Source organism: Pinus tabuliformis, chromosome 1_2 (genome assembly GCF_031772625.1).
Source record: "Pinus tabuliformis cultivar Carrire ecotype Pingquan chromosome 1_2, CPIR1, whole genome shotgun sequence".
Lineage (NCBI taxonomy): Eukaryota > Viridiplantae > Streptophyta > Pinopsida > Pinales > Pinaceae > Pinus > Pinus tabuliformis.
In genome coordinates this window covers 312,629,445-312,701,533 of record NC_142298.1, presented here as the reverse complement: position 1 = coordinate 312,701,533, position 72,089 = coordinate 312,629,445, and the positions used below count along the sequence as shown (strand labels likewise).

The 72,089-nt window shown below is 37.9% G+C and overlaps 1 pseudogene; it reads right to left on the bottom strand.

Annotated features, from left to right (window-relative positions):
- Window positions 1-44,963: 44,963 nt before the first annotated feature.
- Window positions 44,964-54,935, bottom strand: LOC149205612 (probably inactive receptor-like protein kinase At2g46850; annotated as a pseudogene).
- Between the last annotated feature and the right edge of the window lie 17,154 nt (window positions 54,936-72,089).

Below are 72,089 nucleotides of genomic sequence, written 5' to 3'. Positions count from 1 at the left end.
TGAGGCAGTCAATGGGTTGGAAAAAGGAAAAGAAAAAGAGAAAAAAAGAAGAAGAAAAGATCCTAGGTGAAAACCTCCTTTGAGGCGCCTAAGCAAACCTACTAGTTGAAAACCTCATTGAGGTGGCTTGTAGGCCTAGAAGGGAAAAAGAGAAAGAATAAAAGAATCCTTGCTCCATGCATGCATATACATAGAGAAAAAATTTGTTTTTTCCATAACTTGAAAACCATGCATCATTTTTCCAAGATGTTTCAGGGGGAGATGCATATGGATGATGGTAACATGCTCACACAATTTCAGCAAATTCCAGTGCATGGTTTCCAAGAAATTTGCCTCCATCACCTTTAGCCATTTTTACATTTTCTTAATATCTGTGTATCCATTTAGAAATTGGTTTCATGGTGAGATGCATATGGATGCTGGTAACATGCCCAAGCAATTTCAACAAATTCCAGTGCATGGTTTCCAAGAAATCAGTCTACATCACCTTCAGCCATTTTTAGTTTTTCTCGATATCTATGCATCCATTGACCAAAATTTTTCTATGGGGAGGTGCATAATGATGATGGAAACATGCTCAAAAAGTTTCAGCTCAGTCCAGTTTACCGTTTGAGAGATATGGACAAAACAAGTCACTGTCCTATAAACCTACACGATACAGAACAACACCTACAGGATTAGCAGTGGGCAGTTTTAAAGGAGATCAAGAGGTCAAAGAAGCTCCTCCAGAGCTTAGCAGCAACATTAGGATCATAATCATCACCATCCAACACCTCCCCATCAATATCAACTCAGTAATAGCATGCATGTCTCTCCAACCACCATCAGGTATGTACAGGTATGCAATATTCTTGACCTCTTCTCTTGAGCATATTATAGTTAGAAATTTGTTGTCAATGCATGAGAGATGAGATTTTATAAGCCAAGGATGGGTCAGCAGTCTCAGCCACCTTTAACTAGTTGATTGCAGCTCACTCCTTCACTCATGCAATGTTGAAAAGTCAACTTATGAAGGGTGATAATTTCAAGGAATGAGGATAGCAGTTAAAAGAAGGAATTTTTACAAAGGCCAAGGTCACCACAACACTCCTAGCCCTACATCCACTTCATATTCACTATCTATTCATCATTCATCCGTCCCAGAGAGCATCCTCTCCATTTTTATGAAATTTCCATTTGCATGTCAGCAAGAAGGACAGTCAAAGAGCAAAGGAGGATCACAAAGAGACCCCTGTCACTCACATTTTTATTTTACCACTCATTACCATTCATTCCTCCACCATTTCTGTCATTTTTTCCACTCCTTTACTTCAGTTTTCAAAGGGACTTGTTTTCTACAAGATGATCCTGTAGGAATTACAGTGACCTAGAAATCCTACAAGAGGCAGTCCTAAGGCAAATAAATTACTTGTCTAAATGGCAGAACAAAGTAGCAGAAGGTTGATAAGGGTGTGGAAGACCTTGCCAAACAAAAGAAATATTCAAGAACTCATCTTGAATAAGGGAAAGAAGGCAAGCTAATGGTCTCAAGAAACAATGAGTTTTCTTTGAACAAATATGTTTTTGGGCTTGTCCTTACAGAGCTTACATCCAGGATTCTTAATGCACAAGAGAGAGGTCACCAGGGCCATGGATGAGGCACAATGAGGTCACTAAGTTTCTCAGAGGATGAGCAACACTTTCAACAGGGGGGGTATGATGGGCCTCTAAATTAGACATAAATTAAGGCCCATGCCTTTAATTTAAAACATAAATTAAGGCATATGCCTCTAATTTAAAACATAAATTAAGGCCTATGACCATCCTTCAACACATTAAACCTCTCTTTTTGCATTAGATAATTTATTTTTAACTTTAATATATTCATTAGGAAGGTTTATGAATAATTGAATATGTGTGCCTAATATCATTTATGTTTTGTGGAATATTATGAGAATATTGGGCAGATTATGAAGAGTTGGAGGAGGAGATAATTTAGGGACTTTTTTCCCTGCTACAGGAGTATAAATAATAAATAATAAGTCAACAAGATATTATGGAATTATGGCACAAATTGTGGAACTCCAATGATTGAGAAAATCTAAGAATGTGTTCCACTAATCAAGGGAGCAGATCCACCAATCAAGGAAGAAGATCCACTAATCAAGGGATTTCAATGGGGAAAGCTTCCTCCATCCATGGGGAATGATTCTTAATCATTTTGTATAAGTACCAAGTCGAATTTGCCTCTAGGGAATGATTGAGAAAATCTAGGAATGTGTTCCCTGCCATTTAATGCAAATTCCTAGTATTGGGGACTAGATCCACTAATCAAGGGATTTTCATGGGGAAAGCTTCCTCCATTCATGGGGAATGATTCCTAATCATTTTTTATAAGTACCAAGTTGAATTTTCCTCTAGGAGGAGATTTTCATTAGTGTTATTGGGGAGAGTTTTTCATCAGCGTTATTGTGGAAAGAGCTTGTATTCTTGCAGCTCCATTGTATTTTCTTGCAAGGATGTAATTCTATTGATGGAAATAATGAAGATTGGTGTCATGTTTAGCTTCTAAATCTTGTTCTCCTCCATAGGTCTCTGAGTTTCCTTGGGCTTGGCCATCTGAGGAACCTCAGAGCCATTTTGTATCATTTACTTTCCTTCTTTTCATTGCTTATTCACATGCATCTCTAGTTTTTATTTCTTTCTATTTCTACATTTAGTATTAATGATTTCTTATTGTAGGATTGAGTTAAATGGTTGATGTAAGTTCTTTTGTAGGATCACACACATTATTTCATCCTTGGAAAAGCTTTGGAATTTCATAATAATCATTGAGTTGCTTGGATTAGTCTTCTTATTCCCAAATCTAGATTGCATAACTTCTTGTTTCCGTCTCTTTCCTTGTACTTTCTTTCTTACAATAGGTTAAGGCTCCATTTCGAACATTTTATTTTCTGCAATTAGTTTAGGATTTGAATTTAGTACATGTACTCCATTACATCATGATAGCAAATGAATGACACATTGTATGCCGCACATATAGTGCCGACACCTCTTAATTTTGTACGGAGCCCGAGTTGATAATTAAAGTCAATAGCCTTGGGAGTTGCAGCATTCTTGTTGCAATACCGAGGCTCATTATTGCGCATAGTGTTATCATTGATGACAACAATATTTTATTGATTTCAAAGGGGGTGTATGGGATAACAATAGTAGGAGCATCATTTATTATCAGAGAAGCGACATGATCCTTTGTGAAGCAATATAATAGTTGGACCTCTTGTAAGGTCTCATTTCATGAAGATATGGGTGATAGAAGTTATTCAATTTTTCTTTTTAGATATGATTCTCAAAATATCATAAAAATTTCATGGTTTTATAAAGATCGTCGATACCTTTCCAATGGTATATCGTACTTAGAAAAACTCCTCCTGGATGAGAAGTTATGGCTAGTTGAAAATCAACATTAGTTAGGTTAAATTTAAAAGGGTAAACTATAGGGTAAAACCTAAAAATGTAATTTTTTAAATAGAAAGAAAGTTTAGGGAAGATCCACCATTGAACAGGTCAATCAATGGCCATGAGCACATGAAGTTTTGCACTAGTTAATGTCGTTAAATGGAATGCAAGTCTTGGGTCAATCAATGATGCTCCTAATATGTTGACAACCAGATGAAGGTGAAGATGATCGATAATTAATCATCTTTGTTGGACCAACTAGATGAAAACATTGGAAAAGTTTTTTTCAATGATGACATGGATCAATCAATGAATGACATGTGGCGTAGTTTCACAATTGGAATGAGACACAGTCATTGATGTCAGCACGAGGATGTGGCACCAACAAGGGCTTCCATGTGGCACTGAAATGCTGGTTTTGGATTGGTCAACAGATTGAAAATAAGTGACACATGGCACCCAACATAGTCCACCACATGACATGTTGATGTCATGTAGATGACCCATGAACCTTGGGTCTAGGTCATATGGGCATGGTCACATGAAAAAGGGCTCCTTATATTTCACCTGTGGGCATAGTGTTTCCTCTAAATAGTCACATGGATGTGGTTTTAAGTTTTAAAATCTAGATAAGCTGGGTGTAACTATCTGTGATATCCCTTTTGGTAAAACTCCCTCTTGTAAATATGTATAAATACTATTATACTTAAATTTGTGGAAATGTAAACATAAATGGATTGGAAGAGAAAAGGGACACAAGTTTAGTTGCCTTGAGGAGGAGATTGCTTGGGAAGTTGGTGAAAATGATCTTTTAATGACAATGATGGCATGGCTTGTTTGTTTTAATGAGAAATCACTAAAATTAAAGGCATATTTGAGAACGAGTATGGGCCTATTCAATGGAGGAAAAGCCTATACCCCTATGCATGTATCATAGATTAAGTTGGGAAAGTCAACAAGCCAAATTAATGGCATTGGATAGGAAAAAGGACGTGTATATGAAGCATGGAGAAGAGTGTTGAAACTTCCTAAGAAAAATGGGGAGCACTAGGGAAGCACATACGATCTAGAGGAGAAAACATTGTAGAGAGCAGGGAGACAATGTTGGGAAACAAGAACAAGGCAATAACATTAGACCATCGAGGGCGTGACATCAAGTTGGGAAAGATAACACACTAGCATAGTGTGGGAGGGGGAAGAAGAGTTCATGGGCCAAGGCTAGGCCATGGGTTCATGCAACAATAGTGTGGAATAAACATTAGTACTCAATATGAAGGAATAAGTCTTTGGATTTCCTTGGTTTGGGTGGAGGCTCTGTAATTCTTTGGGTTTCTAATCTACAGGGTTGCTTACTATATTTTATCGATGGATTGTGACTTGTAGTTGGTTACAGTGTTGGTTTATTTCTTTTAGCACTCCTCCTCAAGCTCTGAGCCTGACTCAGGGGTGATTGACTACAAGACATATTTTAGTGCAGCCAATCTAAGGTTGAGTGGAGAGTTAGAGTCTTAATCTCAGTTGCTAGTATCCTAAAATAGAATATATGTGTTATCTTATGTTAATGTTAATAACATTTTCACTGTGATGTTATAATAATTTCATATTACAAGTGTTGCAAATGCAAATGTTCTTGTTCAGTACAAAATTCATGTGATTTGTTGAATGATAAATATGCATGGGTGGGAGGTTTGATGCTCCTTGTAACTTTATCAAGTCTATAAAGATTTATTATGGTCTCCTAAGTGGTTTTATGCTCTACAATAATGGTCGCGGGAATCGTTTCATATAGATATGGCTCAAGAGGGAGTTGTTGAGGTTAAGTATCAAAGGTGTTCCCAATTGATATATACATATATGTATATATTGGCTTCCCTGTAATCTGTTAAGTCCAAAGTTATGATGGAGGGGTCGCTTTTATTATGTGATTGATGCAATTGTAGTCTCCCCTTAGTGTGGACTCTTTGTGATGAGGCTAATGAAAGGGAGTAGGCCAAGGCAAGAGATGTTAACATGACATCATCTCGGGGCCTCAAGCCCTTGGACCTCAGTAGGGTTTGTAGTGTGCGTTGTCAAGAGAGTGATGAGACTAGGCTTCATGGGCAGTGGTCAAAAGAGAGATCTTCTATCACGAGACATAAATATTTCCATCTCGATCTTTTCCTTATGCGAAGTGTTGTGCCTTGTGTGCTAATGATGGGGGAGACTTAGGCAAGATGATGTGGAGGAATGGAGATGGTCTCCAGAGCAAGATGTCCCACAACTTTTCATTTCAGAGGAAAAATGGGTTGAGACGATTTAACATGGAGTCGTCACATGGTAAGAGCAAATGGACCCCAGTAGGACCCAAGTTGGGGTCACAGTGGCATGATGACATGGAACCACAGTGGTGTGGCACATATGTGACATGCCACATGTCATCCATAATTGATCAATTTGTAGGGCCAAGAAGCAAAAAAATGACAGACACATGGCACCCCTAGAGGATGCCATGTGGAGGGTGTGACATTAGTATGATGAAAAACTGATGTCATCTCAGGCCTCAACCTCAATGTATATCATTGTGGTAGTAAGGAGGAGAGGGCAAGATTAATGGGAAAGATGGATGGAAATTTTCTTTGAAGTTGACAAAGATAAGTCCATCTCAGGACTTGGGGTCTCAGACCTCGAGGTAATCATGTAGTAGAACTATGGCTTAATATGAGTAGAGGACAAGATTGACGGGTGAGATAAATGGGAATCTCCTCTCATCAAGTGGTGTGAAAATACCATCCCGCCCTGGCCTATTGAAAATTGTTAATGTGTGGTAAGCTAAGGATTTAGGCTGAGTGTCGATGTTTTGTATAACAAGGATTCATTGCACAATGTGTGTAGACCTAGTCTAGTGGGGCCAAGAGGTGACTATGAGATGGCGCATGCCATATAGGAAGAAATCCATCTAACCACATCAATGGGGGCATGATAAGTGACATGGAGAGTTTTCACATAGACAACACAAGGGTCTCCATGTGGCAATACCCCGCTGACATGGTAAGGGATTAATGACATACTGTAAACTGCCATAAATTTTGATTTGTATGTCAAATTGAGGAAAAATATATATCACTAGAAATCTCTACTGGGTTGAAAGTGATGGTGGTATCATATTTTAGATTCAATAAAATTGAGGTTGAGGAAATTTTAAGATGAGATTTACATGATAGGACCATGGAGGTAAGGTCCATGATAGTGATGCCTTATTTTGTCCCTTAGGATGGCCTCTGTGATGGATGGGGGTGTTACAAAATATTATTAGGGAAGAAGGTTCAATATTATACCTCTAGAGATGAGTAGGGGCTCTAACACGGTATGATGAGGTGTTAGGATATAATTCCAAGCATAGTAGTCATGGTTGTTTATGGTGTGAAATGGTTACGATATAAATATGGATATAAATATATTAAAAGTGTGGGCTTCACTATTAATCCATGTCATTGATTCTTCATCATATTATAATTGTCATTCCACTAGAGGTGGGGCATAAAGGTATATGCATGGACAATGATCATGGTGTATTAGCTGCGAAGAGTGCATGGAGGGCATGATGTAAATATATGTATACATGTCATTGAGTTTCTACTCAAAAATGCATAATGTGGATGGCTAATGACTTTTTGATGCGGGGTATGTAGGGTATGTGTGGATTCTGTCATTTCTTTGTAGTGGGAGGGAATCCTATATGACCATGTGTTTGCAGTATACTGACACTTATAGTTGAATTGTGCTTTTTTGTATACTTATAACTATACATGAGGATGTTCATATTACTTGGGGAGACCATGTATTTATTGCATCGACATACCATAAGACTGACTCAGTCATCTATGAGGTTATATATATATATATATATATATATATATATATATATATATATATATATATATATGTTGGCTAGGGTGTGGAAATATCACGGTCCATAAGCAATATGTGGCGAAGAGCCTCGGTGGATTGGAGGTCATTTGGTTCAATAAATTGATTATTTTCTATCATTTCCTTTACAATTTATTACCATTGATGCCTATCTGCTAATTGTAGACTATTGCATGCACATCCATGATGTCTTTTATAATTTTGAAATAGGAGATGACATATGCTAATGTGTTAGTATTTTTATCTAACTAGCCTTCTTAGACTACAAATGTCGTGGTTTCTAGTATCGGTAAAGAGGCTAAATATAATTTCTATTGGTAGCCTTAATAAAGAGGCTAATTTTTTATTAGTAATGGTTGTCTCAGTTAATAGATTGAGTTTAATGAAAAATGCCAACAAAAAGGTTGATTTCCAAAATTGGATAATGTTGTTTTGATAATGAGGTTAATTTCTAAACCTTGTGTGATCCGGATTTAAATAGAATGCAACAAATTACATATATAACCATACATAAAGAGATGCAGTAGAAATAATACTTCATTTCATTACTGTAAAATACAGAAATGTGCTTACAAACAGAAATGGAAATAAACTAGCTAGGGCGATGGTAGCTTATCTTTGAGAAGAGATGTGGCAGCTACATGCCTCTGAACTATCTTACAATGAGGCTCGAAGGCCTATTTATTGTTGAGAAACAATGGAAAACCCTAAACATCCAAAAACCTAACCCTAAGGGATGAAGCACCACACTATGGGCCTCGTTTTGGGTAAATTGGTACATCAACTTCTTGGGGTCGTAACTTTGGCATACAATCTCTATTTTACGGGCACCATAGCTCATTAGAAAGATCTATATGAGGAATAAAACTTTGGGAAGAGCAACATCACATTGATATTTCTCCTAGCTTTCCCAAAAAATGTCATTTAGGGCCTCAAAACAGCTCCGGAAGTTCATGACCCGAAAAATTGCTAAAATAGTAAATTTTGCTACAATTAAGGAAATTGAAAAAATGAAAGAGACAGTTGTGGGGGTCCAAGTGGGATAGGATGGTGGCCACCAACATCCACCTAGATCATTGTGATGGGATGATTATGTATATATATGTATTATTATTCTTATATCATGCTGTAGGGTAAAACTTTTGGTTCTAGCATGACAAGATAACAACTAAGTTATTTATATTGATTAAAAACTAACAGCTAAGTGCTTGTGACAATACACAATACAAAATTAGAAGACTTGGTTTTAGTAAGAAGAAAGGCATGGACAGTGGCTTGGTGCAACATGGCATCGACCAAGTCCATCGTGAGCAAGAAGGAGAAAACTTCCTTTGAAGAAGCAAAAACCTCTAAGAGTTTGAAGGTTGAGCTTAAGAACTATAAGGAATAGAATAGAAGACTTATTAGAAAGCAAAAGGAACAACCAAGGTTGAATCCATGTTGATGCAAAAAATGTCTTGTATACAAGGACTATTGCAATTGATCCAAACTTATACAGGAACACAACAATATATATATATATATATATATATATAGACATAAACGCAGAGATACAACAGAAATAAAACATCATTTCATTAATAAGAAAGAACTGAAATAGGCTTACATAGAGAATGGAGATAAAGTAACTCGGGCAATGGTAGCTTATCTCTCAGAAGAGATGTGGTGGCTACATGCCTCTGAATTGTTTTATAATGAGGCTTGAGGGCCTTTTTATTATTGAACAAAAAGGGAAAACCCTAAACAACCAAAACCATAGCCCCAGGAGATGGAATGCCAAGAGTTTGTGGGCCCTGTTACGGTTAGTTGTGCAGCCAAATTCTTGGGGTTGTAACTTTGTCATATTATCTCCATTTGGTGCTTAAGATACCTTGTTGGAAATATATCTTCGAGTACTATAGGATTTTCAGTAGGCTCGAAGCCATCTTTGGGCTTGCAATGGACCTCAAAAAACATTGTTAAGGGGATCAAAACAACTCCAAAAGTTCAAGACCCAAAAAATTGCTAAAAATAGTAAATTCTACTATAAGCAAGGAAATAGATGAAACTGACTGGAGGTCAAGTTGTAATAGGTGGGTGGGCACCAATATCCACTTAGATCAGTCCTCCCCCTTTAGGAATTAATGGTACCCATTGTGTGTACTGCCTCCATGAGGTGAGGAAATATTTGTTGAACTTGGTCCTTGGTGAACCACTTTCCCTCGTGAAGGAGTTGACCTACTTTCACAACTTGATATAGCTGGATCCTATGTTGGTGAATGTTATTGATATGGGTGTCCATAATCCTATCAATTGTGGCATTTTTCATGCTGCTTCAATTGAGCCTTGTTGGTGTTAGCTGCTCAGCAATGGCGAATGTGTCCAAGAATGGGGAAAACTATGGTCATAGTCGATCCACATTGAGTACTTAGTGTAGGCCAACGAACGATGGAATGTTTATCTCAAAGGAATTGTCCGCTATGGATGTGGTGATAGTGTATGACCCATATCAGAGTGGGCAAATGTTTCCCTAGGGCCTAGAGAGGTGCTCCTTCTACAAATGTAACCAAACCTTTTCGCCAACCTAGAACTTGTGTGGCACCTAATGCTGATCATGACACTGCTTGTACTTAGCATTGATTCAATCCAATATGTCATCGACTTTCTGATAGTTGTGTTGAACACAATCAATGTAGATTTTAGCCCTGTTAGCTTCAACCTGGATAGGAGTCAAATATTCCTGAGTAGGTACAAATGGTATGGCCACATCAACGGCACATAGTGGTTGCAATCCCAACCCCACCTAAATGGGATTGTGGCCAGTTAAGATATGGAGAGCTCTATTGTAGTTGTTATAGACATAGGGGAGGCTTTCAACCCATGTGCATGGATGGTTAGAGTTGTACATGTGTAGAATATGCATGATCATCTTATTGACGACCTTTGTTTGGCCATTAGCTTGGGGGTGGAAGGCCTTGGAATTAGTGAGCTTGATATCTATCATTAACCAGATGCTCAACAAAAATGTTCTCATGAACCTAATGTCTCGATCTAATATAGTGGACTATGGGATCCCAAAGTGTACTGACACTTGTTTAAAGAAGATATTAGCAGTGACTTCTGTTGTGATACTCTTCTTGCAGGCCACCAAAATGGCCATCTTAGAGAATCTATCGACAACCACAAAAACAAAGTCATTACCATGCATTGTAGAAGGAAGGCCTAACATTAAATCCATGGATATGGATTCCCAAGGCCGACTAGGAGTAGGAACAGGAGTATATAGGACTTGCTTCTTGATGGTTAGTTTGGCAATGGAACAGGAAGTGCAGGATCTAATGTACTTCCAAACCTCCTGTCGAAGGTTTGATCAATAAAAATACTTGTGTAAAACTACCATGTTTTCTCTACTACGAAATGTCTAGCGACCTGAATATAGTGTGCCTCCCAAATCATCTTGGCACGCTCACTTTAAGGAAAATAGAGGTGGCCTAAGTGGTATAATGGTGGACACAAGAGGTGAAAATCATGAATTTTCTTTCCTTCCAGGAGCATCTAGTATGTGTTCTTGAATTCTAGATCTCTCTTGTAAAGATTCAGCCACCCTGAAGTCCCGTGTCCACAAAAGTCAATCACTGTTGTCAGTTCCATCATTAGCAGTCGGTTGAGGCAGTCTGCAACATTATTGGTGTTTCCCTTCTTGTAATTAATGTTTAAATGGAACTACTACATGTATGTGTACCATTTCTGATGGTGATTGTTGTGCAACTTTCCTTATGTCTGTATGAACTACAGGGGGCACTCATTTTTCTGGATGACCATTTCCCTTCAAAGTGTAATGCTTCCATTATTGGTAGGCCTGCACAATGAAATAGATCCCTTTGTCATAGGTGGAATACTTTCATACTATGTCTGAAAGTGTATCACTGTGATATGCCGTTGGATGCCCCTACTAAGTAAGAACTGCACAAATATCATAGTGAGAGGCATCTGTCTCAATATCAAATGATTATTGCAGGTTTGGTAATGTCAACACTTATGCAGAGCAGAGGTCATGCTTCAACTTAGAAAATGCCTTTTGTTGGGAATCATACCAAAACAACTTTTCTTTCGATCTACCCTTGGTGACTTGACTTAAATGCAAGGTGATATGAGAGAACCCCAACACGATCCTGCGTATAAATTGGAAAGACCGAGAAAGATGTAGAGCTCTGTTAGAGTGGTTGGGGCTGGCCAATCCTAAATAACTTGTATCTTGGCAGGGTGCACATGCACACCTCACTCATCAATTATGTACCCCATATATTGAACCTAGGCTATACCAAAAGTGAATTTATCCAAATTGGCACACAATTTGTGTTATCATAGGGTTTGGAGGACCTGTCGAATATGGTGGAGGTGCTCTTCCCAACTCTAGATGAAGATCAAGATGTCGTCCTAATACACTACCATGAATGAGTTGGTGAAGGGCTGCAAGATGTTGTCCATCAGCCTCATTAAGGTTGCATGGGAATTCGTCAACCCAAAATGCATGACCAGCCATTCAAACGGGCCCTCCTTATATTTGACTACAGTCTTCCACACATCAGAGGGTTTTTTTGGTACTTGGTGATAACCAGACTTCAGGTCAATCTTGCTTAAATATTTAGCCTCTTTGTTACAGTCTAGAAGGTCATCAATCTGTGGGATTGGATACCTATTCTAGACAAAGATCTTATTCAGCACATGATAGTCAATATAAAATCTCCAGGTCTTGTCATTCTTTTGTATCAACATGACCAGGCTCCTACATGGTGATGAACTTGGCTTGATGTTACCTTTCTGCAAAAACTCTTGAATTTGCCTCTTGGTTTCATCGTTCTCTAGAACATATCATCGACAGATCGTCCTGTTGGGTAGCGACACACCTGAGATCATATCGATGGAGTGCTTGACCTGACAATATAGGGGTACCCCTGTGGGTGAGGTGAAAATTTCCCTGTGCTCCTCCATGACCTTATCCATCTGTTTTTGTCGTGTGGAGGAGCCATGTATAGAGGCCGTGGATGTGGACACAATCTTCTTCTTTCCGTGACGGCGAATCATAAGGAAGAAAAATTTCTCAATCTAGGAATTGATCTTACTCATTTCTTCACAAAGATCAAAGAGATGGCAATAGGTCGTCCTACCTTTGGTATCCTTTATAACTTATTTCCCAAATAAGTAATAAAATTGTGAGGCCTAGACTCATACGCAACATGACGCTTCCACAAGTATAGTTGGCCTAATAGTACATCACAAACATCAAGAGGAGAAACATCACACAATACATCATCTATGAAGGGCTTGATGCTATAGGAAAGGTGACAATGTTGGTTAACATGAATATTGTGCCCTTTGTGAAGCCACCTGATCAAGTACGATCATGGGTGTGGTTTGGTCAGTAGGCCCATCTACTTCATGACCTCTGTTGAAATTAGGCTCTTTTGCCTTCCGCTATTGACAAAGAACTACACCAGAGAACCTTCACCCACATATGTGAATGGAAGAGCCACTCCCCATTCTCTGTATCTTCAGGCTCAATATCCTCGGTCTTGGTGGAGGAAATTGCAGCATTCGGCTCTGTGTCAATAATATGCTTCCCTTTGTCATTCACCTTGTCAGGTTTTGACTTAGAGTCGGAACATGCATCTGATTCGAAAGCCTTTAGATCGGCCACTAGTGACTACTTGGCTCAACACTCACATTTTTGTGAGTGGGGATCTTATGGAACTCACACCATTTCCCTATGTCCTTTATTTTCATGGTTTTTTTATTTTCTTACAACTTTGGCTGGTTGTCCTGGGTCACCCTACCTTGGATTTGTCCTTTGTTATATGGTTTGGGGCGCCTTTCCCTTACTTAGGATTCGCAGATCCAAAGTATCACTTTTTATGTTTAACTTTATACTTGATCTTGACAACATATTGATAAGCAGTGCCAAGCGAGGAGATGTCCAGGAACTCCATCTTTTCCTAGATCTAGTTGTGTCAACAATTGCGATACTTGAGTACCAAATTCTGCTTAGAATCCCTTATACCCAACTTTGTGTGAAGGGTATGAAAAATATTTGTTAACTCTGGCATATCTTAGTCCCTTCCCTATAGCAGTGTGGTCCATTATTTATATTCATAGCTCCCGAAAGGGTAATATTGTTCCTTTATGGCATCTCGAAAATAATTCCAAGTTGGTGTGGTTGAAAACATTGAGGATTCCCCCTCATCCTTATGTTCAAGTAGGTTTCCCACCAATCCTTGACATGGGGGTTGGCTTTGAGAAGTGAAAAAGAAATCTTTTCCTGATTGGAAAAGCCATGAACCAAAAAATATCCTTCCAACAAATTTAACCATCTATCTATTGTGTCTGCATCTCTCTAGCCTTCAAATATGGCAATGTCAGAGTTGACTTGTACCTTAAAGGGAGTGGGACCTCTAGAGTGGATGTTGAATGAAGATGTGTTTCCTGTGAGTAGTTTCTGAAGGATCTGGGTAAATTTATCCATCATATCATTCCTTTGTCACTCGATGACTTCTTCGAGTAATATTTTGAAAGGATCTCTTTCTCCCTTGTCTTAATTTTCTTCTACCGACATGGGAGGTCATTTGGTTTTGTGATGCTTTTCTTGCAAAGGTTTAACTAGTTCGAGTCCTAACTCCTTATTCCTTGACTTTTTTGGGGACATGGAAAGAAAAACAGAGAAACATAAGACTGCTTTGTTGGGAAAAGTAACTATGTTTGGTCTTCAATAATGTACTTGAGTCATTATGTAATGTACTTGTCAAAATAATAAAGAAAATAATTATTACACTACAAGAAAAAAGGTCATTGGTGAGGGTCATGCTTGTGACGGACCTCTAAGTTCTGTCACCAATGTTGCATATGGTGATGGTCATTAAAAAAGCATTGTTATAAGTGTATATAGTGATGGTCCTTTAAGGTTTATCACCAAAGCCATTGTCAATGACACTTTTGGTGAGGATCGTTAAAGGCCCGTCACTAATTCTCTCTTTGGTGACACTTTTGGTGAGGGTCGTTAAAGGACCATCACTAATTCTCTCTTTAGTGACACTTCTAGTGACGATCTTTTATTGACCCTCACTAATGCTCTTTTTGGTAACTTTTGGTGACGGTAAAAAAATGTTCATCATCATTGATCATTCCAATGAGTTTTTGATGATGCTATGTACCTGTTACTATTTTTTTTGTCAAAAGATAATGATTTAATACCATTGTTGTGGAGTCTTTTTCATTATGTGTCCAAGGTCATAGTGGTTATAGTTAGTCAATTTGTTAAGAAGTAATTCCTGTGTATCATTTCCCTCAAGTCATAAGAATATAGTTTTCCTATGAGTTAACACATGATTCATCTCTATTAAGATTATTATCTAACAAATTTCCTTTAAATAAAGTTCCACTAGTGTGTGTAGGAACTATATTATTTAATAATCAAGCTCTATCAATTCTATTAATGAGAGAGACCTATCACTCCTCAACATTCATGGCACACCTTAACATGCGTTGGAATAGTACATTATCATTCCTTGGCACCTCACATGTCTTGGAACATCTTTGTACCTAGAACATCTTGATATGATTAGGATGCCCAAGCACATATTGGCATGCCCTAGAATATCATAACACTCCCATATCATGTGTTGGCATGCCTTGTAGTCCCTAACATGCCCTGGAACACCTTGGCATAATATTGCATTGACAAACATTAGCACTTGGCACACATTGGCACTTGGCATGTATTGGAACATATTAATAGTGTGCCTAGAGATGAGCCTCATAATTGAGTAATTATATGTGCCTTAATTGACCTTAATTCACCTCCTATCTTAGTCAAACCAACTATTCTCACAACTTATTGCATACTTTTGATTATATTTTGTTTATGAGATGAGTAGAGTTGGATATTTTTATTTGTGATCTAATGTGCATGTAATGCAGGAATAAAGGATAAAAGCAAGGAAAATGCAGGGATAAAAGATAAAAGTAAGGAACTATGGTAAAGACCTTGGTAAAAAATCGAATGGGACAAGAGAGAGGAATTATAGGAGGTAAATCCTCCTCATTTACTGCCCCTCCATTCGAATATCCCTCCATTAGCTAAAAGTAGCTAAAAGTACAAGGTGCAAACAGCCAAATCAGGTGTACTAGAAGGTAGCCAAGCAAGTGAAGGTGCAAACAACCATCAAGTGTACTAGAAGGCAGCCAAGCAAGTGAAAGTACGAGTTTATCTTAAGTTGGGAGCCAAGCCTCCCTACTAGAAGGCAGCCGAGCTAGTGAAAGGGAAAGCACGAATTTATCATTAAATTGGGAGTTGTGCCTCTCTAATTTTGAAGGAAGTCATTGGAGACTTCAGATGTATAAGTAGAGAGGCTTAGGACCTCAGTTTTTAGTTACCAAGAGTTCCCAGGAGTTAGCAAGAATTCAGACTTTCACTGTATAACTCCAATTTGTTTTCAAGCTACAAGTCTTGTAACAGTTTTTTATTTATAATGAAGATGAGTTTTGTTTTGAACCAGCACTTAGTTAACTCAGAGGGCTAAGGCTATTGGGTTAACTCAGAGGGATGAGAGGTTCATGTACAATGTTAAGAGGACAAAACTACATTGTTTAGGTTCTGACACACTAAAAAACCCTCTTACTTAGAGAAATTAGGGATGAATGGATTGATCACCTTCATATCATGAATAAAGGTGATGCATACCAATTATAATTTGAGGAAATATGTGAAACATGCAAACACATATCAAGAGGAAAATCAAGAGTAGGTAAATCAACATAAAGATCAGTAAGTCAAGCTAAACTTATAAATTTGTTTGATGATTTTAAAGCATAAATTCTTAGCAATCTAACAAAACAAGTAGAAATGTTAAGAATGCAAGATGAAGGAAAATAAAATGCTGATATTTGTGTTTCAGAATCACAGCATGTTAGACATTGTCCATCATTACCAAGTTTGAAGAAAGTTCACCAGGAGGACAATGGACCAATTCCATTGCCAATGCAACAATGTTATGTAGCTCCAAGAGGACCATGGTAGCTTATTCAGCCTAATATGATGCAAGAGCCTAATTTAGAATTTCAGGCTTATGCACATCCACCTCCAAGTAGTTGGAACAAACCTTCTTCTTAGCAACATTGGCCATCACAACCCCAAAACCAATCTTGGCAACAAGGTTGGCAAGGAACTTATGGGAGCCATCCAGAATATCCTCAATATCCTCAGTATTTTCCTCAATATCCTCCATACCAAACTCCATGTTATCCTTACCATTCACCTCCACCTCCACCACAACCCCATCCACATCCATCTCAAATATACACTCCCACTCAACTACCTGCACCACCATTTTGAAACCCACACATTGAAGTAGCTCAGCCCACTTACAATGCTAAGATACAACACTTCCAAACATCTCCTCTTGAGGTCAATGGTATTCACCATAGCTCAGGAAGAGTACTGCAAAAAAGAGATTCTCCTTATATCATTGAAGGACAACATACAAAAGAAGAAGATTCAAAAGAGAAGATCAAAGAAACATGGGCTGCATTTGATGAAGAGAAGACAGCAACATCAGAGATTGAGAAATCTCCCTCATGGTTACCATCAAATCCTCCATATGTTCAAAAGAACACTCAACAAAGGGAGGAATATTTGAAGGTCATGAAAGAAGGAGACATCCAAGATGATCCAAATCAGCAAGCGGACCAAGGATATCACAACTACATTGAAATATGGTTCTAGATAGTCACTAAGTTGCAGCATCACTCTCTTCATCAAATATTCTAGATCCTTTCAAAGTCAAATAATTTGGGCTCTCAAATCGAGGTACATGTCAAAGCATACATTTCAAACCTTCACATCATCTTGTTTATCGTCTTGATGTGTACCTGGCTCCATTGGAAGTATTCTTATACTTGAAAGTTGTTTTGTTTTTCAAGTAGGGTAGGGTAGAAAAAAAAGGGAATAAGAAGATCCTTGGGTGAAAACCTTCCTTGAGGCACCCAGGGCAGATATCTAGGGTGAAAACCTCTCTGAGGTAGCCTAGCTGTTTCTTATATATATATATATATATATATATATATATATATATATATATATATATAATTGTTATTTGCAAGTTGGTGAAAAAGACAATCAAGGAGCAAAGAGAAGATCCAAAGGGAGCCCTTCCTCACATATGTTCATCTCCTCCACTCCTTACAATGCATCCCTCCATAAATTCCATTGTTTTTCACTTCATTACTCCAATTCAGGTGAAAATTGTGTTTTCTATAGGATCCCTTGACTAGTAGATTGGTTGGATCCTGAAAATTCATTCTAGACATGATTTAACCCCTCACCTCATCCATTACCATCATCCCTGCATCCACACACACTCCTACTCCCTCTGTCCATTCAGCAGCATCAGATCTACAGTCACAGACACCATTAGCAGGCAGCAGAGGAGGAAGAAAGATGACCATACAGCAACAACATTAGATTTGTAGTCAAGAAACCATCAGCAGACAACAGAGGAGGAAGAAGAATGACCATCAGCAACACCTTTGATCTTTGACAACTGCAACATGAAATTAAGGCCATAGGTAAGTATCCTACTCACTCACTCATATGCATCATTTGATCAAAACTTGTAAAGGTTAAGAGGTAGTTGGTTTTTAAGTAAAAAGGTGTCTAGTTTTAAAAAGGTGGCCAATTTCCTCTATAAAGCTAGTGGATTACATACACAGGAAACTCTGTTTTTCTCAAATAATTTGCTTATTTCATCCTCAAGCCTCACAAGCAAGATGATTATCAAGTATATCTCATGTGAGGGTAGATACAGTGTCATTTATGGCTACCATTTTAGAGAGCTTGAAGAAATAATATTTGGGGTAGAAACACCAGTTCACCAAAGACTCAGCATACCCTTTTTTCTGATGCAATCACTCATGGACTCTAGCAGCAAAGAAAAAATAGGAAATTCCCAACAATTAGTTCACCATGGGTTGACCAGAATCCTCATTGAGTATGCCCTCCAAAACCTCAAGATCCCTATAACATGGTCAGTCTTCAGAGACTTACCAGCAGAGGACAACATCAAAACCCTCACCTAAGATGTTAGTCCTTTTGTCAATAAGGAGGAGGTAAAACAAGAAGAAGAAGATACAGACCTAGATGGGGATGAGATGGATGAAGAAGGAAATAATACAGAGGATGATGCTGAAACAGAAGAGAAAGAAGGCGTTGAAACAAAGGAGGAAATGAAGCAAGAAACTGATAGAGATGAGAAAGAAAAAACGGAGAGGAAGAAGGCATTGAAACAGAAGGGGAAGAACAAAAGGAGGAATCACCTAGGGTGTCTCCAGAGACCTCTAAGTAGAAGGCAGTAGCTTCCATCACTGCTCTCAACACACCAGTCAAGCAAAAGAGGGAAAGAAGGAGGAAAACCCCTCTACATTTCAGAACAAGAAAGAGCAACAAGAAACGAAAGAGCTAAGTGGCTTCAGGAACATAGAAGCAGCTTAACAATCAAATACCATGGCCCTAATCAACACCCATAATCTAAATGTAAATAATCCTCAGCTAGCACCTCGATATCTTGCTGCTCAATGGCAAACAATTTCACATTTTGAGGACATGATTAGGCTTCTCGGAAATGATAATATACATGCATGCATAAGGAAATGGAAAACACTGCCACATAGCTTGAAGATCAGAGAATATCAGTGGGAAAAAGTAGAAAGGAAAGGAGGCCTATATAAACAAGAAGTAGAGACCACAGCTGAAGCATAAGATGTCAAAGAGGCTACCAGAGCCACTAAGTTGCTCAGAGGATGAGCAACACTTTCAGTAGGGGGGTGATGATGAGCCTCATCATTGAGTAATTATATGGGCCTTAATTGACCTTAATTCACCTCCTAGCTTAGTCAAACCAACTATTCTCACAACTTATTGCATAATTTTTATTATATTTTGTTTATGAGATGAGTAGAGTTGGATATTTTTCTTTGTGGTCTAATGTGCATGTAATGCAGGAATAAAGGATAAAAGCAAGGAAAATGCAAGGATAAAAGATAAAAGCAAGGAACTATGGTAAAGACCTTGGTAAAAACTCGAATGGGACAAGGAAGAGGAATTACAGGAGGTAAATCCTCCTCATTTACTGCTCCTCCATTCAAATCTCTCTCCATTAGCTGAAAGTACAAACAACCCCTTCTAGAAGGCAGCCAAGCAAGTGAAGGTACAAACAGCCAAATTAGGTGTACTAGAAGGCAACCAAGCAAGTGAAGATGCAAACAACCAAAGCATGTGTACTAGAAGGCAGCCAAGCAAGTGAAAGTACGAGTTTATCTTGAGTTGGGAGCCAAGTCTCCCTACTAGAAGGAAGCCGAGCTAGTGAAAGGGAAAGCACGAGTTTATCATTGAATTGGGAGTTGTGCCTCCCTAATTTTGAAGGAAGTCATTGGAGACTTCAGATGTATAAGTAGAGAGGCTTAAGACCTCAGGTTTTTAGTTACTAAGAGTTACCAGGAGTTATCAAGAATTCAAACTTTTCACTGTACAACTCCACTTTGTTTTCAAGCTGCAAGTCTTGTAACAGTTTTTGATTTATAATGAAGATGAGTTTTGTTTGGAGCCAGCACTAAGTTAAATCAGAGGGATGAGGCTCTTGGGTTAGGGCCCGATCCTAGAAGCCAAAGCTCCTCTTTATTGTATTGTTAAGTAGCATAGCTTCCTGTTTTCTGTTTATTTACTTAAGTAGTTCATTTCCATTACAACAGTAGCATAGATTCATGGTTTGATTGTTCATTTACTTAAGTAGTTCATTTCCATTATAGCAGTAGCATAGATTCATGGTTTGATTGTTCATTTACTTCAGTAGTTCATTTCCATTACAAAGGTTTATTGTTTAGCTATTTATTTGCTTAAGTAGTTGCAGTTTCATTACAGTAGTGTAGAGTAGATTAGTTGTGTTTTAGTTTGCTTCATTTATGATTTCATTCAATTAGCAGGTTAGCAAAGAAAATATCCACAAGGTCGCCCCCAGGTGTCTCGACCTCAGCTTCTCCCTCTGGGACCATGACATGAGGAAGAAACCCTGCAGCAACCCCAAAAACAGAGGGTTTTGGTTTTCACAGGGAGTTTGTTGTTTAACGCAGTCACTGGGTTCATTACATTGTTACTTTGTTCCTTTCATGATCATTTTCTCCTTAACCCTCCTCCTGTCATTTGATCTCCCTCATATCCCTTTCATTCTCCCTCAGCATGAAATACTTAGGTGAAAGCAGTTAATTCGTGTTTAAACGGTTTTTACCCGTAGATTGCCTTACACAGAAAAACCTGACCAATCACTACCCAATTCATTTTCAATGTTGACTTTATGCACTTGAAATCCCCACCGTCGATCTACCTTGTCTGATTCGGCAGCTACTGCAAACTTTCTCTCCAACTAGCTCGGTCAAATCTCCACCGTTGATTAGCCCCACCTGATCCGACGACTATCGTGCGATATCACGTGGATTTCTGTTTGATCATTATCCACTTGAGGGCACGTGATAAGAGTGGTTTCCTTGTGCTATGTGTCACCTGAGGAGCTAATCGCGTAAAATTTTAGAAAACTGCTTACAGTTTTCAGGGCGCGCGATAAACAACTTACTTCCCTCTAAACCCGCTCCGTAATTTCTGCACGTTTTCTTCTCCCACTTTAATCTCCACCTTCAATCTATCTCTTGATCCGATGGATGTTGCTTCACTCGATCGCCAACTAGCTTGGCCGATCTCCACCATTGATTAGCCCCGCCTGATCCAATGGCTGTCGCACAATCTTGCGTGGACACTTGCACGACCATTATCCGGCTGAGAGCACGCGAGAAAAGTCATTTTCTCATGCTACGTGTCGCTCGATAAGGCGAATCATGTGAAATCTCAAAATACAGCTTATGGTTTTGAGGGCACACGAAATATAGCTTACCACCTTTGCAAACCCGCTACCATTTCTGCATGTTTCTTTTGCTCGTGATCTAATCTTCATCATCCATCTGCTTATTAATCCCATCCGTCCATCTCTTGACTTAGCCTCCACGATATAATCCCAGTCGTCCATCTCCTGTTAACGTTGTTCGTTCATCTATTCACTCAACCGCTGTGACATAATCTCCACCGTTCATCCTATTAGTTAACCCTGCTTGCCCATCTATCTACGTACCCTCCTGCGATCCAATCTCAGCTATTCATTTACCTTTCACCCACCTGATCCAACAGCTCTTATGCATTGTTTCTCATTATGTCCTCATTTGACCAATTTTGATCTCTGACTTCTCTTCCACTTAAACAAAAACTTAACTTAGTTTCCTTTTCTTACCCCTTAGTCTAGTTTTAATGCTTTTCCTTCTGTAACGTAGATAGTAGCATTAGATTATTGTTGCTTTAGCAATTCTGCTTCACATAGCTATTTAGATGGTTAGTTAGGGTCTGGTGTGAGTTAGCATTACAGTTTGTTTTCTTCATTACTATAGTAGAGTAGCTCCCACTTAGAATAGATTTGTTCTTCTTCCATCAAAATCAAGCTTCTTCTGACCCTATAAAAGTCTGGCTTGGAACCCCTGGGATCTCTTGCCAGATGAGAAGTGACAACAAGCAGTACCTTCACTTCTACTTGTGCATATAGAATTTTCACCTCCAATTTTGTACGAACCCTAGGTTGATAAGTAAAGTTGGTAGCCCTGGGAGTTGCAACATTCTTGCTACAATACCTAGGCTCATCACCTAGCATGCCCCTTTTAAAAAAGATAAAGTCCCGACTTATTAACCCTCTTATGTGTTCATTTCCTTGAATTTTAGCTTGGTTATTCCTTTTGTTGCCTTGAAACTCCTTGACGCATATTGGCAATATACTTTGGCACCCTGTACATCCTAGCATGTCTTAGCACATGGCATGCCTTAGCACTATTTGGCACATGTTAGCACACCCCAAAACTACCTAGCACACTCTAGAACTTCTCAACATGCCCTGATATTCCCTGGCATGCCTTAGCCATGCTTAGCATACCTTGTCACTCCTCCATGGCATGACAGCTAGCACTAATTGACACTCCACGACACACCCTCATATTCATTCACTTCCATGCATTTTGACCTAGTGCTCCCTTATGTTGTCCTAGTACTCTCTAACAATTCTCGACATGCATTGGCACTCTCTAGCACACCTTAGCACTCTTCGACATGCTCAGACACTTCATAGCATGCATCACACTCCATGACACACATTGGTACTTGGCACATGTTGGCACCTGGCAAGTATTAGCATGTTTGGCATGCTTTGAGATGACTTTGTATGATTTGGCATGATTTAATATTATAGTTATTTGAGATCAATTATTGGAAAGTAGATGAGAAGAAATAGAGGATGATTTGGCACTTAGAATGCATTGACACTTGGCACTTGGCACCTATTGGAACCTAGCATTGGTGTGCCTAGAACGCCCCTCATGGAAAAGGTAAATTGATGACTTATTAACCTTATTATGTGTTCATTTCCTTGTATTTTAACTTGTTCCTCCCTTTTGTTGCCTTGACAGTCCCTGGCATGCATTGTCACACCCTTGCACATCTTGGCATGCCTTAGCACTTGGCACATCCTAGCTTGTTTGACATGTCTTCATACTATCTAGCGCATGTTAGCATGCCCGAGCATTCCCCAAAACACATTGGCAGTCATGACCTCAGAGCTAGCATTACATTTTTCCATGACTTGGGAACCTTACATTCACTAGAACACCTTGGCGCTCCCTAGTTGTCATGCCATCATAGATAACCTTACTTTTTTTTGCGACTTCGGAACCCAACCAATTCATTAGCAAAAAAATATTGTGTCCAACCCAAAATCTCCCTTTCTCTAAATATGCTTTGTCTACACCTTATCACAACCATAGGATTGAATCCTGCAAGTCCTATTCTGAACTTCTCCTAAAACAATTCATCATTGGGACACCTGGAATTTAGTAACACTCCTTGGCACACACTCTTATTTGTTCATTTCCAAGCATTTTGACCTAGTTCTCCTTTGTGTTCCCCTAACACTCCTCAACATCCATTGACACTGTCTGCCATGTGTTAGCACACCTTTTCATTCCTTGGCATGCCCTGGCACTCCTTAGCTGTCATGCCCTCACAACTACCCTTACTTTTTTTTAGACTTTACCAAAAACCAATCAAGTCTTGCTCCGACTACAACAACTTAACCAAGTTATAGTTACTACAACTAGACTATGTCTTGTTCACCTAAGAAGTTCTTATAACACATCTTAGGCTACTCATGTCCAATCTCAACTCATCCCACTTAAGAAGTTACCAAGTCAAGGCTCACATCCAACCATGGCCATAAAAAAACTAAGAAACATAGTTTACATCTTGACATTCCATAGAACCTGGCACATATAACAAGCCCTTAGCCCTATGTGGCGTGTGTTAACATCCCCCTACATTTCTTGCAGACATGCTTTGCACTCCCTAGCACACCCTAGCACTCTCTGACATGCCCTGGTACTCTAGCATGCCTTGGCACTACATAGCATATAACCTTGTCACTTCCTCCTTAGAACACTTGGAACTCATTACACTCCCTATCACACACTCTTATCTCTTCATTTCCATGCATTTTCAGCTATTTATCCCTTTTGCTTCTATGGCACTCCCTAACATTCACTGACACACATTGTCACACCCTGGCACATGGAACATCTTGTTATGTTTCCCTGGCACTCTAGCATTCCTTGGCACTACCTAACATATCTTGTCTCTCCCTCCTTACCACACCAAGAACTCATTAACACTCCCTGTCACACATTCTAATTCATTCATTTCCATGTATTTGAAACTAGTGATCCCTTTTGTTTCCTTGTCACTCCATAACAATCCTTGGTATGCATTGGCACACCCTAGCACATGGCACATCTTGGCATGTTGCCTTGGCCCCTAGCATGCCTTAGAATTACCTACCATACCTTGTTACTCCCTCAGCACACTTATATCTCACTGACACTTCCTGTCACAAACTCTTATTTGTTCATTTGCATGCATTAATTTGACCTAGTGCTCCCTTGTGTTTCCCTAGCACTCCTTTACACTTCCTAGCACATGTTGACACACCCTGGCACCTAGAACATCTTGGATGCATGTCGTCCTAGCAATCTAGCATGACTTAGCACAACCTAGCATACCATGTCACTCTCTCCTTAGCACACTTGGAACTCGCTAACACTCCCTATCACACACTCTTATTCATTCATTTCCATGCATTTTGACCTAGTGATCCCTTATGTTTCTCTGGCTCTCCCTAACACTCCTTATCACGCATTGGCACACCTTGGCACTTGGCACATCTTGGTATGCTTCCCTAGCAATCTAGCATGCCTTGGTAGTACTACATAGAATACCTTGTCACTCCCTCCTTAGCACACCTGGAACTCCCTGACTGTAATGTTCCAAACTAGGAAAAATAGTGCTATGCAAAGCATATAATAAAAATAACACCATAAAATTAAATCAAACCATCAGACCACAAAATTGGTAACCAAACTGCATTGTCTACTCATTTTATTAAAAGGGAAGAGGTGTACAACAAGGTGTTGGAATGTGTGCACTTGGGCTTGTTCTAGGCAAGCTAGCAAAATCCCAAGATGAACAATGGAACACCCTCCTCAAATCTGCTGGTAATCCGACCCAAGAGCTGCACTGTTACTACCTAGAAAGGTGTTGCTGCCTGAAATGATCTGTCATTAGAGCCTTTCCTGTTGCTCAAAAAATTATGGGAAATTAATCCCAACCTCTACGCAGGAAACCCATAACAAATGATGAAGGAATTGGAAAAATGTTGACCTTGGAATTTTGGCCCAAATTGCCCTCAGCTCCTCTTGCTGCTAGCTGAGTTAGGACATCTGTTTGACCCCTCAGATCTACCTAGAAAATTCTATAAAATCAGGAGAGTGATCCTTGCCCAAAACCCAGAAAAACCCATAAACGGTTTCCCTTGGTTCCAACCTTAAAAAATTGACCCTTCACAGCTTGACCCTCCTCCAATTTCAAATTATGTTGTTTTGAATGATCCTGTCAATCTCTACTCTCCCAACTCTAGCAATCCTCCTTAAATCACCCTCCAAATGATCTCCTACTTCTCTCAACTAGTTCCAGCTCTACAATTCCTTCCTCCAACTCCCATGTGAGCCCAGTGATGCCTCTCTATGCAAGCCTAGGTGACTGTAAATGGAACTGTTCCAATGCCGCAACCTCATGATCCAAAACTCTCTCAAAAGGTTGATCCTCCACTATAGGTCTAATGCCCAAACTCCCCCAGCAGTTGCTACCCCGATGAACCCACAAGCAACACCTACATTTTCCCCTTCTGCATCTTCCAGAAACACGCACTGGCTAAGACAAATGCTGAATGATGTGACTGTGAAACTCCACCAGCACTCCTTCAAGGTAGTATGAATTTCCTTCCTACGGTGGCACTCGAAGTCCACCGAAGTAAGGGTTGATATCTCTGCTAGGAGACACTCGTGTGCTAAAAAACATTGTAACCCGGCTAAGCAGCTTAAACAACTAAGTTTGAGTTCAATATGTCAAAAAGATACCAAAGGAGGCTGAGCCCCCTCTATTTATAATTTGTGGGCCTCTTTTCCCATGTGGCCCCCCTCCAACTAGCAATTATAATTTCTCTCCTTAGTCATTTGGACTTCCCTCTAAGGTGGTGCGTATTTCCTCATGTGGTTGGTCCCCACACTATGCCAACAAAACAGTTCGGCACCTTTTTCCTTCCTAAGTCTTTTCCAAAAATCACATGGGTCCCATGGCCTCCAAAATTGTCAAAATTATAGAATAAATAAACCTGTAAAAATTAATTTCGGAAGGGACATTACACTGACACTTCATTTCCATGAATTTGAAACTATTGTTTCCTTGTGTTTCCTAAGCACTTGGGCCTAACACTCCCTAGCATGCATTCATGCCACACCCTGGCACTTGGCACATCTTGGTATGCCTTAGCAATTGGCTTGTCTTTGCATGCCTAACATGCCTTGGAATTGTCTAGGATGTGTTAGTACTTCCTGGCATTCCCTGGCACACGTTGGAACTACCTAATTATCATGCCCTCATAGATAGCTTTACTATTTTTGTGATTTGGGAACCCAACCAAGTCATTGGAAAATCAATGTTGTGCGCAACCCAAAGTCTCCATTTTTTCTAAAACTGCTTTAACCAACCCCTTATAATTGTAACCATAGGCTTGACTCCTACAATTCCTATTCTAACCTTCTCCTAACACACTTTGTCCTTGAGACACCTGGAATTCATTGACACTCCTTGGCACACACACTTATTTGTTCCTTTGCATGTATTTTGACCTAGTTCTCCCTTGTGATGCCCTAACACTTTATAACATTCCTTGATATGAATTGGCAATGTTCGACATGTGGTAGCATGCCTTTTCATTCCTTGGCACACCCTGACACTCCTTAACTATAATTCCCTCACAACTACCCTTACTTTTTTGGGACTTGGGAACCCAACCAAGTCTTGCCTCGACTACAACAACTTGTCCAAGTTACAGTTATTACAACTAGAATATGCCTTGTTCACTTAAGAATTGACTGTAACTCATCTCAAGTTACTCATGTATAATTTCAACTTATCCAACTTAACAATTTACAAGTTACGATGTCAAGGCTCACATCCAACTGTGGCCATAAAACAACTGAGAAAATAGTTTACATCTTGACATGCCATAGCACCTGGCACATCTAACAATCCCTTGGAACTATGTGGCACGTGTTAGCACCCCCTACATTCCTTGGCATGCTTTGGCACTCCCTAGCACTCCCTGACATGCCTTGGAAATATAGCATGCCTTGGCATTGCCTAGCATATAACCTTGTCACTCCCTCCTTAACACACCTGAAACTCACTGACACTCCCTATCACACACTCTTATTCATTCATTTGCATGCATTTTGAGCTAGTTCTCCCTTGTTTTTCCATGGCACTCCCTGACACTTGGCACATCTTGGCATGTCTCCATGGCACTATAGCATTCCTTGGCACTACCTAGTATACCTTGTCACTCACTCCTTAACATACATAGAACTCATTGACACTCCTTGTCACGTACTCTTATTCATTAATTTCCATGCATTTGAAACTAGTGCTCCCTTGTGTTTTCGTGGCACTCCCTGGCATGCATTAGCACACCCTGGCACCTTGCACATCTTGGCATATTGTTGCCCTGACCTCTAGCATGCCTTAGCACTGCAAAGAATATCTTGTCACTCCCTTAGCACACCTGGAACTCACTGACACTTCCTGTCACAAAATCTTATTCATTCATTTCCATGCATTATTTTGACCTAATGGTCCCTTGTGTTTCCTTGGCACTCTGTAACACTTCCTAACGCACATTAGCACACCCTCGCACCTGGCACATCTTGGTTGGATGTTTCCCTTGCACTCTAGCATGCCTTAGCATTGCCTAGCATAGCATGTCACTCCATCCTTAACACACCTAGAACTCGCTGCACTCACTGTCACACACTCTTATTCATTCATTTCCATGCATTTTGACCTAGTTCTCCCTTATGTTTCGCTAGCACTCACTGACACTCCTTAGCACGCATTGGCACGCCTTGGAACTTGGTACATCTTGACATGCTTCCCTAGCATTGTATCATGCCTTGGCACTTCATAGAATACCTTTTCACTCCCTCCTTAGCACACTTGGAACTCGCTAACACTCCATATCACACACTCTTATTCATTCATTTCCATGTAATTGAAACTAGTGCTCCCTTGTGTTTCCTAGCACTCCCTAACACTCGCTAGCATGTGTTGGCACCACACCCTAACACCTTGCACATCTTGGCTTGCCTTAGCACTTGGCATGACTTGGCATGTGTTGGCACGAAAATGGGAACAAGGAAGGGACCCTGGGTTCAAGGACAAGGAGCCAACAAGGCTCCACTGTAGTCTAGAACAATGTCATCATTTTCACCTTACCTAGAGAGGGTAAGGAGTCTCACCCGAGGGATGTCGTAATTGAAGTGTGAAGGGGTAGGATGAGGCACCAAGGGAACCGCAACTCGCAACCGATCTTAACTCATAACAATCAAGCACCTACTGTAATCCAACCATACTATTCTACTCAGATTACCTAAGGAAATGTGAGTAGAATCTTAGGCTACTCATGTATAATTTCAACTTATCCAACTTAGCAAGTTACGAGAACAAGGCTTACATCCAACCGTGGTCGTAAAATTAAACAACTAAGCAACAAAGTTTAAATCTTGACATGCCATAACACCTGACACGCTTAATAATCCATTAGCACCATGTAGCACGTGTTAGCATCCCCTGCATTTCTTGGCATGCTTTGGCACTCCCTAGCACATCCTACCACTCCCTGACACTTAGCTCACCTCGTACTCGCTAGCTAACACTCTATGTCACACTCTTATTGATTCATTTCCATGCATTTGAAAGTATTGCTCCCTTGTGTTTCCATAAAACTTGGCCCTAACACTCCCTATCATTTGTTGGTGCCACACCCTGGCGCCTGGAAATTCTCTGCATGCCATAGCACTTTTCATGTATTGGCATGCCTAAAATGCCTTGGAACTGTCTAGCATGTGTTAGTACTTCTTAGCATTCCCTACAACACCTTAGCACTCCCTGGCTATCATGCCCTAATAGATAGCCTTACTTTGTTTGCGACTTGGGAACCCAACCAAGTCATTGACAAAATAATGTTGTGCCCAACCCAAATTCTCCCTTTGTCTGAAACTACTTTTTACACACCTTATCACAACTATAGGCTTGCCTCCTGTAAGTCCTATTTTGAACTTATCCTAACACACTTTGTCCTTGGGACACCTGGAATTTGCTGACACTCCTTGGAACATTACACTCTTATTTGTTCATTTCCAAACATTTTGACCTAGTTCTCCCTTGTGATGCCTTGGCACTGGCTAGTATACCTTTTCACTCCCTCCTTAGCACACCTGGAACTTGCTAACAATTCATTTCCATGAATTTGAAATGAGTGCTCCCTTGTGTTTCCCTAGCACTTGGCCCTCACACTCCCTAGCATGCATTCATGCCACACCTTGGCACTGACAATACATCCTGGCATGCCTATCATGCCTTGGAACTGTCTAGCATGTGTTAGTACTTCACTTGTAAATAAAGAAAAACATCATTTCATTAACAGAGACAACTAATTATTTAAGTGTGAAATGCAGCTTAAGATCTGTAATGGATTAGTAATTTTACCTAAGGATATGTGGAAAACATCCTTCAAGATGTGACAAGGACTACTTGCATGGCCACTGATGTCATTAAGTGTTACCAATTATGGCCTTGCAACATTCATGGTATGATGAACAAAGTTCTACAAACACATCTTTACTCAACTCTAATTGTGTACTTAGAAATATTACTTTTCAACCAGACCTAGGATGAATAAAGTGCAGCACATGACAAGTTATTTGTGAACATGAAGATGTGTGCATTTGGGTAGAAGAAACTTTATTATCTTGGATTTTTGTGTGAACCACAATTGACTAAGTATTGATCCAATGAAGTTTTCAACCATTTTTATTTGGCCACCACCAAAGATCAACCTTGACCTACAATATTTCAAGCAAATGGTGAACTATCTCAGGAATTATATTGCATAGTTTCCCCATGACATGCATCCTCTCAATGATTACAAGCACCTAGGATATGAAATCAAAAGATTACTATTTTTTTTCTACAGCTTGGTTTGAGGCATCCTAACATAGATCATAGTATTTATGGTTACATGTGAATGATGTAGTTCTCTTAATTGTGATTCATGTGGATGATTTGATTATCACTAGAAATAATGGTGATTCAATTTAAGTCTAAAGTCACAATTGAAAGATACATTTGAAATGACTAACTTAGATCTGTAGCATTTATTTCTTGGCATCAAAGTTATGCAATTGGGTGATAGTATCTTCATTTCTCAGCCAAAGTATGCTTTGGATATCCTGAAGATATTTAAAATGGATTATCTGTAAGCCTCATTCTACTCCATTTCAATCAGAAGCATGTGGATGATTTGATTATCACTAGAAATAATGGTGATTCAATTTAAGTCTAAAGTCACAATTGAAAGATACATTTTAAATGACTAACTTAGATCTGTAGAATTTATTTCTTGCATCAAATTTATTCAATTGGGTGATAGTATCTTCATTTCTCAACCAAAGTATGCTTTGGATATCCTGAAGATATTTAAAATGGATTATTTGTAAGCCTCATTCTACTCCATTTCAATCAAAAGCTAAGACGACTAAGGATTGTGATTCTTTGAAAGTCAATTTGTTGGTAGTCTCATTTATTTGAATCATAGTCAACTTTATATTTCCTTCACCATTAGTCGAGTCTCTAGGTTCATGTAGGATTTGATGGAAATCCATATGAAGACTGCAAAGAGGGAGTATCAATATATCAAAGCTACATATCAAGTTGCCATTAAGTATTCAACAAAAATTCAAATCAATTGGTTAGATATACAAACACTAATCTGTAAACAAGGGAATTATACTATATAATCCTCATTGGAAATAAACATTGCAGTCTAGCCACCACTCATTTTACCAACACAAATCCTCTATGGAAATAAACAATGTAATATTCTCTGTCTTCAGACTTGCTCACTGCTTGGTTTACTTTGCATGTGGTGGCCAAACCGCTACCAACTAAATTCCAAAACTGTGTTTGGTTTACTTTGCATCCCAGCACTCTATTACTACCAACCAAACAACACTTTGTTGACTACACAACACTCTAATAATCCCAACCACACCAAACTTTATTTTCTACACACAAATAGCTATAACTATGCCCAATCAAAGAACCAACAATTAAAATAGATGCAGATATATACCAAGCAATTTGTTAAGGATTCAAGCCCAGCGTTGCAACCATTTATGAATCTACTCATTTACCTATGTAGATGCATATCTGAATTTGCCAATTTGGTTTCTATAATAGATGACAACAATCATATACTAAGACCTATAGCTATAGGTGGAATTCCAACCAATGCACAATGTTCCTTTCCTCAGAGACAGAGTCTAGCAAATGAGGAGACACCAAAGTCCAAATGTGAGATGTTTCCACTTGTGCGATTGTGCTTCCAAATATGTGAACTCAACAATAAAGCAGACCTTAAAATACATGAATGTCTCTTATGGGGTCTTTTATGTGACTAGATCACTATCACTAAAAACCTTATTTACATTGGATGGCTTAACATCTTGATGATCCTTGTCCTATAGACCACAACTTTTGTATTCATTATTGCTTTCATCGCAACACCTCCAGTAGATATTGATGGTGTTCATGAGCCTATTTCTAGTTGTGATAAAGGGATTAGAGGCTCCCTTATCACATCCCATAACCCTTAATGTGTTTAATCCCTTAGCCAAGGGGGCCCAAGGGTGTAGTTGTAGGGGCATTGGGACCAAATTTTCAGGTTCATAACATTAGGAAAAGTGGAATGGCATGACCAAAAAGGTTGTGGGGGGGTATGTTATGGTGTAATAAATGGGGCAAGGGGACACAAGGGTAGCATGGATGGTAGAAGTCAGAGGTAAAAGCATGGTTTACTAAGATCTATAATCTAGGGGTCGAGTTCCATCTAAAGAGGCTGAGTTATCCTGGGTTTTTCCAGTCGAGTTGCTTGGTATTTGTGCCGAATCTCCCACTACTAAAGAGACTAAGTTGCTATTTTTAGACAGGTTGAGTTTCTCTTTATTTCTGAGTTGGGAGTGTCATTTCAAGAGCTGAATGTGAGTTCTCTTGCTGGTCAAGTACATATTTCCTTGTTGGCAGAGAGATGATAATAACAAGGAGGGTCAAGTATTGTAACTTCAGAGGGTCGAGTCCATTCTTTCATGCTAGAAGAGTGATGGGGAGAGACCACGAGACTGTGACTGAGTTTTCCAATTGAAGGTGTAGAGATTACTAGTGTTGTAGTGACCACAAATTACCTAACTTGCTAGTTATGTGAACCAAAGTGTATTTATAGTCAATATAGAAGCTAAACATGAAAGATGAGGTCGACTTTCTTCTAGTTTAAAGGCTAGTGTAGACAATCTTTGCATGGACTAATATTTCTAGGTGAGAGGGGAACGATCTAAGCCATCTGGAAGCCTATTTCTCTTAGTATTGTATTGTTGGAACCATGTTATAAAGCACTTAATATATTGAAGTTTACATTGTTGATTTATTACCACGTTCCTCTACTCCTTTTTCTCACTATGTATTTATGTGCCATGTTAATGAAATGATATATTATGTTCAAGTTATGGTTATACAAACTTGTATGGGAAATATATGAATTTATGGGTTTAGTCCAAAGAACATAATTTTGTCTTGAAGCATTTCTTTGGCATGTGTTAGCCACTGTGTATATCTATTTGAAATTAAAACCAAGAAAGTGCATCTATATAGCCAAGTACACATAAACTGTTTTAGAAAATGCCACACTGAACACTAAGACCAGACTCAGTAAATTTAATGGAAAATTTAAGATACTTCAGGGAGGGTATCTTACACTTGTCCTACATTCGAACCAAACGAGGAGATACTTATATACATATTGAGTGAGTGAATTCACATACATTCAGTTGCAATAAATCTATTCGAGAGAAAGATTAATTACACCAAGCACTAACTAAATGGGACTCACATGCTTTGAGGAGATAAATACAAATCAATATAAATTAGAACAACACACCATGCAATCACATTCCAAAAATTATTACAACCATGAATATGGAAATTTCATAAAACTTGCATATACCAGCCAAAATAAAAAAATGTTATAATAGAGAATTGAGAATAAAATAAAAACCTTTATAAGTAAATTTATAAATAAATTAAAATCATTAAAATAAAACATCAACTATGATTATGAATTTAATCTTTAAAAATATAGACCATAAAACCCATTTAACTCATAAACACTTAAACATACCTTTAAAACTATAGATAATACTTACATATATAATCCAATTTATGTAATGACACTTTAACAATTTAGAAAAATATTTATTTCTACAAATAAAGACTCCATTGTCCTAGAAATAAAAAAAATCTCGTTTCCCAGTTGTCTAGTGTATCTGTTTGGAGTGTTTTTGGGCATATCCACTAAAGATTTATTGGAATCACAAGTTTGAATTTTGAACTCTCCACTTTCTCAACATCCTAGGATTTTTGCATGGGAGAATCCATATATAGTCAAAAATTCATTTTAAACGACAAAAAATTCACAATTTGATAAAAATTATTTCCCCAAATTCTAGCAAAACACTTTAAAAATATGTAATAATTAGACAAAACCTTATTCAATTTGACAACACACTCAAAAAATAAAAATATCTTGTTCTTCAATATTACAACATATTGTAATTGGCCCAAATCCATACTATAATAATGGTTAGAGCTACAGATATGGTAAAAGGCCTCAAGCTATTGTTGGAATTCAAAACAGGGCTACCCTTTGGATTGCAATGCCTTCTATTCGAAGGTAAGAAAATGGAAGATCTCTTTATTCTCTATGTTCATAATATACGCAGGGATGTCACATTTTCCTTGGCTCTTCGACTACGTGGGGGAGCTTCGAGAAAGCCTTCCTCTTCCCAAGCCTCCTCTTACAAAGACAAGGTCTGAAACTAAGATCCCCAAAGTGCAAAGCCACCTTAGAAACATCCCATGCCCTTGGGAAAGTTGGCTCAGACCCATGTTTCTCCGAGTCCTTTTATAATAAACAAATTTGAGGATGTTCTTTCCATGGAAATCACTCATCCATATCTGGATAGAATCTATGAGTTGTTCGTAGTTGATGGTATCATTTGTTGTTTCAATGGGCTATGGCCATGTACAAAAAACCTTTACCGATGGATCCATTCAAGTTGGACCAAGGAATTCAAGGTCCTCTTATGTTCCAAGGTCTTATCCATCATTATTTTTGACAATGATTTGGATGATCAAAATGCTCATTCTAAGGCAACTTGGTTTTGGGGAAAAGTTAGGCTCTTCCTAGCCCCTTAGTTTCCATATTTTGACACCTCCACAACTATGATCACAAAGCTACCCATTTTGGTTAGGCTCCTAAATTTGTTGGCCCATCTATGGAAATCTTTAGTGTTTATGGGTATTGGAAACACCTTGGGTCGTTTTCTGGCTATAGATCCCTCGTGAGGCTAGTGCAAAGTCTTCATCTATGGCAGGATTTGCATAGAACTCAACATCAACAATGAATTTCATGGAGAAATTAATTTAAAAATAAGTGATTTTCACTGCACCCAACAACTAGAATATGAGAACACTACTTTTTTGTGTCGACTTTTCCATAAAAAAGGTCATCTTCAGAACTTTTATTCTCGAAAACTAGTCAAATAGAATCCCATATCTAAAGTATGGAAGCCATGTAGCCCGCCTCCATGAGAAGAGGATGATTCCTCTTCCTTGGATTAGGAAGATGACGAGTCTGATGATGACATGCTCACATCAAATGACACCCAAGATTTAGATCTCCAAAAGCCTCATGAAGGATATCAGGAGATCTAAGTTTTGTTAGCCAAAAGAGAAGAACTTAGTAACAATATTCTGATTGGTGCCATGAAGCGTGCCCGTGAATCAACCTCTTCAGACTCTGAAAAATATGCCTCCTTGGATTATCAAAACAATCTTAAGGTGGCTTTGGTAGCCAGACCTCTAGAAGGTTAGATCAAAGTAACAAAGAAGAAAGGAAAGAAAAGACGTAGTGGTGATCAATCCCAATCTGCAAGATTCCAATGTCTCTGTTTTTTCATTTCCTATATGTGTTATGGACTTTGTTTCATGGCCATCCATAGACCTGCTTTGTCTATGGCCATCTTTAAACTAGTTCTATCATATACTATTAATGTAAAACTTTTTATATTAATAAAAATCCTTTTGTATTGAATTACTAAAAAAACAACCTAATATAATATTAATATCAATATAATACGCATATTGTATTACTTTGAAAGACTCTTCCAATACATGGATAATACTTTGAACAAATTTAATATAATACTATTACTTGGGGATGGTTACATATGTCATCCACCTACCATGCTGCTACCATGAGCAACTGTTATTAAATTAAATTTTCATGTTCAAAAGCTCCCACCATAAACTTTTCCAGTGAAACTTTCTCATCGGTATTGAAACTTTCCACATTTAATCATAAGCGGAGCAACTGTTATTAAATGAAATTTTCATGTTCAAAAGCTCCCACCATAAAATTTTCCACTGAAACTTTCTCATGGGTATTGAAACTTTCCGCATTTAATCCTAAGCAGACTTTTGGATATAGAACCATAGAGAAGGGTTAAGTCCAGTTGGATAGAATTCAGATATATCAAGAGTCTCAAGATCGATAGAAAGACCCAAATGGGGGACTCAGCAACGGGAAGGTGGAGTTGGCAACTCCCCGGATTTGAGAAAAGGAAGTCTTTTGAGATGTGTGATGATGAGGACGTGGAGAATGATTGGGGTAAAGATGTGCTTCCCACTTCATACAGCAAGAGCCCTCCATTGGATAGATGGTATTCCATATCCACCATGGTGCCTCAGGCTGAGGTTTCCAGACACAGGATGACCAATCTTTCTGCGAAGGTCCAGAAACTGAAGGACCGAGTCTCGGTATGTATTTCTTGTCTTTTGAAGTTTGTAATTATATTTTGATGCCATTAGTGTGAGCGACTTATTATCTATCATTTGAATTAGGGCGTTCGGTTTATTAGTATTTTATATATCGAAAAGAGATCAAACTGCAACCAGATACTTGAATGGCAGAAGATAATGTCATGGCACAGAACAAATTGATGTTATATCATGAATTTCATCATTCTACTCTATTTATAGGTATTCTGTCGAGTATATCATAATCTCATGATTCTAGAAGATATCAAACTTGAATTTAAAAAGAGCAAGCCACACGATCGCTATCAAACTGTTAGATCTTGCTCTATAAAATGTAAATAAGGGGCACGATATATAGTGCTCAACATAGGATGAATAATAAACTAAGTGCTCTTGGATATTGTGACCGCAATCCCCCCAACAAGAGTCCAGACTTGCGTGGCTGTTGGATATTTGCAATGCCTTCTCAATGTCAATTGTTTCTTGTCAACAACGCCTGTTAATTTCTGTTACCAAGAAGACTCTTTGAGGAAGGAGCTATCAGAATATCAGAAATTTTTTTCTTTGCAGATATTAAACAAAAACATAACGAAACATCTCTGAATGGACCATTTTCCAAATATCAAGGCCTTTCCTTGTAACCACATTTCTAGAACATGGTGAACACAGGGTACCATATAGAGCCCCTAATAGATGGACACCGTAAGCCAACCTACCTTAGTGATTGAGGCCCAATTCCCCAAACATGAGTACATTATGCCTTTAGATTTTGAACCTATATAATGTGCTTTGTGGCATCTAGATAGTCATTATATTTGTCACAACTGATTTAATATTGTTTCTTTAATGCAGATCGCCAATTACAACTGATTACAAAATGATGAAGCATTTAGGCTTGTATTGATAACTTTTTCCTCCCATATTATATGTAATTGTTTTTGTCGTGATGCCCACCTATCTATTATATCACTATCATGTAAGTATTGGATTTATACCAACCTGATGAAAGTAATAGAAACCAATTGATAGAACAATTTTCCAGTGAGACCTTTTCTTCTGCAACATGGTTTACAAATATTATTTGCAAATTCAACCAAATTTGGAGGATTTCGAGTGATGAGATTAATCTCCGATGTCAGTTACATGGTTTGACTACACAACATATGAATGGGATGGGAGCGAGGAAGGAGGTGCCAATGTGGCATGTGGTCCCTGTTGAAGATGATCTCGGAAAATGGACGCTCCTCGGAACTTAAAACTTTGTCCCTGCAAATGGCAGTCGTGTTACAGATGATTATGAGAATTTTAGACCACTACCCTCCATGGTTGAATTCATGTCGAAAGGCATTTTAATCTTGTTTCAAACAAAAAAAAATTAAAATATTTTCTTCAAATATGTATTTTGCAACTTTAATTTTTTAACTCTGTTTGCTATATTGATGTTGGATTTTCAGTTGGCTTAGGGTTTGGTAGCTCATGTAATTAGAGGAATGAAAATAATATTTTATCAAGTTGTTGTCCTTTTTCCTCCTGGGTTTTTATTTTATTACTCGTTTAAATATTTTATATTGAACTGAGGCTTACAAATTGAGGTCATACCCTACAGTTCACAAAAAAAATCATTTGGATCCCTAAAAATTCACAATGCACTTCCTGCCTCATTGTGTAGGCTTTCAGTACATCAATTTTTGTACATGTACATAATATTTATGTATTTTTACTTCAAACATATATCTTTAACACTACCATTTTTGTACATGTACATAATATTTATGTATTTTTACTTCAAACATATATCTTTAACACTACCAAATTGTTAAACTGCACATTAGAGGTTGTCTTAAAAAAATTCCCCTGTTTTTTGAAGACAAACATTGTAAGGAGCATGCACATGGTCATCATTTTTCAACTATGGTTGGAGTTGATCATGCAGTAAATGTTGTTTTTTGACCACTCATTAAATTCCTAAAGGCATTTTTTGAAGTACTATCATAATATTTACCTAATAGATTTTTTGAATTCACTGCTTTTGTCAAGTTCGCATGGATTAATGGGTATTCTTGGACATTATCTAATGAATCTAATTAGATCTAAATCTTTAGGTCAAATATTTAATTACTTTTTTCCCGTCCTAATGATGCACAGGGTTTTAATCATCTTTAGAAAAAGCTAAGGATAACATCTCTTCACATAGAGTAATGACAGTTCCTTATATGGCATCACATTCAATTGATACACATAACTTCAAGCCCCATTCTTCAGAGTTCCCCAATAACTAACAAAGTAGTAAGCCAAATGAGCAATTTTGCATTGAAAAAGAAGGTGTTGAGTATGATTCTAGCTTGATACAGAACAACGCGGCTGCTCCAAAGCTTCCTCCCCAAATGCCAAACAAAGACACTAAAAGAGTAAATACTTTCCAAAAACCTAGCAAAAAATACGCATTGTTCAGATCATCTTTGAGGGGAGGAGAAGTGAATTATAAGCATTGTACAAAGAATGATGCTCTGTCAAATTCCTTGCCTTCTGGAAGTTCTAATCATGAGAGGTTGAGATGTAAAGGAGAAGTTGGAGAGCTAACAATCATTTTGTAGATAGCTGGAGGGAAATCTATAGGCATATCATGTGAATCTTAAAAAAAAAGGGCTATTCTCAATGAAGATCTTTGTTCAGAATCACACAACATTGCCTCAATTGGGTCCCTATAAATTAGTAAATTTGCAGGAATGTTCCAAGGTTCTTTGGGAAATTATGTGGTTGTATCATCCTCCTTCAAGAAAGTAGGGGTTATTTTTCATGAAGATCTTATGTCGGTGTTAGAACCTCATGGTATGTCACTGTCTCATATGATGAATGAGACAACAACAATTGTTTACAAAGATACTAATTCAGGAGTGCATGAATCATATGGCAGGCATGAACCCAAAGTAATGGATAAAGCCATCAAAGTGTGTGATAGTGCTACAGAAAATCACCTGGAAATATCACCCTCGTTTATAGTCCCCCCTTTGGAAGCAATAGAATCACATGGTAGGTTTGGGACTCAAACAATTGATAATACCACATCTGTGCTTAATGTTGCTATAGGAAATCTTGTAAAGTTGACATCTTCCTCCACACATAAAGTAAAGTTTAGTTCCAGTGAAGATTGTACTTCATAGGTTCTAATAGTACCAAATTTTTGCAACCTACTCTTGTAAGCTAATCCATGATGAAGCAATAACCAACCCCAAATTTTATGTTTAAAAGAGACATGACCCTTTCCAATGAACTGACAACACTACAACTATCTCTCCACTAGATCTCCAAGACCCTACCTTTTTATTAAAGTGGAGCCTGATGTTAGAGGAGTGTTGCACCAACTCATAAATGCCCTTCATCTCATAGATATAAATAGGCTCCCACTTCACCATCTCCAATTATCTACATAGGACCTTGCCCCTGCATTTGCATTTAATATAAATAATGCTTTGGAATTATACATCAAAAACTCGTTATAACAATATTGTAAAAAATAGAAAGCTTAGATTTTACATGTGCCATTATTGAGTGTTTTGTGAGATTGTACATGTTGCTCAACCATTCTTCTTCGTACACTTGTTTACGTTTGGAATAGTGGTGCACTAGAGAATCCACTAGGAATGCACAACAATTAAGTAGGCAACCAGTGTGTGAGGCACATGCATGTGCTATCTTTAGATGAGTAGGGTGTTGTTGTAAGTTTAGTCTTAGACAGAGTGCATGATTTAGGTGAGCTTCTAGATTTATACTTTCCATTATTTCCAAGGTTGGAAGGTGCATGCATATTTACACTTTGTTTTCTCTAGTGGGTATTCTATTCTAGGTAGCGTATTCCATGCATGAGGGTACTCTCTCCAAGGCACAGTAGGGTCATGAAACTTTCCTTAAGATAGGTGGTTTGTTGGTTTTTTCCACATTCATTGTAACCCTTTCTCTCTAGTTCTATAAAGGGAGATAGGGTGCTTCATTACAGACATGTTTTAGGAGTGAAAAAGTTTGTTGTGGAAGTCTTTTCCAGTTAAGATATATGTGACTGTGTGTTGCAAATTCCTCTCACTGTCCTAGTTTCCAGAACTTTGTTTTACACAGAATCAAAATTTACATCTGTTGTTTCAAATCTCTATAGCCTGATGTTCTGATTTTTAGAGTTATGTGTTAGTAGAACTGGTGCTTAGAATTCCCCTATTTAGATAGTATTCTAAGCAGTCTCAGTTTACTTTCTTTAGGGTTTTAAGTGTAGATCTGCCCACCATGTCGTGAAACTAAAAATTTAACATTGTATCAAACTTGTACATCTGAAATACATTTGTGGAGAAGGTTGTGGCATGTGAGATGGAGCTGTTGGAGGAATTCATTGGGCTCACCTTATGCCCCTTCCTAAAATGTATGCCCTAAAACAATGGTAGTCCTCTTTAAGAGAATTTTACATGGGTTAGTTTATGCTTGTAAGATATTTGTGTGACCACCGTTACTACTACAAAATCCCTTGGTATTCATTTTGAGACATTATCCCCCAACCTTGTTTGACTATTCTTTGGGCCCTGATGCCACAATCTTGGTGTGCATGTATCATAATTTATATATATGTGTGTGAGTGTATTTTGTATTCTATATTTTGTATTACATATGTGTGTGTGTATTTTGTATTGTACTATAAAATTGTAAAACTAGAAATCTTTCATTATCAACCTCAACTATTGCTTTTTGCCCTTATCAAGAGAGAGATGTTAATTCCTTTCAATGTAACTTCTTACTTACTAGAATTTGATGCACCATGGTTAGTGACTTAGAGCTTGAGACGTTTGGAACCTGCTAGAGAGAATTAATGACCTATAACATTGCAAAATGAAAATCGTCTCATATCTGCAACAGGAAATTAAATTGAATTGGCCTCAGTCACCACTACTTTCCTTCTTCAATCTGTGGCTTGTCTTGATGTGCAGCTACTTTGACCAATATATGGCAGGCACATACCTTGTGGTTTTATGATCCCTATGCCTCCTTGCAAATCCAACTTGCATTACCTTTTATTGTCAACCACCTTTCCTATTGTTAGCAACATTTTCCATGCCTCGGTGAAAACCCACATCAGGAGATTATTGATAAAAGAATTTGTACTTATGGATCTAGGGATAGTTTATTTTTCAGGGATCATCTTCTATACAATCCATCAATCCTTTCTTCCAAGGGATGCATTATTTTGTACTCTTACCTACAACTTACCCAATTGTGTTGAAGCCTGCACTCTTAAAAATTTAACGTAGCTATCTACCATTCTGAAAGTGTTGTTGTATGCCATAAACCTTGCAACATCTTTATATGTCTTCCTTTTGAGGGGATTTTGTGGCTGACTTTGTTTCATATTGGGAAAGTGGATTGAATTGCATTCTGGGTATGTTGTAGATAGAGTGCAAAGGATGTATCCCTTAGAAGACAAGACCAATCCTTTTATTGAAAACACACTGGAAAAATAGACTGTGTTGTATACATGCTTAAGTAGAAATATTTTTATGAATAAATCTCCTTTGTGGGTTTGCACCAAGGGATGGAAAAGATTGCTAAAAATAAGATGATATAGTAACTTAGATGCACAGGTAGGCATTGGGATCATATAACTATAGCATTGGCATACCCATTTTTCAGTAGTAGGCAAGCAGTGGTGACAGTTGACAGAGGTGTACACTAGTGTTGGATCAACCTTGTACACCGTTGAATCAACCTCAGCCACCCTTGCTTCCTAGTGCTCAACTCAATGTGCCATTACTCTGAACAACAAAGGACATACACATATCTTGTGGTTTTGTGATCCCGACACAGCAATGCTCTCAACAAATATAAGTTACATTATTATGTTATTTTCAACCACCTTTTCTATTATCATTTTTATTTTCAGCATCCCCTTTGCCATCCATTGGTAAAAATTCACAAAAGGGCATATGCAACATAACCTATCTTTTCAAAATTCAGAGTGTGCCTTATGCAAAAGGCACAATGGTCCTTTCTTCAAAGGAACACATTGTTGTATTCTACCTCACACATACCCAAACACACTTAAAAGTTCAACTTATTCCCAAAATTTGAAACAAAGCCAACCACAATATTCCCTCAAAAGGAAAAATAGAGAAAGATGCTCCAAGCACTTCAATTTTCCTAGGGAAAATGTGCTTTTAACATCTAACCAAGATTCACATGCAACCAATAATTTGGGAATTGCAAAGAACTATTTTATTCCTATGGTTTGCAACAAATGGCATTCTACCCAAGAACCAATAAATCACCTCTTAGTATAAAGTAGTTAATTATTTTCCTACTATTCCAGTCATTTATCTGGAATCTATTTGAGAATATAAAAGCTTGGTATCAGACTAATGTCAAGCATTTATAGATTTGTGCCAACATCTACATATATTTTTTTCTTTTTCATTTTATGGAAGGAAATTACTCAGCTTGTACTATATTTGGATCCTTTGGGGATAGACTGTCTGTTGTTGGATTTGTGTCCATTGCAGGGTGCAGAGTGTGCTTCCATTTTATGTATTGTTTCTTTTAATCTTAATTTCTAGTTTTCCTACTTTTGTATAGCCTTTTAGGTAACAATTATTCTTGGTTTTACAGATCCTTGACCGGGGTGGAAAGATAGAACTTTCGGTTGACAAAACATAGCACCTTCGATTTCAGGTTTAATCTTGAATCAAGCTAGCAATTTAATGGGAGGGAAATATTCCATTATATCTCTGTTTTTGTATTCTATATTCTATATTATGTGTTGTGTATTGTATTGTATTATAAAATTGTAAAACCAGAAAACTTCCATTATCTGTAACAACCCCGAAATTAAAACATGCAACTAATTAGATCAATTATGCAATTTACAATCAACACACCTCTATTCAACTAAATAGCATAGAATTTTTGAGAAATGGGAGCAAACAAAACTTACCTGTAGTGATGATATTCCTTACTTTTAATTTCAGAGTTGAACACTATTTGAATCTCGCTAACCACAACAAAGTTTTGGGGACGACTCTCCACCCAACTGTAGGCTTAGTTGCATATAATCTTTCTACAACTGACCACCCCCGAGCCCTCAATCAACATACTACTGCTATAGAATCCTTTGTCTCACAACACTTTTCTCCCAAGAGAATGGGTGATGGAATGATCTCTCATCTTCCTCATCCTCTATTAAATAGACCAAACATTGGAAGGGGAACCGCATGCACACATTCCATGTGTCAACATGCAACTGTTATTTTAAGTTTTACTTAAGTTAAATTTTCTCTTTATTTATTTCTTTCTTATTTTATCCATTTTTACATTTTGATAACTTTGCTTATTGTTACTATTATATTATATATATATATAATTTTACTATTTTATTTATTTGTTATTATTATATTTCTTCATTATTTATTATCTATTTACTATTATTATCTTTTCTTTATTGTTTATTATTTATTTGCTTATATTTTAATATTATATTATATTATATTATATTATTATTATTATTATTATTATTATTATTATTATTATTATTATTAGGGGACATTACATTATCTACCCTTATCAAGAGAGACACATTAATGCCTTTCAATGTAACTTCATACTTACTAGAATTTGATGCACCATGGTTAGTGACTCAGAGCTTGAGACCTTTGGAACCTATTGGAGAGCATTGTTGACCTATAACATTGCAGAATGAAAATGAGCTCATATCTACAGCAGCAGAAAAAACTGAATTGGCCTCAGTCACCACTACTTTGCTTCTTCTATTTGTGGCTTGTCTTGATGTGGAGCTACTCTGACCAACATATGACAGGAACATACCTTGTGGTTTTGTGATCCCTATGCCTCCCTACAAATCCAACTTTCATTACCTTTTATTTTCAACCACCTTTCCTATTGTTGGAAAAATTTTCCATCCCTTGGTGAAAACCCACATGAGGAGATTAAATGATAAAAGAATTTGTACTTATGGATCTAGATTCTAGGGATAGCTTCTTTTTTCAGGGATCATCTTCTATAGAATCCATCAGTCCTTTCTTCCAAGGGATGCATTATTTTGTACTCTTACCTACAACTTACCTAATTGTGTTGAAGCCTGTAATCTTAAAATTTTAACATAGCTATATACGATTCTGAAAGTTTTGTTGTATGCCATAAACCTTGCAACATCTTTGTCGGTCTTCCTTTTCTAAGGATTTTGTGGTTGACTTTGTTTCATTTTGGGAAAGTGGACTGAATTGTATTCTGGGTATGTTGTAGATAGAGTACAAAGGATGTATTCCTAAGAAGACAGGACCAATCCTTTTATTGAAAACAAACTGGAAAAATAGACTGTGTTGTATAGATCCTTAAGTACAAATATTTTTATGAATAAATCTCCTTTGTGGGTTTGCACCATGAGGACTTCACTCAATGAACCTCTGACGTATCATGTGCATTCGTGGCATATTAAACAATACCCTTAATTTCTACATATTGGAAAATAATTCTAAACATCACATTATTTAACCCCCTACCAATACAAACCTAATACACCTTCTCAATTTACAAACCCCTACTTTCACTAGATATTGTAGGTATCCATTTTTTCATTAACATTTTTTATACCCATTTATATTTTTTAATTAACTTTGGACTCCATTTTTTATACATGCTAATATAAAAACCCACTCCCCTCTATATATCCCCCAATATATTATGTCATTTTTTCCTCAATAAATATCCCCCAATATGAACCCACGTGGTATGGTATTGCTCCCCAAGAGAAGCCCCTGTGGTTTGCACCAAGGGATGGAAAAGATTACTGATGATAAGATGATACTGTAACTTTGATTCACAGTTAGGCATTGTGATCTCTTTTATAGTCCTTATCATATGCCTTCTCACCATGCCTTTTGCATACTCTTATGTATCCAGTGCCTTGACCAAACCCATCTCCTTGATAACCATCTTTAGAAGCACACCTCACATTGTCAGTTACATCTACCACATGTTGATAGACCACATTGGGGTCATAGTGAACATCATCAAAAAGTGCCCATAACACCCAACTCCCACTTTAGCCCACACTTTGCATCCAAATGGGTCAATGTGGGAGTGAGTATCCAACTAATGAAACTTTGGCACTGCAACTAGGAGAAGTGAGAAAAGTCATCATCTCCATGGTGCCATATTGTCGCATTCAGAAGGGGATAGAAAAATGTCCTATCAAACATGCACTGCTCATTGTAGTGCTGCATGGAAGGAATATTGCACTTCAACAGACAACCTGTAGTGTTCTTGCAGTCAGACAACTGGAGAAAGTTGCTGACAGAATTTGCATAATTCTTCATGCCTTTGACACTGAAGCCCTTGAGGTTTTTAGGATAGGAATATTAGAGAGGATCAATGATGATCCCATCTGATGAGAAACTAAGGACATTATAGTAAAGATTGTTCACTTAAATCCTTGTAGTACTGTTATAGCAATATTACAATTTGAATCCATCGAACTAACAATGCCTTGAATTGATATAGAAAGGATATGTAATTGAGGCATTCCCACAACTTTCACTGCTTTTTCTTGTGTTGAGATTGCAACAAGATGATGGAGCTTAGTGAAAAGAGTCACCTTCACTAAGTGGGCCCGCAGGCAAATTATGGCGCAAGTTCTATTTTTGATCCCAGCAGGGATGATCATAGTGTGGGTGACCACAGTATGAGTGATCACAGTGTGGGTGACCACAGTGTGAGTGATCACAGTATGAGTGATCAAAGTCTATTTTTAGACTCGCTGTCAAAAATAGAAAAGTCAAATATTATTGTCTCATAATAATGTTTGGACTATAAACTTGATCTTATTCTCTTGGAGCACTTCAGGATGAGCTACGGATGTGGTACATGCAGATCCCAGAGGGAAATACATGGTTACCTATGGGATGACTAATATTTGCATGCAGGACTTTAGTTAGAACTCAAGTGAGTTGAGTTTAGTGGACTAGAGGTGCAGTTGATGGAGTTGTGTTTAGTTTAGCTTTGTTAAACTGGTTGTATTTAGTCTAACTGGAAAATAGACTAGAGATGAGTTGGGCAAATTAGTTATTAATTAATTCACAAGTTATTAACTCATAATGCAACTATAGAATACATCAGTTAACTCAGTTGCATGTCAGTACATGTTCAGTTCAGCAGGGACAGGTGTTAGAGGATCAGATTGCTATCAGTTGTGACTATAGTTGTGCATGATGATTTGCACAATTAGAGGGATTGAGTATGCCAATGAATTGGCCAATATCAAGTATTGTAGCCTGTGCTCACGTCCAACACAGTGTGAGTGATTCTTTGCAGGTGAAATACGAGTTTGGTAAACCATTCTCATCAGTTCTTGAGCAGGTATTGAGCTGGAGAGGTAGGCAAGCAGTGGAATAGATTTGGAGATCAAATTTGAGCTGTATTGTGTGTAACAGGTGGAGCTGGTACTGGATTGCTTGTGATAAGCATTGCACTTTGTAATGTTACATGTTCTCAATCATTAATATACAGATAGTGTGGGGTTTTTAGCGAGATGCTTTCCCCGGGTTACATACTGTGTTAATGTGTGAATTCTCTTGATGTTTTATTGTTATTAATGCTGCTATATTGATGATCAACGTAGAGGAGCTTATGTATTGTGTATGTATTCTGAAATAGTACATGATCAGGATAATCTCCATTGAATATGTGTTAAATTATTCAAAATTTCTACATGGTATCAGAGCGAGCTAGATAATTGTAGAAAAAGTTTCTACATGGTATCAGAGCTGTTAATCATCAGATCTACTATTTAGGAAGTGTTTACATTCTATTTCTTCAGCCAGAGTCTGTAATCGGGCCAGGTAGCCTCTGGATTCATCCTTCCTTTGGAAGGTGAGATATCCGGTGAATGCCCATACAGTCAATCTCTGTACGAGAAATATTGTGTTCTCACGAATCTTAGATTCGAGGCAGTTGAGTTGGTTGTTGGTGGAATTTGAATTTGCAGCAGTGTTTTCTTGGTGACAACGCAGCAATGTCTTTCAACGGATTGCGATTGGAGTATGCTCTTGAGGGCAGCTCAAACTATATTGCATGGAAGGACAAGATGGAGGCAGTATTGGATGATGACGGGCTGAAGGAGTTCATAGATATGGATGTCCCAAAGCCTACTGATGCTACTCAAGCTGATGCTTGGCAAAAGAAGACCGCAAAATGTCAAAGGATTCTGTTGGAGGGCGTGAAGGATCACATTGTGTCAAGCCTCCATGGAAAGGCTACTCCATATTTGATGTGGAAATCATTAATAGAATTATTCCAAAGCAAGAGCGATCAGAGGAAGCTAGCGCTCAAAGATAAACTCAGAAACATCAAATGCGAGAAGGGTGACAGTATTCCCAAGTATCTCACGAAGTTCACTCAGTGTCGAGATGCGCTAGGAAGTGTGGGGGTTACTGTCAATGATGAGGACTTGGTGAGCTTGGCTCTCCTTGGTCTTTCGAAGAGTTGGCATTCCTATCAGGACTCTGTCAATGGTCGGGAGAAATTGCCAGGATGGGAAAGACTATGGTCAGATCTTGTGCAGGAGGAGATCAGGCGGAGTACCAGGGACGGATCTTCGTCAAAGGGAGCTGATGAAGAGAATTGTGCTTTGGCTGCCAAAGCAAAGAAAGGGAAGAGCAAGAAAGCTTCTCAGTCTGGTGCGAAAGGCAAGAAGCAGGATATGTCCAAGGTGAAGTGTTTTCACTGTCACCAGCACGGACACTATGCCACTAATTGTCCGCAGAAGAAGAAGAATAAGCAGGCTGCTGGATCTTCATCAGGAGAGGCTCTAGCCTCACAGTTTGAGCTTGATTTTTCATTGATCGCATGCTTGGTTTCAAGTGTGATGGGATCAGTGTGGTTCTTGGACAGTGGTGCGTCTTTTCACATGACGGGAGATAGAGATTTGTTCTCTGATCTGGAGGACAAAGATCTTGGAGTGCACATCGAGATGGGCGATGATGGTAGATACAGTGCGACCGGTATCGGTACCATTTCCTTTGAGAGGGAGTCTGGTAAACCCTTCGTATTGAAGGAAGTCATGCATGTTCCAGGATTGAAGAAGAATCTTATCTTAGTGGCGATGTTAGAAGACAAGGGGTATGATGTTGTTTTCAACGAGGGAAAGGCTTTCCTGCGCAGCAAGACAACTGGTGAGACCCGGAAGATAGGGGTTCGAGTGAGGAACCTTTATCAGTTGCATGTAGATGGATGCGTAGCAATGGCAGCAAGGCAGAAGGATTGGTGAGCCGGGATGATGGCGAGTTGTGGCACAGGAGATTGGGTCACCTTCACCATGGAGCCTTGAAGATACTGCAGCAGATCACTACAGGGCTTCCTAAAGGCACACTTGTGCAGTCAGATCAGTGCAAGGGGTGTACTTTGGGGAAGTTTGTGAAAGCCACCTTTCACGATAAGGATAGTCACGCCACGACGATCCTTGAGAGAATTCACACAGACGTGTGTGGACCTTTCTCAGTTGCTTTGACAGCAAAACACAGGTATTATGTGATTTTTGTTGATGATTTCTCTCGTAAGTGTTGGATCTTCTTCATGCAGAAGAAGAGCGAGACATATTCAAAGTTCTGTGAATTCAAAGCACTGGTTGAGAAGGAGTCGGGGAAGAGGGTGAAGGCTCTTAGGAGCGATAATGGTGGTGAATACATCTCGGATGAGTTCAAGGATTTCTGCAAGGCAGAAGGGATTCGAAGAGAGCTCATAGCTCCCCATAACCCACAGTAGAACGGGGTAGCTGAGCGGAAGAACAGAACGATTGTGGGTGCTGCACGGGCAATGTTGCATGATCAGGGCCTATCCCTTCACTTGTGGGCAGAAGCATGCAATATAGCAGTTTATGTGCAGAACCATTGTCCTCATAGGATACTTGGCATGAGTACACCCGAGGAGGCTTATTCTGGTAAGAAGCCTGATCTTTCTCATTTGAGGATTTTTGGTGCTAATGTTTACAGGCATGTGATGAAGGATGCCAGGAAGAAGTTGGAGCCGACCGCAGAGGTTGGGATATTTGTGGGGTACACTGATACGCCCCACAACTATCGTGTGTATTTTCCAGACAGTGGTAAAATTGTCGTGCGACAGGATATAAAATTTCAGGAGGAGAAAGCCATGAAGTGTTCACTTGAGAGGGAGCTACACTTGCATGCATATGAGGAGCTATTAGTTCCTAAGGCTGAGCTTCAGGACGTGGATCAGCCACAGGACAAGGTTCATGGAGTGGAAGAGACCACTCATGCAGCGCCAACCATCAGAGGGCGAAAGCGCTTGACAGAAGCTGAGTGACTAGCTCAAGATGCAGAGAAAGTTGTAGGACCACCTACAGCCCAACGCAGGCAAAGACAGTCACCTGATCGGTACACTGGATACATGGCTCTTATGAGCAAGTGTGTTGTGACTGAGCCATCCTCTTTCGAGGAAGCTGTGGAGGATCCCGCATGGGTAGACGCCATGGTGGAAGAGTATGATTCTATTGTTAGAAACAGTGCATGGGAGATTGTTCCTAGAGCGGAAGAGAAATCAGTGGTGGGTTCGAGATGGATCTACAAAGTTAAGCAGGCAGCTGACGGGAGTGTGGAGAAGTACAAGGCAAGATTTGTTGCCCGAGGCTTTTCACAGATAGAGGGGATCGATTATGAGGAGACCTTTGCACCTGTCGCAAGGTATTCCTCCATATGGACAATTCTTGCTCTCTCAGCACAGATGGGATGGCACATTCATCAGATGGATGTGAAGACTGCGTTCCTAAATGGAGTCATTTAGGAGGAGGTGTACATTGAGCAACCCGAAGGCTTTGAGGTCTTCAGCAGCGAGTCGCATGTGTGCAGGCTCAAGAGAGCGTTGTATGGGTTGAAGCAAGCACCACGTGCTTGGTACACACGGATAGATAGCTATTTCACAGGACTTGGATTCTCTAAGAGCGAGGGATCCTAACCTATACCAGATTGTGGTGGAGGGTAAGTTGCTTATCATTGTACTGTATGTTGATGATTTGATTCTAACGAGTGATGAGTTGTTGATACTGTCATGCAAGAAGGATCTTGCTACAGAGTTTGAGATGAAGGATTTGGGCCTCCTTCACTATTTCCTAGGATTGGAAATATGGCAGTGCAGTGGTGGACTGTTTGTTTCTCAGGGCAAGTATGCTCGGGAGATACTGGAGAAGTTCAACATGCATGGCTGCAAGCCAGTTGATACTCCTCTTCCTGGAGGTTGGAGGAAGGAGGATGCCACTTCGGGAGAAGAAGTGGATGCCACTGTTTATCGACAGTTGGTGGGGTCGCTGATGTATTTGGTCAATACACGACCTGATATATGCTATGCAGTTAACCAGCTTTCACAAGCTATGGTTAAGCCTACCAAACTCTTCTGGAAGGCGGGCAAGCATGTATTGCGCTACTTGAGAGGCACATCGGGATATGGTTTATGGTAGAGACAGGAGGATGAGGTGAAGCTATGTGGCTTCACGGATGCAGATTGGGCAGGGAGCCTAACGGACAGAAAGAGAACATCAAGAGGGGTCTTCAGTATTGGATCGACAGCAGTTTCTTGGTACAGCAGGAAGCAGAGATCCGTGGCACTCAGTTCAGCGGAGGCCGAGTATATGGCAGCAAGTTTGGCTGCATGTGAGGCTATATGGATGAGGAAGATCCTGGTTGGTTTGTTCGGTTCTCATTTGGATCCTACTGTGATTTACTGTGATAACCAGAGTTGCATTAAACTCTTGGCTAATCCTGTATTTCATGATAGATCTAAGCATATTGACATCAGGTACCATCATATCAAAGATTGTGTGCGGCGGAGGATCAGGATGCTGATATTCTAACGAAGGCTCTCACCAGGAGAAAATTCGAGTACCACCGAGGCAGGATAGGGGTTGTTGATAATCCATATCTTATCGAGAGGGAGTGTTGAGATTGCAACAAGATGATGGAGCTTAGTGAAAAGAGTCGCCTTCACTAAGTGGGCCCGCATGCAAATTATGGCGCAAGTTCTATTTTTGATCCCAACAGGGATGATCACAGTGTGGGTGACCATAGTATGAGGGATCACAATGTGGGTGACCACAGTGTGAGTGATCACAGTATGAGTGATCAAAGTCTATTTTTAGATTGGCTGTCAAAAATAGAACAGTCAAATATTATTGTCTCATAATAATATTTGGACTATACACTTGATCTTATTCTCTTGGAGCACTTTAGGATGAGCTACGGATGTGGTACATGCAGATCCCAAAGGGAAATATGTGGTTACCTATGGGATGACTAATATTTGCATGCAGGACTTCAGTTAGAACTCAAGTGAGTTGATTTTAGTGGACTGGAGGTGCAGTTGATGGAGTTGTGTTCAGTTTAGCTTTGTTAAAATGGTTGTATTTAGTCTAATTGGCAAATAGACTAGAGATGAGTTGGGTGAATTAGTTATTAATTAATTCACAAGTTATTAACTCATAATGCAACTATGGAATACATCAGTTAACTCAGTTGCATGTCAGTGCATGTTCAGTTCAGCAGGGACAGGTGTTAGAGGATCAGATTGCTATCAGTTTTGACTATAGTTGTGCATGATGATTTTCACAATCAGAGGGATTGAGTATGCCAATGGATTGGCCAATATCAAGTATTGTAGCCTGTGCTCACGTCCAACACAGTGTGAGTGATTCTTTGCAGGTGAAATATGAGTTTGGTAAACCATTCTCATCAGTTCTTGAGCAGGTATTGAGCTGGAGAGGCAGGCAAGCAGTGGAATAGATTTGGAGATCAGATCTAAGCTGTATTGTGTGTAACAGGTGGAGCTGGTATTGGATTGCTTGTGATAAGCATTGTACTTTGTAATGTTACATGTTCTCAATCATTAATATATAGATAGTGTGGGTTTTTTAGCGAGATTCTTTCCCAGGGTTACATACTGTGTTAATGTGTGAATGCTCTTGATGTTGTATTGTTATTATTGCTGCTATATTGATGATCAACGTAGAGGAGCTTATGTATTGTGTATGTATTCCGCAATAGTACATGATCAGGATAATCTCCATTGAATATGTGTTAAATTATTCAAAATTTCTACATCTTGTGCCTTGGGCTATGTTAGAAAACATTCTAATTGAGAAGACCTAAGGTAGCCTTGAACCCAAAAATGCTAGAATAACAAGATAGGAAAGGCTAATACTCATTTGTCTTGAAAGTTACCACATCATTTTAAGGCATGCTAAGACAATATATACTTCCCAAAATAACAAAACAAATACCCATGTATATTATGTGTATCCACCTAGTTTTGAAGCCTACTATGGCAAGATTTTGCACCTGATACAATGGTAGTGTTCATCCTATGTTCATTACCTACTCTAAACATCTCCTTTCAGCTTCACTACTTCAATCGATCGCAAAGTATACAATGGTCCCTATCAAATCAACCCAAAAGTTGGACAATCATGGCTCAAAATATATATGCATTCAATTTCTTTGTTCATATATATATATATATATATATATATATATATATATATATATATATATATGTATGTATGTATGTATGTATGTATGTATGTATGTATGTATGTATGTATGTATGTATGTATGTATGTATGTATGTATGTATTTATGTATATTATTTTATTTATTAACTTTTATTTATTTTTTATTTTTTATTCTTTGTTGGTTCTCTACAAGACAATAGGTTGAATAATTGCTTAGACACTGTAGTAGCTTGTATTTCATTGTGTGATTGATTAGTGCTTCATTGTATGTCCACAACCACTGAGTATATGTCATGTATATTTACTCATATTACGTATACATATCTATCCAAATACCAAAACGACTTTTGGACATGTGGGTTCAAACCTTTTGGATTTGGGTCATGAAGACATGACTAGTGCTTTGTTGTTGAATCCCAATAGCTACTGTCTACAATATACACATTAGCTATATCACCAAATCCTTGAAATGAAATATTTTTGCATGCGAGCCAAGCGTCCTACTTTTCAGTCACCCATTAACAATATAAAATATGAGGAAACCACCACTTTGATACAAGTGCCACTCTGATAATATGTTTGTTTGCACCAGAACCAAGAAGTAGTTGCATTGAGGCAGATTAATTTCAAGTCCATATCTCTACAATTAGTGCAATAAAACATTTATTTTGCATATATTTTTACCAATCTGAAAAATCTTGCAAGGCTTTGACGATAACCATGAACCATTCCAATAAAAAAATAAAATATAAACCTGAGGGGGTCTTCATTTTTGTCAAAATAGAAATATTACCAACTTGGTGAAAGTTTTCTTTGAAAAAGCTTGAAGAGACTACAATGATTTTGGATCTTTGTAAACATTCATGGTGACTGTTGTGTGCCAAATTGTAAATTTATAAGTTGTGACAACCTTATGACCTCTTACATGGATATTTAATAAGAACAAAGCTACGTTTGAGCTTTTAGCAATTTGAAATAAAATTGAATGTCCGAATATAGAGACATTTGGTGTTACTTATGCAGCTGATCCACCCTTTGTTAAACTTGGGGAGAAAAATTTAGAGGGGGACCATTTGTACTACCTCAACACATTCTTAGTGGAATTTTAACAAACAATTCCCTTGTAAACTCTAATCCCTCACTAGGAATACCACTTCCCTTGCAAACTCATATTTGTGCATTGTCATTGGTAGGTTGCAGGTTCAAACTTCAAACCCCACACCAGCTAGCTTTCGCTAGATTGCATGGTCCACCAATTCGATGTGCATGGTAGTCTTCAAGTCAGGTGGCTTCCCATTTTGACTTGAGTTCACTTCTGATAGTGTGTACATGGACTTGCCTGCCCTACTTCAAAGTTGCTAAATAGACACATGAACTTAAAACACTAACGAAGGTGACCCAATCTGTCTTCATTCTCTCCAACAACATTTCTCTAAAATATGTAGGCCTTTCTCACCATACCCAACCTAGGCATATGCTACCATCATTGCATTCCAAGAAACTACATTCCTTTTAGGCATTGTATCAAGTAATTGGTGTGCACTATCTAAGGTGACAAGCTCGTAATGATTGATGTCCATGAAATGTCATCTCATGTAACAATTTTATCAAACAGAAGGTGTGCATAATCTAAACTCCAACACATTTAGTATACATGTCTGCAAGGGAACTCTCGAAAAAGACATCCAATTCAAGTTCACTTATGATTATCAAGCCATGTAGATGTCTTCCTTGCTCAATGGAGTGTAAGGTAACAAGCATTGAGGGCACTAGTGAAGGTAATATAATTCAGCCTCATGCCAGACCTATGCATTTCACAGAACTGTTGGAGGGATTCCTCACTATACCCATGTTGGGTGTAGATCCCAATCAATGTACTCCAAGAGACCACATCCCTCTCAGGAATCATATCAAACAATCACCTTGCATGCTCTAACATACCACATTGGGCATATCTGACAACCAAAGAATTCCATGTTAAAACATTAGGCACGTAGATGTAATCAAACACTTGGATTGCATCCTCCATTTTATCACACAAATTTCAATAAGAGCAAGCTCCGGAAAGGAATTTGATTCAAGTCCCACTTTGATTACCTCAGCGTGAACTTGCACTCCATACTGTAGAGAAAGTAAGTTGGCACATAGATTTAGACCACTTGCCAATGTAAATTGGTCTGGCCTGAAATCTACAAGATTCGTCTGAAAGTAAAGCTTCAAATCCTCCTTATTGTGGCCTTGGTGGGCATGAGCTGAAATGATTGTCCTGAAATCTGCAGGCTTCATCTAAAAATAAAGCTTCAAAGCCTCCTCATTGTGGCCTTGCTAGGTATAAGATGAAATATTTGTTTTCCAAGACACTAAATCCCATTCAAGAATTTTTTCAACGAGTTCAACTGCATCTTCAACATTTCCCTTTGACAACCCGGGGTGGAGATCTTTCCTTGGATTCCTGATTGTTTTCATTCTTGAGCAACCTCCTTATGCCTTGGAATCTGGATTGGGGGTGATTGGGAAGCAAGAAATACCACAATGTTGCCCAATCTATGGTTGGGTGGGTAATCCTAGTCCCTAACTCAATTGCTAATTTTATCTAAGGTAAGCACTTATGATTGAAATGTCCATTAAACTCTAGGTAAGATTCAAGGTATGAGGCATAATTTTTTATAAGGCAATGTATATCACTGATGATACTACTTGATAGTGCATGAATTAATTTGATGGTTGTAAGAATTCAGTTACAGGCCTATGAGTTAAGTCCTTAAGCATATGTAGGTACAATTTGTGATCTAGATATACATTGTTTCTTGTCACCTTACAACCATTATCACTAAGTGCTAATAATTATACCAGCACTCTGCTACAATAAGTAATGGAAATTTGTAATGTATCCTTATTTATTTATATTCTAATTGTGACATACAATAGCTGCAGCTATTGTATATCCCGAGGTTTGCCAGAAAATGCAGATTTGGTAGTAAAATTATTGGGATTATCATCTTCTGTTCTACAGTTGGTATTTTTAATCTCTTTATTGAACATTGATTTTTGTTATCCAATGGTTTTATCTGCCAGCCATCGACCACTGTAAAAAATACATCTGGCTAGTGACATCTTAAATTTAAATTCAGTGTTGATGACTCTTTAAATTGAACAAGTTTCCCTAAAGTGAATTTGTAAGTTTTACACCTTAACCAATTTTGAATGATTAATCATTCAGTTATGGACTTGAGGAAACAATGTTGGCTGCTAATTGTCAAATTGTAGTATGTCACCTGAGATTTCCTACTAATTTTTTTTAGTTTGAAACTGTTTCATGCACCTTAATCTAAATGAAACTTATGTTATGTATAACTGTATCTTATTATGTCTTTGTTTGCTAGATCCCCTTGACCTGTAGCTGAATTCACTTTACCCTTAGCATGAAAGGAACTTATATTAGTTCTGAATTGCGGTCATAGTTCTAAAGGGGTAGTAGTTGTTTGATTGATTCATATCAACAATAAAAATGTATATCCATGGGCCATTTCTTTTGATCCCTGATTTAGTCAGCAAAAATTCCTTATTCATATGTTATGTCAGATGAAAACAATTCCTAAAAGGCACTCAATATGATGCATCATTCTTCATAACATTCTGTGTTGCATTCTTCATCTATTGAAATGGTATTTGATGCCAGAAGCAATGGGGAAATCCATAAAAATGTAAGCGCTTAACTTACAATGGCCTTTCTGGATTTTGGGATTCCAGAAGAGACAACTACCAAGTTTATCCATGGTACATTGATTCTATAGGAGTTCTTGTCAAGTCATACCATTCTGTGTTGCTTTCAACAATTTCATACTTTCTTGCTTCATTGGTGGCTCTCATAGGAGTAGCTTTTATTACCCCTTATTTCAGTTCTTTTTCCATTGAATAGTCTGAAATCCATCTCTCAAGTTATCTGTGGCAAGTGGTTTTAAATTCTTCTAAGTGAAGATTTTTTTAAGAAATAGCAGAAAAATGAGAATGCATTGAGAAATAAATGTGCGAATAAAGCTATTGGCTATAAAGGGGAAGAATGAGTGACAATATGTTGAAATCGTATTTGATGCTAGATGTAATGGGGAAATCCATCAAAATATAAGCTCTGAACTTATAGTGGCTTTTCTGGGTTTTGGGATTCCAGAAGAGACAACTACCAAGTTTATCCATGGTACATTGATTATATATGAGTTCTCCTTGTCAAGTCATATGGGTTACACTGGGTACTACCTATAATCCACTTAAAATGGATAGTTGGAGCATTGGCCATCATTGAAATTTTAGCTTACAGGTGACACTAAATTCTCTCTGTTTTTCTTTGTGAAGAAGTATTTCCTTAAAATCCTTGTAGTGATAGTGCTTGTCTATTCTGAGGGAAAAGCCATCATATTCTTCCCCTACCCCATGATGTTCCTTTAGAGTACCATATTCTCCTCCCATTGTAGTTGTGTGCCAATTTGCGGTTTATCGAAGTTCTCAGTTTGTCGATTGCTCTACTTCTATGGCCATTCATCTACTTGTACCTTTCTCTGCATTCTTATTTGATTTATTTCACACGACCCATCTACAGTGCTTTGAGGGTTGATGATAGTACCGATTTGTCTCTCTGTATGCAAGTAGGAATGATTCTTTGAGCAATTTTTATGAGATATAGTTGTACCAAATCACAATCGAAGCATAATCTTTAGCATTAGGGTCAACTAGTCACATGATACTTACAAATTAAGGTTTCAACCAATTTCATGATGAGGCTAAATTGTAGCTATCTTTTTGCATTTTCAAAATAGCATCACAAATTTGAAAAACATGGTGCAAACTGAGGGGAGAAATAATTTCTCCCCTCTAAATATTTTTGAAAAAATGACCATAAAATTTTATGTTTGAGCTCAAGGCCAAACTTAGCCAAAGCCATCCTTCACATAAACTAATTCGTGTTTCTTTTTCCCATTAAAACCTTTGGATAGCTATGTTTACTAGGAAATATGGGATATCAAATATCTAAACTAATTTCTAACAATGTGTCCACCTTTCATGCTACTTTCGAAGTGTAAAACCTTCTATTCTTATCATTGAGCATTGCAATATTTGCATCTAAACAAAATTTAAAAGTTTGTTGGTTTTTATTTGTTTCCCGGCATGCAAGAGCCTAAAACAAAAAAAGCAAACAGAGTTGGGAGGCTGAAGTTAGGTCATTTTAGTAGTGGTGATTCAATGGCATTTGATCTTTCCAGTAACTCCACTATATTTATCTTGCTTTAATTAAGGTACCTCCATTTTTCCTTATCTAGGGGCTGTTAATTTCACTGCATCACTTATTCTGAGTTCTTTTTAGCTTATAGAAATACAACAGGTGGGTTGGCACTTTAGGATTCATTTGTGCTTGGGCAGGTCGCCTCAATTTTTTTGCTAATTCCTGCCATTAGATCTTTGACTTGTCACATCTTTTCTTGTTCAAGATGGAGTAGTGGAAACATCATTCCTCCTTACAGTGTGTTGGCCTCTCTTTCTCATCACAGTTGGAACTTGGGGTAAGTGGCTCCTCCCTGTGATGTTTGTTTCTATCTTCCATCTTTTCAAAAATTTCATTCTTCTCTCTGTTATGTTGGGGATCTCTAATTCTGTATCTATCACCACATGACATACACCAAGTCACAAATTGCTAGTTTCACAATTACGTTGAATGTATAGAGGCCAACAATGCCTGATCTTTGTAAATCAATATTACTTTCAAGCTACTTTATTGCTCATTAGTATTTTTGTTCGACCCCCTCTTGTTTTTCATCTCAACAAACATTATTGTATTTTTCATAACAAAAATAGGCAGGGTTTTGTAATTTGTTAAGGCGATTCCCAAACTCATTTTTAATACTTATTAAATTTCTTACTTCATTAACATTGTTGCTATTGAGGACATGTGAATTTAGGATAAACTTGTCCTTCTCAACAAGTTGCTCTTGAAGTTGAGAAATGGTATTTTACTTCATGGCATCAATAGTTTGAAATATATTAATTACATTAAAAGTAGAAAGAAAGAAAGAATATATTAATGTCCACGAATGACCAAGTTAGGTCAATGAGAATTTAAATTACATCCAACAGAAAAAAAAAAAAAAATTCTTCTAAACCCCACTCTCAAAATTTCTCCTTGAGTCTTGGGCTAGCTTAGAAACCACTTCTAGTTAAGTAAGGGAGTGTGTTACATGGGAGGACATAGTTATCATTGAGAGGTAGATAGTGCTTTCCTTGTATCAATGCAATTGCATCTTTGGATATTCAAGGTCTAATTTTTTAAAGTCTAATTCTTTAAAGGGTGCTAGCTCAATGGAAGAGCACCTACATTACAAGCAGGAGGTTGGTGGTTCGATTCCATCGTGCCCTGATATTCATATGGAATGATGACTAGTTTTTGGTGATAGAGGCTCTTTTGGCCATCACCAATGAGCTTATGGTGACATTTTTCAACCCTCACCAAAATATGAAATGGTGACGGTCAACGAACGCCACCATACATATGCATCAATAGTGACGGCCATAAAAGGTCCATCACCATAAATCATTGTTGTTCATATGAAATGGTGATGGTCAACGAACGTCACCATATATATGCATAAATAGTGATGACCATGAAAGGTCCATCAAAATAAATCATTGTTGTTCATATGAAATGGTGATGATCACTATCTGTCATTATAATCATTATTTGTGACAGACCTTGAATGTCACCACAACACCTATACTTTTGGTGACACCACCTTTGGTGACGTTCACTTTTTTGGTGATGGAGGTTAAGGTTCATCACCATTGCTCATATAAAATGGTGACGGTCATTATCCGTCATTATAAATCATTATTGGTGAAAGACCTTGAATGTCACCACAACATCTATACTTTTGGCGACGCCACCTTTGGTGACGTTCAGTTTTTGGTGATAGAGGCTCTTTTGATTGTCACCAATGAGCTTATGGTGACATTTTTTTACCCTCACCAATGTCATTTTTTCTTGTAGTGTTATTATTATTATTGTGACTTATTAAAGCATGGGTTTCATTCTTGGGTCCTGTTGAGGCCTCAGATTTCTGCTACTCAAACATTGGTGATAACCACCTGGTCCGAACATTAAGACAACTCCTTTTCTGTTTAAAGTGGTGGCTCCAACTAGGGATAATTGGATCGGTTCCCCAATATGGGTTTTAAAATGAGAGTGGGTGGTTTACGAGTGATTGCAAATAGAATAATGTTAATTCAAATGACCTATTACATCGTTCAAATCTCTAACTAACTTAATCTAATATAAACAACTGGGTATTTTTGTATAATATGCGATCTACAAAGATATATTCTTCACATATGATAATAAAGATCAATCATGAATAAAACATAGATGATGACATGTAAAGTTAATTTCTTTGACTAAATAGTTAGTCAAAGAAATGTATAAACTATATCACATATGTGATGATATATATATATATATATATATATATATATATATATATATATATATATATATATATATATATATATATATATATATATATATATATATATATATATATATATATATATATATATATATATATATATATATATATGAAAATAAATAATCTCAGCTAGGCATCATACAATAGTGCAATTAATGCTTTAACAGAAAAAACATATCTCATATACAATTCATGAAAATAAAGTGTTGTCACTAATTAAACAGAAATAGGGCTAATCATATAAGATAGAAGTACCATATATGTGAAGTTCTGCTCATTTGACTAATGACAAAGATCAAATCCTTTCTTCAGATCAAATTATCTTCCAAGTATACAAAAGTACATCAACAAAGGAAAGTAGTTTGATATTTAAAATAAACGATCATGTTCCATAATTTCACCAAAGCATTCACAAACTTACAATAGTGCATTCTTTGAAAATGTTTTTGATAAAATTCTGGACCCTTCTCTAAATGCATGAGAAGGGTATAAATACTATTCTAACTAATGTTCAAAAATAAATTATACAAAAATTTGAGGAGGTTTCAAACAACCTTCCTCCTAACTAGTTAACTAACTCTAAAAATAAATAGTGGATTGATGAGCAGAGGCAATGATTATGATTTGCTGTATGCCAGCTTGTCCTTCAAATCACATATGTTAGACATCAGTTTGACTTGAGGAGGTGCCCCAAACTATGTTCTAACCTATCCTGCGAAAATTGCATCTGTGAGAGGTAGCATCATCCGCTGAGTTGAATGGAGAGAGCAGTTAAGGGTCATGATTTAACTATGTTTATTGACGAGGTATTGCCAATATGACTCCCAATTAGTATTTGCTAATTTTGCGATTACTTCCCTTTGATTTCCTCTCTTTCCTTCCATTTGTTATGCAAGTCATTCAGATCGGGCAGTATTTTCAGGTTGCCTTCTTTCACCAAGTTGGTGGCCAACAAAGTATGGTTTACCGCCTTTACTATATTCTTTGACACCCTAGCCACTCTTGCCACTTCTATTTCATCTTTTTTTATCCTTGCATCCCAATCCATGAAAATAATGTTCTTGTGTGTCTCCTCGATCTCAGGCAGATTGGCTTTCCTCCCCTCTTTTGTTTCTTGCCATTCGATGAACTTTAAGATTCTTGTATTCAAATTAATAAACTCAGTTCTTTGGTCAATTTATTTATCCGTTAGCTGGTCACTAGTGATCAAATAAGGAGCGATATGTGACATCTTTTGGCAAAATTGTTCTTGTTGTTTTAATAAGAGAGAATTAAGCTCTAGCACCTCTTTGATGAATTTCTCCACAGTAAGAATATCCTTATATCTTTCCATGGCTTGCTACAAGTCTTGGAGTTGCATGTTTTTGGCCGACATGTCTGCTTCGTGGCTTATTTTCAGCACCTCCATGCTCTGTTGCAATTGGGTCAGTTGCTCAACGGCCTGCCTGTTTACAATTTCCCTCTCCGTTTCGAGTTGTTACTCGAGTTGTGCAATCTTTTCTTCTTTTTCCTTCAAAAAAACAGATATTTTGGTAGCTTTGTCCATGGTAGCAGTTGCATATGCTCCTGTAAATTGTGACAATCTAGTCAAGTTTTCAGCTGGGTTGGAAGGGATGTCCTTCCAAACTATGTCCATTTGCTCATTCCCAGGTGGGATTTTGGGTGTTTCTATCCTTCTCCTTTTCCTCTATCTCCTTACTACAACCTTGTGCAGCGGGCTATAGAACACGTCAAGAGGAGGGATTTTAGTCACCTTCAAGACAATTTCTAATGTGGGCAAAGCGGGGATGATTTCAGTCTGCTAAGACATTGTCACTTGCTCATCCATTGGTTCAGAGTCTGTATTCTTCTAAACATGTAGAGGAGTTTGATACTCCGTAGTTTCCTGGGCATCTATTGTCTTTGGAGTGTCTTGTAGTTTCTTATTGAATTGATCCTACTCCTGATCCAGACTGTTTCTTTTGATCTCCGAACCAATATCTTTGGGTGGGGTACTCATACCCTTCTTTTCGGCTGATTTCCTGCTGGATTCTGTAGTAGTCTCAATGTCTTGGGCTTTCTTTGTATTCAGTGCTTTCCCTGTATTTGCATGAGACTCTATGCGAGAATCAGGTCCCTTGCTGTTGACAGTCACACTAGGGGTAGGCTTGTCCTCGATTTTCAACAAATGTAGTGGGATTACCTTGAGCCTTTTGTTTCTGAACTCCTGAAAGCTCTGAAAATATTCAGGACTCAAATTTGTCCTCAACCATTTGAATGATTGTTCGAAGGATTGAGCTGATTGTAAAAGGTCTTCTAAATTATTAGCCTCATTGTTATAAGGCTTGATCTTTACTATAGTGGTGATGTTATATGCTATCTTGTCTGGATCAAATTTCCTTTTGGGCAAAGTATGGAGCCTGAGACTTTCTAGGCTTACCGACTCCTTTATCGCATGATTAAAATTTTCTAATGAAAATGAACCACACCTAATAGGAAAACATGGCCATAATAACTTCTTGCTTTCTTTCAGTTTGGTTAGGCCTTTTCTCACGGTTTGGTGGGCTATTTCTTTTGCTAATAATTTATTAGAGACATACAAAGGGAGGACATGTGGGTCTGCTATGCTACCAAAAACCCTAATGTAGGTGAACCATTCTTCAAAAAAATATTTTCCAACAGCCAGAAGGTCTATAGCGGCTTCTTGGGAAAACCTGGGGGCTTTCTTATTGAAAATTAATTGATGAAATGGCAAAATAACATCATTGCATATTTTATAGAAATGGGGTATATAATGGGATTCCCAAATTTTCTTATGGCTGAGATGGATAGGGTAGGGGTCCTGCAAGGTCCATTTCCAACTCATGATTGGAAATTTAGTGCAGAAACATATGGAATCCATAATGTAGGCACTAAAATAGAACGGAGGAAGGTTCTCTGGAGAGGAGGATCTCTCCTGTCGATATTTGGTGATGACAGTGGCTAGGTTATCAGACAGGATGGTGGCCCAATTCATAATGTGGGAATTAACACAAGCATCAAACAGAGGAATCCATTCTATGGAAAAATTAGCATTATTAGGTAACCCATATAGTCTACATAACATAGCAGATGCATAGTTGTAGGGGTTTTCCAAAGAGGCTACATGATACATACCCATTTTATTAAATTTGAACTTGTTCTCCGGTACTCTCCAACCTTGAATCATCTTGAGGGGTTCTTCATTCTTCTTTGCGGAGTTGGCCACGTATGTTTTATCATATATATCTTGAGGGTCAGGTATATGATACATTTGCTTCAGGTCTTCTACTCCGAATGACCCCATGAGTTCCATTCTCGAGTTCTTGAATTGCCTATATTCAATGGTCAGGTTTTCCAGCACCCACCTAATCATATCAATGTATGGGAGGATTTTTTCTCTCGCTCCTATTCTATGAAGGAAAGAATAGGAAACATCCTTGAATTAGAGTCCTGAAGGTCTTATTGAGGCAATTGTTTCTCTTGTGACAATAATCTTGGGATGCTCATCCTCAAGCCTATTGTATATGACCTCCTAAGCTATTGCTCCCCCATCAACACTACAAACGTATCAGAGAATATAGGATACATTTTTGTTAGCTCAAATTTTGTAATGCTCTACTGTTACACTAAAATTTGTCACCATGACTATTTGCAGTCAGTATGGCTCCATCAACAACCATACTGTCCTCCTTGGCAAGTCTTATACCTCTGCTCTTCATGTCAAACTCCAAAAAGAGAGAAAACCTTTAAAAATCAATATAACTCTGGTTACGCACTTTCTCCTACTTTTACCTGCGTGCCCGCACCTCAAGTACATAATACCTGCGTACTTGTATGCTCTGTCTGTAAAGGGGTGGGTGTGTACCCCTGTAAAAGTCAAAAGGCGCAAGTTTTACTTCAAAAAACTTACTTGCGGTCAATTCTAGAGCATTCTAGAAGATGGTTTGACGTGGTTTGAGCGCCTCCAGATGGTTCATGCATCCTAATGAAAGAGGAACTTATCCCATGAAGAGGGGAGCTATCCCTTTGAAAGAGGGGCTTATCCCATTGATGGTGGACCTGTTTAACTTCCTCCAAAGCATTATAAATACAGGCATTGGGCCAGAGGCAAAGGAGGTTGAAAGATGAACATTCCTAAGGGTAGATGCTGCTGAAATTAGGACTCCCTTATAGAGCTTGAGAGGAGAGATCCCAATCCTTCCTTAGCTTCATTTGGAAGTGGGTGAGCTGATCAAAGTAGAGGAGAACTCTTGCTGGACCTTGGGAGGGACCTGCACAACACCAAGGCACTGGTTGTAATGGTTTCTTTTGTTTCCAATTAATACAATTAAGTTCATTTTTCTCAACAAGTTGTTATATATAATTTGTTTCATAAACTCCTTGGTCTTTATGATGAATATGTTTTATTATATGAGTTATTCAGGTGCTATGTAATCGTTTGCTTCTTAGTGAATGCAGGCTTCAAGGAGAAGGATCTCATCTGGATCGAAGAGGCTTGGCTGCTACAAACAACGTTGGACTAGAGGTAAGCCTTAAACACCTGGTTGCTTTTATTTTAAATGCATATTTAGGGAAAGATAGTGCTTGTTTGTTTTGTTTGTCACTAGAAAAGCCTTGTTTTCTAGGGAGGTTGGTTTTGTTCACAAAATTGACTCTTTCCGCATGACAAAATGGCGACTCCACTGGGGAATCCATGGATTTGATTGATTTCTCTTTTGATTGATACTTTGACCAGAGAAACTGTATTTTTTGTTTCTGTTTTTGACTTGATGATTGTGGGATTGGGTGAATTTAGTTAATTTTGAGTTAGTTTTTAATTTTCATAGTTTTGGGAGAGGTACGCACCCTCTGAGTTAAGCACAGTGCGTACCTGTATGCACTTTTGCTTTGTGCACAGAGCGTGGATGCACCTGTGTAAACAGGTTGCCTGCGCACCCTGTCAAAAATTTGAAAATTTTAAATTTTTCTCTTTTTTATCAGTTTAGAATTTGTTTATAGGTTTTAGCCATTGCCCAGACCTGCTTGTTCCCTGTCAAAAAACTTTCCTTGGTTAATTTCATTGGCATTCCTACTTTAAGCTTTTATCAATTGGGTGTTTTGAGTCTCTTTTTTGAGAAATTCTTAATTTGATTTCCTTTGGTCATTACTTGGAGGTTTGTCTCAGTCTTTTCACAATTTTGCATCTTTTTGCTTTTGTTTTTGAAAAAAAAATTCCCCCTCATTCGCCGGGGGGGCTAAATTGTGTATGAGTGTTAATAGCCTTTGAGTGTTTTTATTTTTTGATCTTTGGAACTCTCACCCAATTTTCTTGACTTGCACTTGATTGGTTCTTAGATTACATTAGAATCATCTTGTGTTTGAGAATTCTCTTGCATAGATCACGTTTGCATAATTAGAATTCTCAGGTTTAGAATATGAATGAAAAATGTGCATAGATTACATTTGCATACTTTTCAAGTGAATTGTGCATAGATGACAATTGCATAGTTTACATTCTGAAAAATCAATCGTAGATTTAGATCAGCTTTCTTTGATTTGAATTTACATATTTTTATGCTTGTTTTTAACACATAAAAATAAAAATAAAAAATGTTTTGGAATTGATTTGCATTAGTTTTTCTTGATAAAATTAGTGCATTAGAGAATTCGTTGTATTTTCTCTTAATGATCAATTTTTGCATTGTTGGAAGTAAATGGAAACTCTCTCCTTACTTTAGTTAGGATTCATCGAATTGAAAAGATTACATTATCATATTCGATTGCATTCAGTTTTGGATCGGGTCATAACACCATTGGTTTCATATCCATTTACCCTTTTCAGTAATAACAGCCTAAATAACACAACGCTTAATTAAAATTCATCTAGTAATTTTTACATTTCTAGGGCTCTGATACACCAATTTAGCTTAGGCTAGTGTCTTGGAGTAGGAGAGTAATTAACTCTCCAAGACAGTAAAAACAAACAAGTAGCTGTATCTTGTGGTAGGAAGAAATCCAATTGTTGCATTTATGCTCTGGGAAAGCTCCTCTTAAAGGAGAAGCACGAGATCGTGTCCGAACCAGTGTGGGAATCAATCCTTCCTCATTGGGAACGACGCCAGATATTCACGTATTAAAAACGGTAAACCTCAGATTAACCATTGTCGAGGAGCCTGGGGTCACTTGTTGGTAAACCTTGGATTATGTCAAGGAGCCTTCAAGGGGATTGAGCTTGCTACTCTGCCCTTGCGTGCGTATCGGATCGTAGACTGTTCCCCCAGGTATATTTGTTTCGGTTGGTAACCTTAGTGACCATATTCTTTAGGATTCTTCCTAAGGTGACAGTGGTGGGAAGATCCCACTGTACCTGGAGCAGACGTCGGCTAGACTCACTTGGATTTTCTGGGGGATTCTCTTCACTCGAGACGGTTTAGTGGAGAAACTTGTGCCAGTCTATTCATTAAGCAGGTTGCCGGGGTAACTATTCCAACCGCTATTTCTGTATTGAATTCTGCGACGTTGGATTTCATCACCAACTAGTGTTTTCGGTACGGAAAGTTACTGTTTGTGTGTGGTTTGACTCCTAGATTTGATAGTGCGTGTTAATTTGTTTGTTTTTACTTTTAGAGACCATAGGTGTGAATTGTGAATTTTAATTGTTAGGTGTGAATTGTGAATTGTTAATTTTAGTTTTAAAATTGTTAATAAAATTCACTGAAGTTGAATATAATGGCAAATGTTCCAGAATTTACCAACCAAGGAATCCCTCTTGACGAGAATCCTAGTACTTTTCCTTACTTTGGAAATGTTGGTCCGCCTTACATGGCTACTTTGTCATTACCTGGATTTACAATAGGTTTACCGATATGGTTATTTTCAACTTCGTTGGCCCCAAATACTCCAATTGTTCCACCTCAACCGAATGCTTCACCTCAACAGAGTTCACCATCTCAACATCACCAACCTTCTGTTGACCCTTTACCTTCTTCGCCTAATTTTTCTTCCTCCATTTCTTCCTCTTCGCTTGGTAAAAGCCTTGACGCTAGTAACCAGGTGTCTAAGAAGAAGAAGAAAAAGAAAGGGAAGAAGAAGAAGAAGAAGAAGAAGCAAGATAAGAAAGAAGTCAACCAACCAACCATGGCTGTAAGTGTTAGTTGTGTTGAGGAAACCTCCAACACGCATCGTAAACCCAAATACCCTTGCAGGCTTTGTAAGGGTGACTACTTCCTTGTCAATTGTCCTGGTATTCCAAAGGTCTTGGAAGTATGGTCAGAAAAATCTCATCAACTTTCCATTGATCCATCAACCAGTGATAGTCAGGTTCCTGGGAAAAAGGGTAAAGTTAGGTTTCCTTGTAAGTTATGCAAAGGGAGTCATCAAACTCACATTTGCCCTCACATGGATGAAGCCTCAAAATTATTGGAAAACCTTCCTGTTCCACAGCAAGAATTTCCAACTGGTTACCGTAAATTTTCTCCCAACCTACCGTCAACTGACGGAGTGATTGATCTAATTTCAAGTACAGTCAATCACACTCTTCCATTGGAGAGTGAAACTCATGTCACTCAGGTTGATGATCCATTAGTTGATCAAGTGGTCGATTCAATTTCACATTCGATCGATCCCACTTTTCCTTTAGAGAGTGAATTTCATACCACTCATGTTCTTCTTGTTACATCAGATTCTTCTATGCCGGGGAGCATTTCACCTGTTTCTACAGAACCCCCTCCAAGTACTGAGGTCTTTTCCTTTGATTGGAATAAACTGACAGAACCTCGTCTTCCTTCCTCCATCCCTTTCCAAATCATTGTCAAGGCTGGTGGTAGGGACATACATCGTACTCAGGTAGATGAAGGTGCTTCTGTTAATATTTTATCCTCAACTGTTTGGAAAGCTTTGGGTTCCCCCCAGCTTGCGCCTATTACGCAGAATCTGAAAGCTTTTAACAGAACCATTAGTGAACCTTTAGGGATCCTTCCTAAGTTTTCTATTACCTTGGAAGGTAAAACTCTCTGTATTGATCTTATGGTAGTTCAAGGTCCCTTGGATTTCAATTTACTCCTTGGGCGAGACTATGTTTATGCAATGAAAGCTGTCGTATCGACACTCTTTCGCGTGATATCTTTCCCTCACAATGGAAATATTGTGACTGTAGACCAGCTTTCATTCCCTAGTCTTGTTTCAACTACCAATAATATGACACCCCTAAATGTTCCTGGTTCTAAAGTGGTATCTACCCCGCCACGGGTTAATTATGTGGCAACTGGTCCCATGTTTTTAGTTACCGATGTACGTGAGCCTCCCACTGTTTGCTCATCTTCCTTTGATTTAGATCCGGTAATTGACATGGAAAACTCTATGGGATTATTTGAACCCGATGTTCTTATCCCTTTTGAGTCCCTTGACATGTGTTCCTTCCAGAGAACTATTCTTCCTTCTAATGAAGACCTCTTGGAAGCCATGATCAAGGTGTGTCCATTAACATGTCTTTCTTCCAGTTGGAAGCCATGATCAGTGAGCATGAGGACAGTCCTTTTCCTGTGCCAACCTCGTTAAAAAAATGAAACAGGTGTCCACGAGGATAGTTTTTTCCTGTATCAACCTCGTTAAAAAATGAATCAGTTTGTTAGAGGAAAGTTCCTGTTACTGAGTCAACCTCGTTAAAAAATGAATCAGGTATGAGGACAGTTCTTTTCTTGTGTCGACCTCCTTAAAAAACGAAACAACTCCCTTTTCAAGTTAAATCCTGAAAGTAAACCTTCATTCCATCCACCTGGTTGAATGCAATGAAGCTTGGGGGGAATGTACCTCGCTTTGCATCATTATGCTAGGGGCATGCGAACTTCTGGAGCATAGTTCCTTGTCTTGTGTCAAGCTCATTAAAAAATGAAACAAGGAGTCTTGAGCATAGTTCCTTGTCTTGTGTCAAGCTCTTTAAAAAACGAAACAAGGGTAGGTTATATAAGTAGATTGTAGAGAGTAGTTATGAGCATAGTTCCTTGTCTTGTGTCAAGCTCGTTAAAAAATGAATCAAGGTTTTTATGAGCATAGTTCCTTGTCTTGTGTCAAGCTTGTTAAAAAATGAATCAAGGTTTTTAGAGCATAGTTCCTTGTCTTGTGTCAAGCTTGTTAAAAAATGAATCAAGGTTTTTAGAGTAGAGTTTTTTGTTAGGTAGATTGTAGAGAGTAGTTATGAGCATAGTTCCTTATCTTGTGTCAAGCTCGTTTAAAAAATGAAACAAGGGTTTTGAGGATAGTTCTTTTCCTGTGTCAACCTCACTAAAAAATGAAACAACTCCCACAAGTCTTTCCAAGATCTTGAAAGAAAAGCTTCATTCCATCCACCTCATTGAATGCAATGAAGCTTGGGGGGCATGTACCTCATTTTGCGTCATTATGCTGGGGGCATGTGAACTTATAACAAGCATAGTTTTTCATTTCAAGCTTGCATAAACATGAAACCGAATCCGAGCATAGTTCTTTTCCTATGTCAAGGGTAAAAGCATGCTAATGTGTCTCATTATATGGCAAAAGCAAAAAAGCACTCAAATGAAAAAAGATAAAAAAAAATAATATAAAAATATCAATTAAATGAGTTGAGTTTCATACTTGTTAATTATAAAAAATAAATGCTAAATTTGTAACAAAGCTAACTCACAATAAATTTTAGTAAAAGCTATAGTGAACCTATTTAATGGGTTTAGAAAATATAAATAATGTTATAAAAAGTAAATACTAAATTTGCAAATAAGTCAACTAATAGTAAATATTGGTAAAAACTATAGTTAATCACTCACAAAATATAAATAACTTTATGTAAAATTAAATGAAATGCTAAAACTCTTTAAAAATGTATATAAAAATAGAATTAGGATTTCTAAACAAATAATTTTATATATTATATTCTGAATAATATAAAATACGTTATTATAATCATAATTAAAAAATTTATTATAAAAAAATTAAAATATATTTTAAAATTTTTTAAAAAATAATTTTAACATTTTGTTTTATGTTATTTTCAAATTTCTATTAAAAAAATTGATTTTATAAACTTGAAAGGGTAGTTTCTTGGGTCGCGGTTTTATATATACGAAAAGATGATCATTTTTACTAGCATTTTAATAATAATTAAAAAATATGCTTACATTTTATTTTTAAATTTGTTTAGCAATCTTTAGAATGTTTACAACACATCTCTTAAAGAAATTGGAATTGAAAAACATAAATCAATAGAGAAATGGGGGGTCGCAATTTTGTCACTACTTAAAAATTTATGTAAAATATTAATGATATCTTTTAAAGAAAATGAATAAATTAGATAAAAAATATATATTAAATTTTAGAAAAAATATGACATGAAATTGAATTTAAATTGACATGTTTTGTCTTCTTTTACCACCACCTAATCTTTGATGATTTTGTAAATTTAAGAGTAAACTTTCCAACTCCATTTATCTTTATAAAACTTCTTTGCCACAAAAAGGGAAAAAGTGATACACATTAACATGCTTTTACCCTCAAGCTCGTTAAAAAATGAAACAAATCCTCCTCTAATTGAGTCGAGAGTTTGACTAGATCTCATAAATGTTAAGTTGTATATTTAGGTTAGTTATTTCAGTTTTTGCATAATTTTCTTACAGTTTTAGGTCGGGTCTTTCAAATGATCTCGTACATGAACCTTCATTCCATCCAGCTTGTACTTAGTTGAATAAAATGAAGCTAGGGGGGCATGCACTCTAGCAGTTATGCTTAGGGTGCATCAAGCACAGTTTGATATCTGTTTCAAGCTTGTGTAAAAATGAAACTATTTTGAAGCATAGTTTTTCTCTGTTTTAAGCTTTTGTAAAAATGAAACCTATCTCGAGTCAATTTCAGTTATTTTCAAGACTCGTTAAACTCATGAAAATCCCGAGATTATTTTGCTATCTTTCATTCTCATAAAACAAATGAAAATGCCGAGTTCTTTCCGTCTTTTCCTACTCATAAATTAAATTGAAAGTCGGCCATATGAGTACATTTTTATCATTTTTTCGAACTCATTAAAACTTACGAAAAAATGAAAACCATGAGTACATTTTTATCATTTTTTCGAACTCCTTAAAACTTACGAAAAAGTGAAACCTTAGAGTCATCTTTAAGCCCTTTTTTGACTCCTAAAACATGAAAAGATTGCCGAGCGTTTCTTTTACACTCGTTAAAACGGAATTAAAAGACGGTCCTCTTACAGCCCTTTTCTGACCGTAAAAACATGAAAGGATTGCCGGATTTTTGTCGTTTCAAATTCGATATTGGAAATAAAAGACGTGTCCTTGATCGCTTTCTACTTTTCAGATCAAAGACACTAATCATGAAAGTACTCCTTGGTCGTAAAGATCAAGTGGTTCTCTCAGGTATTATTTTATACTTTTTCGGGCTTGGGAGACACAAATTTATGAAAAAGGTCAACCCTGGAGTCTTCTTAAGTTTTTCAGACTCTCTAAAATTGAAAAACGCCGAGTTTCTCCTATACTGGACTCGTTAAAATTTCACAGTAAAGGACCTGTTCGATTACAAACAGGAACGGACTACTCCTTCTTAGGGTTCAAATCTAAACTAAGTTGGACTCATCCGAAGGATGAGCTTATAATCAAGCAAATGTTATCCTCCTCAAGCTTGTAAAAAATAAAGAGGTACTTGCCAGAAATGGTGGGGGAAAAGAGAGGAAAATGAGCCTATTTGTTATACTTTGTCTCGGAAAAACCTTATCACCACTCTTGAACACGACACCTTTCATTCACCTGGGTTGGGAAATCCTTTGCCTAACAGTTGATCAAACCACATTAAAAGTCTTCAACCGGTTTCCGGGTATTAACTTTGGGACAATTGTCACCAAACCATCTGTAGTGTCGTTATGTGTTCAAGAGGAGTCTTGCAAATAAACCATTCATCTGCAAAATATCTGTCATCCATCTTG